The sequence below is a fragment of the Mesoplodon densirostris genome, chromosome 11 (assembly GCF_025265405.1).
Source record: "Mesoplodon densirostris isolate mMesDen1 chromosome 11, mMesDen1 primary haplotype, whole genome shotgun sequence".
Taxonomy (NCBI): Eukaryota; Metazoa; Chordata; class Mammalia; order Artiodactyla; family Ziphiidae; genus Mesoplodon; species Mesoplodon densirostris.
Window position 1 is genome coordinate 33,880,411 of NC_082671.1, and position 72,089 is coordinate 33,952,499.

Genomic DNA, 72,089 nt, shown 5'->3' on the forward strand with positions numbered 1-72,089 from the left:
TCACCATCATCCATCTCCCGAATTTTTCACCTTCCTACACTGAAACTCTGTCCGCTTTAAACACTAACTCCCCATTGCCCCTCCCCACGCCCCTACCCCTGGCATCTACCAATGTACTTTCTGACTCTATGAATTTGACTAGTCTAGGTACCTCGTATAAGTGGGATCAAACAATATTTGTCTGCATCTAAAGTATATTGGAATGCATTTTTAAGGTTAACTTAATATATGTCCTGCAAACAGATTGTACCTTTTTTTCCCCCGTGCTGTACAGTAGGCACTCACCAGCCATCTACTTCACACATAGTAGTGTACATACGTCAATCCCAATCTCCCAATCCATCCAACCACCCCTCCCCCCTTGGTGTCTGTACGTTTGTTTTCTGTGTCTGTGTCTTATTCCGCTTTGCAAATAGGTTTATCTATACCATTTCTCTAAATTCCACATATGTGCGTTAATACCTATTAGTCCAGGAAAAAACATTGTATACGTAGGGTTCAGTACTATCTGCAGTTTCAGGCATCCACTGGGGTGTTGGCACATATCCCCTCAGGTAAGTGGGGACTACCACACTTTATTCAAAGGTGTCTCTCCAGTTTGAAACCCTCTCCCATTCTTTATTTCTTTTTCACCCTTTTTAAAACCCACCAAGTTAGAGTGTATTTCATAAGATACATACTGCCCAGAAATTATTCATACAATGATAAGCCAAGTGATAACTATACTTGATATGGTAGAAAAGCTTGGTTGGAGTCTTAGAGACCAGTCTGGTCATCTGGATACAAATTTCTAGTCAGACACTTTACCAGGTAGATGACCTCCTTCAAGTTACCTATCCTCTCTCATGTTCAGTTTCAGAATCTTTAAAATTGGGGTAATAATATTTACCTCACCAAGGTTGAAGGTTGATAGTGGTTTAAATGACATAGTATGAAAAATGCCTATCTGCTTCTGCTTCTTGGAAACACTGATTTCCTTTTTTCTATGGGGCTTCATAGAAAAAAAGAGCCACTCATGATAAAGGGCAAGAGCATTTTTTAGATTGGTAATGTGGTAGGTACAATAATGGCCCATCATAGAGTTCTACATCCCAATCCCGGGAATCTGTGAATATGTTACCTTACATTCTAAAACAGACTTTGCAGATATGATTAAGTTAGGGATCTTGAGATAGGGAGATTATCCTGGATTTCCTGGTGGGTCCAAAGGAATCACAAGAGTCCTATAAGTGAAAGAGCAAGACGAGAGTCAGAGGAGAAGTGGGGTAAAAGCAGTTTTTGTTCTTTCAGTACGCTTAAAAATCACTCCAAGATTCTGACTTCTATTGCTACCTGTGAAAAGTCAGCTGTTAGCATGACTGTTTTTGTTTTTTTTTTTGCGGTACGTGGGCCTCTCACTGTTGTGGCCTCTCCCGTTGAGGAGCACAGGCTCCGGACGCGCAGGCCCAGCGGCCATGGCTCACGGGCCCAGCCGCTCCGTGGCATGTGGGATGCTCCCGGACCGGGGAACGAACCCGCGTCCCCTGCATCGGCAAGCGGACCCCCAACCACTGCACCACCAGGGAAGCCCTCTAGAAATATTTTTATTGCTACTGTGCCGACTCACCCAACTTCTGTGGTACGAAGACACAAGGCCAGATGTCATACTGTGATCTGAGAGTGTCCAACCGTGCTAGGCTCTGGAGGTATGTGGGTAGTGGAGGAGAAACAAAGTTTGAAAGGTATGGAATTATATACTATTCTTTAGAAAATTAATCTAAAGAGACATGCAAAATTATAAGTGGAAGATTTGGTTCTAATTAATGGCTAGTCAAAATGAAAGTCTCTACTGACAGGAATACACTAAATAATGAGGCATATAAAATTATCAACTCACCATACATTTTTTTCTCTTTTTGAGAAAATCACATGAACCTGAAATTCCTTTTTCTTTTCTTCTTCTAAATAACAATTTGCTTTCATAACTTATTTTGTATTCATAATCTTTTTGTTCTTTTTCTTTAAGAAAGCTCCCCAAATATAGACATATTGGGCCCCAGGAAACCTCGATTCATACCTTCTACATACCTTAGTGACATAAAACCATTTGACATATGAATTGGGTGAGGACACTAGTGTCAATTCACATATTACATATTAGTTCAGCTGAAGTTTTCAATTTTTTAAATAAAAATTATAACAGTACATGATCTAATATCTTTCTATATCCCAAGGAACAGATTTGTATACTCCATTTCAGAGACAATGGTTAAACCAACTATTTTGTGATGGCTAAATGAGAAAGACCTGTTAAAGTCCAGAAGAGTGGGGCATTCCCTCCTTGAATCAGTCAGTTTCATATTTCAAGCACTGTACTTCCTGTTAACCAAATCCTGTTAGACTGAACCACCTAAAATTGCAGTTTTTATAGGTCAACAGTGGTCTAACATTGATGAATTTGCCCTAATATATCATTTAGGATGTACTCAGCTGCGAGTAAAAGAAAGAGGACTCAAGTTGACACTAAAAGTAAGAAAATATATTGTGAGGTATCAGTCAACACACAAAATTGACTAAAAGCCTTGAGAACTGAGTTTGGAAAACAGGCAGAAAAACCAGAGGAGGCAAAGTAGAGTCAGGATCATGTTGCAGAGAGAAACTGCCTAGGAAGCTTTCACCAGCATTGTTGCCACTAGATATCACTGGGCTGAACTCCACCCTTAACGGTTGATCCTTGCTAGACTGACACACTTTTTACTGAGCTGAAGCCACCTCGTACCTACTCTGTGTTGTTTTTTTGTACATTCCCTCAAGATTCAAAGTCCAGGGCTGGAACATTAAGCAAAGGATCATGTACACAGTGCCAGGATGATCAGATACTGGCCAAAATAAAAAGTTCATCTCAAGTATGTATAGGCAAAATACTGGCTACAAACACATCCAAATGTTAATATCATTTTTGGGCAGTGGAGATCTGAGTATTTTTAGTTTCTTATTTATTTACACACTTCTGTTTTCATTGTTGCTATGATATATATTTATTAACTGTATAATCAAGAAAAATGTAAACTTTAGTTTTAAAAATAAAAAACCATAGAATTAAGACTTTATTGTGCAGTATAGCTATTCATTTGGACTCAGGATGGAGCTTGGAATTTAGAAAATTATAATCCTAATGAGACACACCTGATTAAAAAATAAAAACATCTGAAGGCTACACTGTAGTTTGCCATAGACTATTTTTCAACATTTGTGTGAAAATATATTTTAAAAAATAAACAGGGCTTCCCTGGTGGCGCATTGGTCGAGAATCTGCCTGCCAATGCAGGGGACACGGGTTTGAGCCCTGGGCTGGGAGGATCCTACATGCCGTGGAGCAGCTGGGCCCGTGAGTCACAATTACTGAGCCTGTGCGTCTGGAGCCTGTGCTCCACAACAAGAGAGGCCGCGATAGTGAGAGGCCCGCGCACCGCAATGAAGAGGGCCCCCGCTTGCCACAATTAGAGAAAGCCCACACACAGAAATGAAGACCCAACACAGCCATAAATAAATAAATTTTTTTAAAAAGGCAAAAGACAACATATTAAAAAAAAAAAAGAAAAGAAAAAAAGGCAAAAAAAAAAAAAACACCAAAAAAAAAAATAAACAGTTCTTGCCATGACTTTAAAGTGTGTTGTTTGTTACAAGTGGCCTTATTTTGTGCTTTGTAAAATGTATTTGTCTTTGCAAACAAATCTTTGCGATTTGTTTCTGGAAATTACTGGAGGTGAAATGGAAATATAAAGTCCATGTGAAGGACTGGACTTCAGCAAAACACAATAACATTAATATGAGTGGAAGTATTTTTTTTAGTATCAAAAATCAATTTTTATGGAGCTAATGGGGCTCAAAATTAATAATCATACTGTTTATTTTTTCCTACAACTTATACAGCAACTAAATAAATGTATAAGTGATGATATAATTTATTCATTCCATTAATCAACATGCATATATATAATTTTTTTAACTGCGCGGCTTGCGGGGTCTGACCAGGGATTGAACCTGGGCCCTCAGCAGTGAAAGCACAGAGTCCTAACCACTGGACTGCCAGGGAATTCCTTTAACACATTTTTTTTGTTTTTTTTTTTTTTGCGATACGCAGGCCTCTCACTGTTGTGGCCTCTCCCGTTGCAGAGCACAGGCTCCGGACGCGCACTCTCAGCGGCCATGGCTCACGGGCCCAGCTGCTCCACGGCATGTGGGATCTTCCCGGACCAGGGCACGAACCTGTGTCCCCTGCATTGGCAGGCAGACTCTCAACCACTGCACCAACAGGGAAGCCCTAACACATATTTTTAATGCAACTACTATGTGGGGGCCACTGTAGTAGGTAGTAATGAGTGTTACAAATGTAAATAAAACTCCATCATGATGTAGTAAGAAGTGGCATGGTAACATGCAATGTGACAGATCTAGGTTTGAGACTCAACACTGTCATTTGAGACCCAAGTGTGACATTTTGGGCAACAGTTACTTAAACTCAATAGGACCTGTTAAAAAAATAGGGATAATACTATCTACCTCAAATAGAGTGTTAGGATGAGGACAAGAGAAATGGGAAAGAACCAATAATTATTGAGCATATAGTAATATGTGCCAGCCCCTGAGACGAATGCTTTATAAGCATCAGCTCAAATTAGAAAGTATGGGCTTCCCTGGTGGCGCAGTGGTTAAGAATCTGCCTGCCAATGCAGGGGACATGCGTTCAAGCCCTGGTCCAGGAAGATCCCACATGCCGTGGAGCAACTAAGCCTGTGTGCCACAACTACTGGGTCTGCGCCCTAGAGCCTGCGAGCCACAACTACTGAACCCACGTGCCTAGAGCCCGTGCTCTGCAACAAGAGAAGCCACCACAATGAGAAGCCCGTGCACTGCAACGAAGAGTATCCCCTGCGCACTGCAACTAGAGAAAGCCCGCGTGGCAACAAAGACCCAATGCAGCCAAAAGTAAATAAAAGAAATAAATTTATAACAAAAAATATAGTATATGTACAGTATGGTGTGTGGGATGTGAGGGAGCTAGTAGTCCTTAGAAGCAGTGATACCCTTTTGGAATTCTCTGGGAAGATGTGCCAGTCAGAACGCAGCAAGAAAGAGATGCCACACTCAATGTGGAAAAGAGAGATTTTTTTTTCACACACACACACTGTATTTTATTTTTACAAGAGATAAATAAACTGACACCAAGCATTGTAAATGGATGACCACAACAAAAGCAACAATGATTGTAATTACCAAACACGAAACACACTCATACTGTGTCATAATATTGACATTCAGTCCAGTCATCCTCCACTGTAACAGTTCTTTACTTTGCAGTGATCATTGATTTGTATATGAAAAGAGAAAATTTAATAGAGCAATGATTTACGAGCGTGTGGGCAGGGTTAAGAGAAACTAATAAAGGGTGATGAAGCACTGTAGGGCAAGGTTGAAGGGACAAAGAGAGCAATCAGTTACTAAAACTCAGAGAAATCTGTAACTGTAAGAGAAGACCCCTTGCCTAGGCTGTAGCCTTCAGTAGAGGCACACAGTGGAGAGAACCTGGAAAGTAAATACCTGATATTTCTCCGCTCTTGACCTTAGATCTCCTGGTAGGGCCTCCTGTTGGATGAACCCAACTGGAAAGGTGGAAGAGGTACCACTGATATGGTCCATAAAGTTCACCCACTGAGGTAGAGAGCAGGGTAGAAAAGGGTAGAAAGTGGATCTGGAGGGGCAAAGAAGAATATGTAGAATAGAAAGTATAGAAATGAGTAAATGTTACCTACCATGTACATTCACTTGTGGGATCAAAAAGCTAGAAGGGATCTTTCTAGGCCAAGCTTACTTTACAACCTGCATTGTTCTAAATTCTAGCCCAAGAGTAATGAGATTAAAGTGTATTAGTCAAATCTGGTTAAGCCTTCCACATGGCCAGTTCAGTGATTTAATTCTTCAATAGTGAGCACTTGTACTAGTTTTTTTTTTTTTTTTTAATGCCTCTTCTTCACTCAAGTCAAGAAGAAATGTTTTATCTCAGGAGCTAGGGAAGCTATAATGGAGTTCTGACTAGCAAGCTAGTGTATCTCCAGCTCCACCTCATTTTCATGGATCCTTCCAAAAGGAAGCTAATCCTGCCATTCACTCTTTTTTTCTGTATTCTCTCTCCCTTCTTCAAGAAACAATCCCAGGACTTCCCTGGTGGCGCAGTGGTTAAGAATCCTCCTTCCAATGCAGGGGACATGGGTTCGAGCCCTGGTCTGGGAAGATCCCACATGCCGTGCGCCACAACTACAGAAGCCCATGCGCCTAGAGCCCGTGCTCCACAACAAGAGAAGCCACCACAATGAGAAGCCTGCGCACCACAACGAAGAGTAGCCCCCGCTCGCTGCAACCAGAGAAAAGCCCGTGTGCAGCAATGAAAACCCAACGCAGCCAAAAGTAAAATAAATAAAAGAAAAGAAACAATCCCAATTACATGGAGCCAGGAAAGGAAATACCTAGGGTAAAGTTACAAACTATCTCTGCACTAGGCTACAACAATGTTTGGAAGCAAGCAGGCCTGAAGAAAAGCAGGCCTGATGGTGATGATAATGATGATGATGATGATAAACCCTAATGTCACACTTATTATACTGTGAATTCCCTGGGGTCAAGGAACACATTTTACTCATCTCTATATTCCCACAGCATCTTGAAGAATGCCTTAGTTATAAAAGGCATTAAATGAATGATGGCTGAATTGACTTGTTAAAAAAGAATCAAGAAATTTCAGAGCTAAGAAGGACCTACGAATCCAAGTTCCCTTTTTTTTTAATAGAAGAGAAAACCTAATTCTAAACAGGTTGGTGGTAGAGCAGTGATGATCCCACATGAATCTTTGAATAACCAAGTAAAAGAAATTAGAACTGAGATATAGGTGTTTACTAAGTAATGTTGAAAGAAATGAAAAAAAAAAAGCAAACTGTTGAAAAGCCTCAGCTCATTCAGTCTCAAACCTGTTAAAATTTTCTTTAACTAGTTCTCAGATACTTTCCATTCTGCTATTATTATTTTGCCCCAGGCCTTCATCACCAACAAAGATGATCTAATATAATGTGCTAGTGTTACAACAGAGGAAAGTGACTTGTTCCAGATCATAATTAGAAGGGATGCATTTGGTTCCCTCTTATAAACCATTATCACGTTTTGTAAAGTGGGAATGGAATCCTGATCTACTAGCAAATACTGTGTTGCCTTCATTTTCCTAGCTTCCTTTGCAACTAGGGACTTGGTTCTGGCCAATGCAAGCTAGTTGGAATTCTGCTAGCAGCTTATGAGAAAAGTTTTGCTTTCTTAATAAATAGGATAGATATAAACTTTCTCTTCACCTCCCCCCCTCCTTTTTTCTTCCTTGAACGTAAACTTGGTACCAAATGGAGTTATGGCAACGGTATGGCAACCATGAGGCAGTAAATATGTATGTAAAAGCTAACGTGATAATGATGCTAGAATAGATAGAAATAGCTTGTGCTAAGGTTCTGTTCTGGACTATGATAGAACTATCGAATAACTTCAGACATAGGTTGAAAAAAATTATATGTTAAATTGTTATATTTTTATATATGTTAAATATGTTACTCCAAAAATTAAAGGTAACCTCCAAAATTAGAGTTCTGGAGGTCAGAAGACTGAAATGGGTCTTACTGGGCTAAAATCAAAGTGTTGGCAAGACCGTGTTCCTTTTTGGAGGCTTTAGGAGATAATGTTTCCATGCCTTTTTGATAAAAGATCAGTCTTCAGCCTTAAAAAATATCTAGCGGAAACATTTGCTGTGTGGTTACTTGCACAACATCTCCCAAGCCTGCAGCACAGAAATCCCTTTTGAAAACTAAGCAGCCAGCCCCAAGTAGAGCACACTCTACAAAGCCTATTTCAGATGTGGCCACCGAGAAGAATGGACAGGAAGAACCTTCCATAGGACAAAATTTGGGGTCATGGAGAGAAAAGGGCAATGATTCAGGAGAGAAGTTCCCACTTACCCCACCTGTCCACCCCCAAGCAGCAATAATAGCAACTGCCATATGGGATAACCTAGGGACTCACTCCAATACCAGTGAAGGGAGTCTTTGCAATTACTGATCTGCAGGATTTTATGATTGCAATGAACCAGAGGCTGCTGTGTCTTTCCCATTCACCTCTTTTCAAATAGATGGTTTAAAAGGGAGGGAAAAAAATATATATATATATATATGGAGCAATCTTATTCGTGCTCTACAATTTATAACAGGATGATTGGAGGCAGGTGACTTTCTTTTAGTTTATAGGCTACCAGACCATGAGGAATTATACATGGGTGCTCTAGATAGGACTGAGAATTAAACAGAGATTGTGAACTTTGAGCTGGATGCAGAAACTGGATGGGACTTTGGTGGTTTCTTTGGTGGTTTCCTCCCCAGGGAGGAAATAAATGTGTAGAAAGAAGGGTGCACATGGATATTTGGGTGACTAGAGGGGCAGAATGGGCTGGAGGCTGTTAGTTGTCCTTCCACATGTCTTCTCTTCTTTCTTAGTATCAGAAGTCTTGAGTTTGGCACATGGCTACCGCAGAAGACAGTATATTTCCTTGCCGTGCTTACAGCTAAATTATTCACATAATTAAGTCCAGGGAAATGGGATCTGAGTGGGAGTGATGTTTGTGACTTCTGGGTTGCACTCTTAAAAGGAGTGGCATATTCCCTTCATCTTTTCTTTCTTGTTGGTTGAAATGTGATACGATACCACATCTGGGACCATGTAGGCCAAGAGAACACCATAGGGATAGGGATGCAATAAGATAGAAGGAACTTGGGCCCCTGACGCTGTGGAGTGATTTACCAGACTTACATGAGAGAGAAATACCTTTTCTCCTGTAAAGCCACTATTATTTTAAGTCTTTATGTGTGTGGCTGAAACCATATCTTTTTTTTTAAACAATTTATTATTTATTATTTTTATTTATTTATTTTTTGGCTGCGTTGGGTCTTCGTTGCTGCTCACAGGCTCTCTCTAGCTGCGGGAGAGCGGGGGCCGCTGTTCGCTGCGGTGCGTGGGCTTCTCATTGCGGCGGCCTTTCCCGTTGCAGAGCACGGGCTCTAGGCGCGCGGGCTTCAGCAGTTGTGCCTCGTGGGCTCTAGAGCACAGGCTTAGTAGCTGTGGCGCACGAGCCCAACAGCTCCGCGGCGTGTGGGATCCTCCGGAGGGCCCGAACCCGTGTCCCCTGCATTGGCAGGCGGATTCTCAACCACTGCGCCACAAGGGAAGCCCTGAAACCATATCTTGACTTTCATATACATGTTGAGTTTGAGGTGCCTTTAAAATTTCTTATGACAAGTGTCAAACATACACAAAGTAGAAAGGATAGTATGATAATTTCATGCATACTCAACTTTAACTTCAACAGCTACCACTTCATCTATCTGATTTAAGCTAAACCCACACCTCCCCCTCTTTCCACTGACATATTTTGAAGCAAATTCCAAATATCATATCATTTCTTCTGTAGATATTTTAGCATGTATCTCTAAAAGACAAGGATTTTTTTTTTAAAGGAGAGTTTCAAATGCTTTTGAGTTAAAAAAAATTGTAGTTATCTAGTAGGCAATTGGGCATATCTCTTTAACATTCAGGAGAAAGGTCTGGCCTGAAGGTACTGCTTTGAGAGGTATCCTCATGGATGGTATTTAAAGCCTTGGCAGTAGATGAGATAACCCAGGGAAGGTGGCCCACTGATTTGAAAAGAGAAAAATTATATCAGTTTAGATGAGCAAAGGTTTCTTTACCTGCTGTCAGGTAGCATGGGGAGTTGTGAAAGATAAATGCACATGGGTAGGAAACTTGCACAGACATTATTTTCACTACCTCAAATCCATTCCATATCCTGATTTTCTTCAGGGTAGAAAGTTCCAATCTTATTTCCTAGGTACTAGTTAATTGTTCAGGGATGGTCATATATCTTAGTCACAGCTGATGAGACCCAAGGAATGTTTGCTGAGACTTCTAAGAAACCCTCTCAGTTCTTGAAGAACTACTTGCATCTGCCTTGATGGTGTGGTGTGATGGAATGTGCTGCAGCCATTTTGTTATCTCGAGAAGACTCTAGAACTACTGAGGGCCTTGTTGTAGAGACTGAGGATGAAGTCAACACTGAGTGCAGAGAGAGAGAGAAACCCAGTCCTTAATGATACAATTTGTGCTGCAGGTTTAAGCTTCTTAAAGCCAGCCCTCCTCTGGATCTTTTGAGTTACGATTTACCAATTTGCTTTGTTGTTTAAATCATTTTAAATTGGATTTTCTGTCACTTGTAATGCAAAGTGTTCTGACTGATAGAATAGGCCATGAGGTTAATGTTTTTCAAGACCTGGAGGGACATCAGTGCTGGTCATCTCAGTTTTAGCATGGGTCGGTAATATGTTTGCATAAGAAAAATAACTATTCGATGGCCTCCACTCAATATATTTCCTTGATGTTCAGTATCAATAAACATGGATTGCTTTCTGGCAGATAGGAGGATTTCCTGCAGGCTTTCTCTAGTGGCTTATACCTTCTGCAGGCACTGGCCAGTTGATGGGGGTAATGGTGGTACTTAAAGGTATGGGTAAATAGCAAATGTGGAACCAGCTGCTGTGAAAGAAAGTGTTCTGGGTAGTGAAATGCAGTGAGTTGTGTATAGAGTCTGCTTTGGTTATGGGATAGACCTAGTTCTTCTTGTAGAAGCACACATGGAGTATTGCTCTAAGACTTACCTAATACACCCAACCAAGTGGACAGGAGGATACAAAACTATATCTTTTTGAACCATATCCTTCAAAACAGCAGCCAACACAGCAGTTCTTAGAGGCGGATATTTCTTTGACAAAATGTTGGGGGGAAGGAGGATGGATGGCATTGATGGAGGGCTAGAACAGGAGATGAAATGTACCATATTGATGCAGGATGACCTCAACCTTCAAGGCTGCATTGAATTCATGGGGCCATCATTACCTGAATGTGGTTTCATTCTGCAGCACTGACACTTCAAGTAATCATTAAGCAAAGAGTTGTGCTCAGTGATGTGGACAATGACTGAAGTCACCCCCTCAATGATTTTCCTATATGCAGAAAGGGGAATTTCTATTCCTTTTTATGCACCATTGAGAAAAAAATGGTAGCCATGAGGACTATTTTCCAGGAAGAGTACTCACACTTTTTGACAGTGATTTGTCAGGGAAATGAGCTGAGGTCACATAGCTCTTATTATGTAAATGGAAGACAGCATATGAATAGTTCAAAAAAGCAATTCATATCTATTTAAATTTAGCTCAGAGTACTAAAGTTTCTTAAAACGCCATAGACAAGGGCCTACAGAGGACAGGCTTATTTTCATTTTTGTTTTAAGTACCTAGAACCCAGCATTTGGAGAAGCCAAAAGGGATTTAAAATTTAATTATAAAGTATTTATGAACATTTGCATTAGCCAATCAAGCATCTTCTTTGGAATGTAGATACTAGGATAACTGGATTAGTAATCACATTTGACAATACTAGAGTAGGGAGAGTCAGCTCTCTTAGAAGAGAGCAAAATATCTCAAGTGGTAGAAGGAACTCTTGGAGACAAGAGTACAGAGCCCCCTGCTGGCAAAGACAAAGACCAAAGAAAAACAGAGACCAGAAAACAGAGTAGAAATATTCATTGGAAATGCTGTCAGAAATAATGAAGTGGGAGACATAGAGAACAGACTTGTGGTTGCCAAGGGAGAGGTGGGTGGGGGAGGGAAGGATTGGGAGTTTGGGATTAGCAGATGCAAACTATTATACATAGAATGGATAAACAACAAGGTCTTACTGTATAGCACAGGGAACAATATTCAATATTCTGGGATAAACCATAATGGAAAAAAGGAAGAAAGAAAGAAAGAAAGAAAGAAAGAAAGAAAGAAAGGAAGGAAGGAAGGAAGAGAGAGAGAGAGAAAGAAAGAAAGGAAGGAGGGAGGGAGGAAGGAAAGAAAGGGGCTTCTACTCATAAGCAAAAGAAAAAAGAGAAAGAAAAAGATAATGAAGTGGATCAGAATGTGAGGTTTTAAGGTTGATAAGGAAGATTAAGATTGTTGTCACCCTTGGCAGGAGAAGCTGAGAGTTTACAAGTGTATCCTGAGAGACAGGTGTAAAAGTTGACCCAACCAGTACAAATGAACATGGCAGAGGACCAGAGTGGGAGTCAAAAAATCAGTAAAGAGGGCTTCCCTGGTGGCGCAGTGGTTGAGAGTCCGCCTGCCGATGCAGGGGACACGGGTTCGTGCCCCGGTCCAGGAAGATCCCACATGCCGCGGAGTGGCTAGGCCCGTGAGCCATGGCCGCTGAGCCTGCACGTCCGGAGCCTGTGCTCCGCAACGGGAGAGGCCACAACAGTGAGAGGCCTGCGTACCACAAAAAAAAAAAAAAAAAAAAAAATCAGTAAAGAAGTAGAAGTGGCAGTGGTGTGACAAACCAGAGTTATAAGTGTTAGTCTTGCAGGGGACAAAGGAATTGGTCAGCATAGACGTGGCAATCCAGGTCTGAGGGCAAGTTTAGCAGAAAACTTCTCCAGAACTAGAGAGTTTTTGAGATGGTAGCCTCTGGATGCTCCTGGCCAGAAACCTAAAGTGCATATTCATCTAAGATCAACCTTCACCCGCCACTCCCACCCCCACCCCTGGGCCTATTTGTGGAAAAGATTAGGAGATCTGCCTTTATGTTGACTACAGGACCTCAAAGAGGTCACTATTTGAATTTGCTGCCTACTGCTCTTAGGTCCCAAACTTCTGGGCCACCCTCGGGCATTCTATTCCCCTGAAGGCAAGGACTGTGTGTGTGTGTGTGTGTGGTGTGTGTTTTAATGTTTTCAGCCCCTACCCTCCCTAATACAATGCCTGGCTCATAGTAGATGTTTAATCCATATTTGTGAGGTAAATGAATAAATCATTAAACCAGACCTGTGGGAGGCCTATAATTTGGTGAGGTCTCAGAAGAATAATTTACTTATATATTCATTTTCCTCTCACTTTATTTCTGTTCTGTCCTCTTCCACAAGGGATTCCAAAAGCTTACAGGAATATATATGATCCATTAGAAAATATAAATAATAAATAAAGTCAGGATCATTAAAAACATATATTAAGCAAAAACAAGTCAGTGGAGTGGAATGAGTTATATAAGCAATAGGATTTCATATAATTATCTAAGCTGAGCCACAGATAAGGATTTGAGTTTTCTGCTGAAAAATGAAGGCCAGTTGTGATTTTTCTTGACTACAAAGGCAAAAATGTTCTAGTTGTTCAAGCTTTTATTGGAACTTAGCTCTAAAATAAATTTCTGGTATGGAGATTTATATCTGGGACATTGAGTAATGTGGTAAACAGTGTCCTTAATGATATTCTTACAAGAAATTCAACAAGTGTTTTTTTTGGCCGTGCCACGTGGCATGGGGGATCTAGTTCCACCAGGGATCAAACCCATGCCCCCTGCATTGGAAGCGCAGCATCCTAACCACTGCCAGGGAATTCCCTTGATAAGGTGTTTCTAAAGCTGTGTCTTAATAGGGTGCTTCTAAACCTGGTGCATGATCCGTAGTGTAACTCATTGAAAGCAGTTTTATGGAAGACCAGGGAAATATGGTTTGAGATCAAAACTTTCTAAAATTTTAGCTAAATCAAAGAATATATCTAGAAAATCCAGAGGAGTACAAGTCCTTCAAACAATTCTCCATTAAGATCACCTCTCTGAACTAGATCTCTTACAAGGGTTGGGAGCAGATCATTGGAGTTTATATCTTCTCTCAGAGCCTTAAGGGTGATTGTTCTATGTTGTTCATTTAGGATGGCAACACATACTATAGTTATCCAAAGAGATTTTTACCAGTTTTTATGAAAATTGAGACACCTAACCAAACCATTCTTCAGAATAGATGTCTAGTTCTCTTTTTTTGTTATCTATCACTGCCTAGCAAACTACCCCAAAACTTAGTGGCTTAAAACAACAATGGTGGGCCTCCCTGGTGGCGCAGTGGTTGGGAGTCCGCCTGCCGATGCAGGGGGTGCGGGTTCGTGCCCCGGTCTGGGAGGATCCCATGTGCCGCGGAGCGGCTGGGCCCGTGAGCCGTGGCCGCTGGGCCTGCGCGTCCGGAGCCTGTGCTCCGCAACGGGAGAGGCCACAACGGTGAGAGGCCCACATACCGCAAAAAGAAAAAAAAAAAACAAAAAAAAAAACAATGGTTATTATTAGTATCTATCATAGTTATAGGGGTTGAATGGGTTTAACTAGGCAGTTCTTGCTCTGCTTTTCTCATGCAGTTGCAGACAGTGACTGGGGCTGGAATCACCTGAAGGTCTGCTCACTCACACGTCCGGTACCAGGTTGAGAAGACTCAGTCAGCTGGGAGCTGGAACAGCTGGGCTCCTTGGGCAAGTCTGTCTCTATGTAGTCTCTGCATGTAGTCTGTCCAGCAGCAAGGTTTTAGGATAACTGGACTTCTTACATGGTGGCTCAGAATGAGAGGGAGAGAGAGAGAGAGAAAGTCAGGTAGAAGTCAAATTACCTTTTTTGACCTAGCCTTGGAAGTCATATACTGTCACTTCTACCACTTTCCATCCATTGAGACATGTACAAAGGTCTGCCCAGTTTCAGGAGGAAAGGATATAGACTCCAGGAGGTATTAATGGGGAAGTGGTAGAGTTTAGAAGAGCATGTGGGACCTAAAATATTGTTGTAGCCATTTTTGTAAAGTACAATCTGTCACACCCTCCTCATTTCAAAGGTCCACCAAAGGAGTATCTATGACAAGAACATTCTTAAGAACCTATTCTGATCCTTCAATAAATGAACAAATTCAAGTCCCTGAAGTTTCTTTTCTTTTCTTTTTTTCATCATGGAGTATGGACGAGGTGACTTAGCATGGAAGATTTTCAAAGAGGCATTTACTAATCACTCACCACAGACATAGGAAAAAAGGGCGTAATGCGCGCATGAAAAGTCCAGTTCTGAGCAATTTTGAAGCCGTTTCTAATTCATGTCTCCAGCAGAGGGAAATGTACCCAGGTCATCCAAGGGTTTTCTGTCATTCAAAGAGCAGTTGATAAGAAGGTGTGGGAGGTAGAAGAACACAGTCCTGCTTTAGACCCTTCAATGTAGTTATCTGGTTTGCCAGGAGACAGATCTGTCAGAAAACAGATACTGACTCTTGCTAAGATGTTAAAATGCAGCTTTTGTATAAGAACCAAGAGCTGGGAGTTAGTATTGTGCTCAGGAAGCTTAACGTAGTAGAATCATTCTAGTTCAGGATTAAAGGCAGAGGAAAGGTAAGTCAAAAGGCAAACAGGAAAAACCAACTCTATAATTCATTTACTGTATTTAAGATTTTAAGTTGTGCCCATTTAATTCCAAGAATGTGAGGCTACTAACAGTCTATTATATTATTCTTGGTAATTTTTTCTCTTAGGTAATAGTGGCGTATCTATGCTTGAAACTTGTATAAAATATTGATCCAGAAATCCTCAGTCTGATGTATCTTAAGGAAGAAATAAGCATCAGGTTTAAATGGACCATTTTATAGACAGATGGGTCTATATTTTAGAGGATGTCATTTGAACAGGCTTTGAATAACTTTGATAGCAGAAGGTCTTCACCTGCTGCTTTATTTAACGTAAGCCTTCTAACCAAATGAAATACATGAGGTGATATTCCTAGGTACCAGTGAAGACTTCAGGAACAGCAAATTTCAATGTAGTTTTAAAATGATACTAACAGGAAGAAAGGGTGACCTCCCAGTTGTCAACTGAGATTTGTGCTTATTTATGCTTACTGTAAATTATTACATCTCCAGATCTATCTTTATTATTGGTTCAGGCAGTAAAAACCCAGGCCTCCCTACAACATTCACTAAATCAAATTTTAGGCAAAAGGTTTAAATTGAAGGAGATCCTGTCTGATCCTTCATGTTCCTTTTATACACCATTGCACCAACCCAAGTAATGTTTAGAGGAGTATTAACTAGAATTCTTAACTCCCAGGACTCCAACTGCCACCAGCCTCTCAGGTGGATGTCCTGAGAAGGTGCTCCTCAGGTTCTCCTCCTTCAGAGACCCAGTGGGAAATGCACTCAGGTAGTGTAGGGAGAGCAGGAACCTCTGTTCTCAGACCCCCTAGAGTGGCTGTGACAGATACTGTTCATTGTACCCAACAGTCCTTAGGAATAGACCCTCCCAGTGTTTTTTTTTTTTTTTTTTACTTTTATAGAGGGATAATACCTAAACACCAAAGGCACCAATTCTAAGAGTATAGCTCAATGAATTGTTGTATCTGTATATACTTGTATCATTACCACACAGATCGAGATCTAGAAAATTTCCAGCACCTCAAAAGATTCCCTCTTGCTTCTTCCAAGTCTGCATCCCAATTCCATGGAGAGGAAGGGTGGGTAGTCACTATCTAACTTCTATCATCATTGATTAGTTTTGCCAATTCTTGAATTTTGTATAAGTGGACTCATATGTACCTTTTAAACTTGGCTTCTCTCACTCAGTATCTATGCGACTCATCATGTTCTTGCATGTACCAATGGTTTGTTCCTTTTTATTGCTAAGTAAAATATATTCTATTTTATGAATATACCTCAATTTATTTACCTATTCTTCTGTTGATGGGCATTGAGTTGTTTCTGCTTTGGCTAATACGAATAAAGCTGGGATGAACTTCCTTATGCATGTCCTTTGTGGACATATATACTCACTTCTCTTCAGTAAATTCCTAGAACTGGAATTGCTGTCAAGTGGTTAGATATATTTAGTTTTAGCAGAAACTGCCAGATTTCTGGTTTACAAAGTGGTTATACTGTTTTACATCAGCAATGTTTAAGAATCCCAGTTCTTCCACAACCCTGCCGTCATTTAGCACTATTGATCCTTTTAATTTTAGCCATTATGGTTGGCGTCTAGTGGTATTTCACTGTGGTTTTAAATTGCATTTCCCTAACGAGTAATGATGCTGAGCATCTTTTCATACACTTATTGGATGTTTGGATATCTTACTTTGCAAAAGCCTGTTCAAACCTCATGTCCACTTTTAGTTGGGTTGTTTATTTTTTCCTCATTGATTTGTAGGAGTTATTTACATATTCTGAACATGAATATTTTGACAGAAATATGTATTGTAAATATATTTTCCCAGTGTGATTTGTCTTTTTATTATGTTAATGGTACCTTTTTTGGGAATTCCTGAGAGAATTTTAATGAAGTCCAAATTATCAAGTTTTTTCTTTTATAGTAGTGCTTTTTGAGTCTTTGTTAAAAAATCTTTGTTTACCCCAATGCAATGGTATCAGTTAAGTTTCAACCAGAGAAGTAGAACCAGTAGATTTATATATTAAGAGATTTATTGCAAGAAATTTTCGTATGTGAAATGGGAGCCTACTAGGCAAATTCAAAGTCCATAGGGCAGGCTATCAGGAAGCATAGGATGGAACTCCTGGCATGGACTGGAGCTGACGTCCACAGGCAGAATTTCTTCTTCAACTGGGAAGCCTCAGCTCTGCTCTTAAGGCTTTCCACTGATTGAATCAGGTCCACCCAGATCATCTAGGACATCTCTCTTACTTAAAATCAACTGATTATGAACTGTAATCACATCTACAAAATGCCTTTACTGTAACACCTAGGTTAGTATCTGATTGAATGACTGGGGACTGTAGTCTAGTCGAGATGAGACATTAAAAGATCATCACATGCAAAACAGCATGGAGATTTCTCAGAAAACTAAAAATAGAACTACCATATGATCTAGCAATTCCTCTCCTGGGTTATATCCTAAAACAACAAAAACACTAATTCAAAAAGATGCATGCACCCCAATGTTCATAGCAGCACTATTTACAGCTGCCAAAATATGGAAGCATGTTTCCATCAGTAGAAGAATGGATAAAGAAGATGTGGTATGTATATATATATTTACAATGGAATAATACTCAGCCATAAAAAAGAATGACATTTTGCCATTTGCAACAACATGGATAAACTTGGAGGGTATTATGCTAAGCAAAATAAGTCAGACAGAGAAAGACAAATACAGTATGATATTACTTATATGTGTAATCTAAAATATAAAAGAAACTTGTAAATATAGCAAAAAAGACACAGACTCATGGACATGGAGAACAAACTAGTGGATAACAGTGGGCAGAGGAAAGAAGGGAGGGACAAGATAGTGGTAGAGGATTAAGAGATACAAGCTACTGGGGCTTCCCTGGTGGCGCAGTAGTTGAGAGTCTGCCTGCCGATGCAGGGGACACGGGTTCGTGCCCCAGTCCGGGAGGATCCCACATGCCGCGGAGCGGCTGGGCCCGTGAGCCACGGCCGCTGAGCCTATGCGTCCGGAGACTGTGCTCCACAACGGGAGAAGCCACAACAGTGAGAGGCCCGTGTACCGCAAAAAAAAAAAAAAAGAGAGATACAAGCTACTATGTATAAAATAAATAAGCTACAAGGATATATTATATAACACAGGGAACATAGTCAATATTTTATAATAACTGTAAATGGAGTATAAACTTTAAAAATTGTGAATCACTATGCTGTACACCTGAAACTTATATAATATTGTACATCAACTATACCTCAATTAAAAAACATAATCATAGCCATTAACATATTTTCCTTGTTTTCTTCTAAAAGTTTTATTGTTTTACCTTTTTCATTTAGTTTGATGACCCCCCTTGGAATAATTTTCATGCATGGTATGCATGGTCAAGGCTGAATGGGGTATGGTTATGGGGAAGCAATATGCTTAGGGAAGATGAGCTCTGGCCCCTGCCTCACGGGATGAGTCACAGATTGATCCAAGCCAATCATGGTAATTCTATGTCCTTTTCAATCATTCAGCAAATATCTATTAAGTGCTTACTATGTGCCAAACATATTCTCAGTTCTGAGAATACAACAATGAATAAGACAGATAAAGTGCCTGCTATAGTGCAATTTCCCTTTGCAAGTAATTGATTAAAGATTAGGTATGTGACCCTGTTCTGAGCAATGGAACCTGAAGGGAAGTATGCTGTGAACATCTGGGGAAGATGTTGATTCTTGATGAAAGGGACAGTTATGAAGAAAAACTCCCTGCCTTGCATATAGGAGCATGTGATAGTTGGTGTTGCAGCAGTCATGTTATGACCCTTAGGGTAAAATGACAGAGAAGCCAACCCAGAGTCTTGACATCTTTGAGCTCTTTTATTAACCAATTCTGGAACAGCCTGTCTCCAGGTTTCTTATGTGATGTAATTAGATATTCTTATTGTTTAAGCCAGACTTGGGCTTTCTATTAGTTGTAGCCACAGATACATAGATTTTGTAGCATGGCACCACTGCTCTCTAGCACATGGGCCATAACTCACCTCTGTTCCTTTCATCATCCAGCTCCAGCCTTAATTCTGCCTTAATCCTTAAGTCTTAGACACTTAGGCCTTCTCCAGCTACCATTCTAACTTGCTTTGTCCTTTAATAAACTAAAGTGATCTCTTCTGCTGAGGTCACTCTACCCCGAATTGTCCACATCAAAAAAATATCCACCTCAATTTTCCTGCCACATCCATCTTCCCTTTCTAGTTTGTCTTCCATCTCCCCAAACCCCACATACACTAAGCTCCAGTTGAAGAGGTAGGCACTAAATTATGGTTACATAGTGTATGAGCCACAGTTAGTGCATTTTTTGATGGAAAGCCACATGAAGTATAATTCTAAGGAGGAGCAGAAACAAAGAGCCTTGCCCAGAAGCCAGACTTCAAAGACCAAAGTGGACCTAGAGCAGAGTTGAGAGAACACGTTGTCCTAGATAGACAGAGAAAGACAAAGAATAGCTGTCCAATGATTCCCAGTTACCATATGGCCTGACTATGCTTATTGCACTTGAGTGCCTTGGAAATCCCCTGTATTCTCATGCTAAAACTCTTTCCTTAAGCCACCCTGAAAGGCTTTCTGTTCCTTGCAAACAAATCACCTTGACTATGTGGCTCATGTAGTCCCCAAGGGGCCCTATTCTTTCAAGTGTACAATCCCCTCTGTTAGAGAATGTTATCGACTGTTTGGGAGTTAAGCCAGGTATCTGTTTAGTACACTTCCAAGTTGCACCAGCAATAACTTCTGCAGATTCTAGCCTAGGATTCCAAAATAGGGAACAAATCCTTCCTCAGAGTGGGTTCCTAAATTCCTGCAGTTCGCTTTCTTGAGAAGCTGAGGGCAAGCATTTAACTGCTCTCCTGTCTTAATTTGGGTCATTCTTCCCCAGAGCAGAGCCTGGGACTCTGAGTTGACTTGAGTTCAGGTGGTTCATTTGGAAGGTGACCTGAGGAAGCAGGAGAGGACAAGCAGAGGGTGACACAGGGCAGGAGGAAAAAGTCAGTAAGTGGTACATTATTGGGTTGGTTACCACTGCAGGTGGCTAGGGCTCAGCTCCACTGGAAATGTTATGAAAACCCGAGTAGGAGGTGCCTTAGAATCCACCTGCTCTGTCCACCATTGGTAAGGTTTGTCCCCAGGGCATTAATTCCCCTATCCTTTTGGACTGTCCTGCACAGGCTGAGGGAACTCTTGTGGTTTCAGAAAAACCCCAGAGGCAGAACAGCTGAGAGTTACAGGGGCACTCTATGTGGGACGTAGGTAGTGAGCATGGGAACCATTCAGCTTGAGCTGAATTCAGAGGTGGGCTGACGGGATGTGCCACAAACCACCTTCTACATCCTGTCTTTGGGTTTTATCCTAGTATCCTTAGACCTGATTACGAGTCCACAAAACAGGGACCCTAGAAGTATGTATGGTAATCCTTTGTGACAGACTGCTATCAGCTAACCAGAACTCCACGTGGTCCTCTTCTTCCTGGGTATTCTGCTGGTCCATATTTCCCAGCCTCCCTTGCAGCTGGGGATGGCCAACTGACAGAGTTCCAACCAATGGAATGTGAGCAGAAGTAATGGCCACTAAAAATCTTCACATGCATACTTCTCCATGTCCTTTTCCCTTCTGCTGGCTCCATGTTGATTCTCAGGTGACCTTGGAAACCACATGCTGAAGACAGGGAGCCTCTGCCAACCTGGGTCCTCGAATGACTGCGTGTAACCCAGCCTCTCTTCCTCCCCCTCCTCCCATTCCTGCAGCCCCACCTCAGCTACGTGGAACTACCTTGCTCTGAAAGACAGAAGTAAACGTCTATGGTGTTTGGGTCATTATACACTTGGGGATTAATTTTTTTTTTTTTTTGTGGAACGCAGGCCTCCCACTGCTGTGGCCACCCCCGGTCGCGGAGCACAGGCCCCGGACTGCAGGGCCGTGGCTCACGGGCCCAGCCGCTCCGCGGCACGTGGGATCCCCCCGGACCGGGGCACGAACCCATGTCCCCTGCATCGGCAGGCGGACCCCCAACCACTGCGCCACCAGGGAAGCCCGGGGATTAATTTTTTATCGCAGGTATTCTACCCTAACTAATTTACCCACCACGACATTTTATCACTCCCTAGGCACAGAATGACTCTTCCAATGTCTCTGAACTATACTGTTTATGAAAGACTTGAAAGTTTAGAAAGATAATGATAAAATTAATACATACACAGGTAAAAAAAAATTAAACAATACAAGAGTCTAAAATCAAAGTAAAAATAAATAAAGAAATTAAATCACTAAAAAATGTAAATAAAAATAAAATTAAAGTAAAAGTCTCCTGTCTCCCTTCTCACCCCATTTCCAGCCCCACTCCCATTGGGTAGCCACTTTAAACTATTTCTGCCTGTATTTTACTGATTGTTACCTCTATATTATCTCCTCTATTTCTGTTTATATCATCATTAAAAAATATTTAGTGGCATTCCACTATGAAAGATGAATCGTTACCAAACATTCCTTTTAACCTCGGAAAGTGAGGAAGAGTAGTAGGCAGGTGAAATAATATGGTGGTAGAAAAACCTCACACCTGCTTTAATTATATGAAGGAGAAGCTGTGTGGTGATCTGTGGAGTTTAGCTTCTACTACTTATTTGCACGGTTAGGAGGTTTTTGTGAGATGAAAAAATGCATCTGCAGGTATTTTGCTGTGGGTTCATTCCTCGAAATATTTTCGGGGTCTTCACACATCTCCAGACTGTGTGGCTGGTGTCAATTAATCCTATTGTCCAATCTTAGACTGCTCTGGAAGGTAACCTGTATGAAGTGCCTTGCACATGAGCAATTCTGCCCAATTCCAGCACTTCTTGCTCCAGCCAATAGAGGGCAGGAACATACACAGTGCATTGGCTTTTAGAGCATGGAAAGTCTTGGCTTAGAAACCATACCAAAGTCAGATTTGAATTATTGTCAGCCTATCAAAGTGCTGGCCAGAAGCCCAGAAGTATATAAAATCGTACTTCTCAAATGATAGATCAATCAAAAAATGACTTGAAAAACCCTCCCAGCATATTTCTTATTTAGAAATAATCGAGCTACATAGTAAACACTTTGCTTAACCATCAGGTATCAGCCATAAGATTATGGTTTTGTGGATATTCAGCTCCCATATGAGGAAAACTGCTCATTTGCTTGTTATCTGAATTATGCCCAAAGCAATTCTTGTGCTGATTCATGTTACTAAACAAGTGATATCATCTACCACAGAGTGTTCTTCTTTAGTGAAATTCTTCTCCTTCGGTCTGATTAAGGGTTCCACTATGGAATTTTTTAGATTGAAACAAACAAACAAACTCCTAATTGACTACTCAGTAATGGGAATTCTCATGAATTCTTAAATTACATAAATAAATCATGGAGGGAGTCGGCCTTAGACCACAAGGCCTAACATGGATTAAAAAGTAGATGTCAGGCTTTCAGACATGGAAAGTAAATCACTTTTTCCACTGCTACTTGATCTTAGAATTTAGATACATTTTGATTAATTCCAAGTTGAGGCGGGAGGGTAATGTGGGGGAGTGGGTGTAAGGGGAGCAGGAAGGTGGGAATATGCCTCTTGAACATCTTTTTTTTTTTTTTTTTTTTTTTTTTTGCGGTACACGGGCCTCTCATTGTTGTGGCCTCTCCCGTTGCGGAGCACAGGCTCCGGACGCGCAGGCTCAGCGGCCATGGCTCACAGGCCCAGCCGCTCCGCGGCATGTGGGATCTTCCCGGACCGGGGCACGAACCCGTGTCCCCTGCATCGGCAGGCGGACTCTCAACCACTGCGCCACAGGGAAGCCCTTGAACATCATTCTTGAACTTCTTTACCAGAACTAAGCCTGCTTGGATAGAAGCTGGGAGCCTCATTCTGAAAAGGTATTAGTTTAGAGGAATAAAACATCTGACACACAACGAATTTAATATTTAAAATAAATAATAGATGATTAATATATATTTTAAATGTCTCTCTGTAATAATAAAAGGAATAGTGTCCATCAGAAATTTCTTAGTTCAATGTACCATTCATTCTCACTTTTTCTGCATGTATTGCTAGACTTTTGATTGAGAATTCTTGCTGACCTTATGGGTTTGCAAATTTAAATACAAAAGGATAACACCATCCATCAAATACTCAGAATTTATTTGGCATGAACGTTAGAAAAGAAAGTTGCCTTTTTAGATAAAACTCATTGGGAGGCAGTATTGTGAGATGGCTAACAGACAGGGTTTGATTCAGACAGACCTGATTTCTTTTGTCAGCTCTACTATTGACTAGTTATGTGACCATGGGCAAGTTACTTAGCCTCTCTGTGTCTTAGCTTCCTATCTGAATACGGATAATGATAAAATGCTCAACTCATAAGGTTGCTGTATTTGGAATATGGTAAACATTCAGTAAATACTATGTGTTTTAGTGCTGGAAATAATTTTTGAGTAAATGCCTGATAAATGTTAGCTGCAATTGTCATTATATTGAGCCATAACTTCAGTAAATATCAGTTATTTAATTTTTAAACCAGCCTTAGTTCCTCGACTATCTACATCTGCAAACTTAGGACAGTCTACACTCTGATGTGTGTTTCTACTGTAACAAGAATTTTACAGCACCTATCATGATTACTGGTCCTTGATAGGGACAATCAGTGCAGACTGAAGAATGTAAGCAGATCCCGGGACTGGAATGTCAGATTCACGGTTAAGCCTACAAGTCTGAGCATTGGAACAACAGCAGGGGAACATGTATTTAAGACTGAATTTGGGACATCAGCTTACATGGGAGATGGAGGTGGAAGGAGTGAGGGGAGAAAGAAGTATGGAGATATCATTAAACAATTATTTATACTGAATCTAGGATCCTGGGTACTCTGGACTTGACACAGGTAATCAATGGGACTTAAATCACCAGTACCTGGAAGATCTTTATATATCGGAGGCATTCAAGAGAGTCATCAGCTGATATTAGCACCTCAATCATGAGAACACTGGGATTTAGAGGCAAGAAATCCAGACTCTGTGGAGAATGAGGTACTGGAAGAGATTTGGTTTGGGGGAAATTGGGGAAAGGAGAAAGTATAGGGAAACTGGGCAGATGCAAGGATTTATTTCAAGGGAATGAGTTAAGATTCTTTTGGGCAGGACTAGCCCTGGGTATATGGTTCCTGTCTATATAAACAATTTGGGTCACCCCAAATCAGTGTGTCAGTGTCATCCAGTGGCTCAATTTCACGTGATTGCAAGGGAAGAAAGGTGCCTGATGGCCAGTGGAGCAAATCTGTTCACCAGTCCATCCTCCTGGGACTGGAGCTATCCACAGGCTCCTGGGATAACTCTTCTAAAGGCACAGAGCCCAGAGGTCTTTGGGGATCTGGTTGGCCCCTCCACTTGAGTAGGGAGTATTGGGGGCTACAGTGTTGGAAAGTGCCCCAAAGAAGAGAAATGGGGATCAGGACCCATGCAGGTACTGGTCCAGATGTGGATCCCAAACACCAGAAGGGGACTAGAAAATTTTGAGGAAGGTGCTTCAGAGAAAGAGGAAATGTTGGACCCAGCTTCAGAGCCCTGCTTGCCCAGGTCCACGGGTGGTACTTAGCTTAGGTCAGAGTGGAATCAACAGCACTTACATATTAACTTATTTAGCTAAACTAACTCTGTGGGAATGCGATTGGTCCAGAGAAGGGATGACCCTACTTATGGCAGTTAAATGCGCCTAGCCATGAAAACTAAGCACGTTGCAACTAACCTAGACCAGTGGTTCTCAGTGCTGGTTACCAAGTAAAATCCACTGAGAAACTTTATGTTTGTTTTTTTTTAATATCTTTATTGGAGTATAATTGCTTTACAATGTTGTGTTAGTTTCTGCTATACAGCAAAGTGAATCAGCTATATGTATACATATATCCCCGTAGCCCCTCCCTCTTGAGCCTCCCTCCCACCCTCCCTATCCCACCCTTCTAGGTGGTCACAGAGAACCGAGCTGATCTCCCTGTGCTATGCAGCAGCTTCCCACTAGCTATCTATTTTACATTTGGTAGTGTATATATGTCAGTGCTACTCGTTCACTTCATCCCAGCTTCCCCTTCCCCTCCTGTGTCCTCAAGTCTGTTCCCCTGAGAAACTTTAAGACAGAGTGAAACATACACACACACACACACACATGCATACAGTGCTCAGGCTCCACTGCAGACCAATTAAATCAGAATCTATGGGGGTGATGGACTGATATGATTTTTTTTCAACTCTCCCCACGTGGTTCGAAGTACAGCCAGAACTGAGAGTCACTGCTCTAGGTCCCTCACCACAGAGTCCCATCATCCACTTCTCCAGTGATGGCACTCTTTCTTGCACTCTTGGATTCCTGGGATTCCACTTGATAATTACTGACCACAGATAACTGTGCTCTCCAGCCAAATCTCTTCTCTACAACTGAGGAACCCTCACCTACTCTTTACTTCGGTCAGCCACAGATGTTGTAGCTCTTAGCTCACCCCTCTTAAAACTCTGACTTCAGCCTGGCGCTCTCTCTTGCTTGGGGCCCTCTCATAAAGTAAATGAGAATTAATTTGCTTTGGAGATTTTGGAGATGCTTTAGAATGCCATAAACTAGATTGAAAATAATTGCTATAGAAATATCTTATCCCTTTAAAACAGTAAGGGAACCCTCGCAGAAGATTTACTGCCAGCCCTTTCTAAAAGCTTATGTGTGCGGTTAAGCAAATGTCCCAAGCATTTGTATGCAAGAAGCTCTGAATTCTTTCTTGGAATTCCCTCCACTTCTTTCATTCATACGTACATCCATTCATTCATTTATTTTAGGCCTTGGATGGCTTTATGGTGCTTCTGCTGCAGGAAAAAAGAGGGAACAAAAAAGCTATTGGAATACTTTTAGCCTCACAAATCTAATTTTTATCAGGAACAGATAGAAACTGCAGTTGCAGTTGATTTTAAAAGTGACTCTACTTCTGTTTCATTGAAAGCTGTATTTTGGCTCCAACGAAAGCATGACTATTACAGGTACTTACTAATTAAGTAAAATCAACATGAAGATAAGAATGCTATATGAGGGGGCTTCCCTGGTGGTGCAGTGGTTAAGGATCCGCCTGACAATGCAGGGGACACAGATTCGAGCCCTGGTCCGGGAAGATCCCACAGGCGGTGGAGCAACTGAGCCCGTGAGCCGCAACTACTGAGCCTGCATGCCACAACTACTGAAGCCCGTGTGCCTAGAGCCCGTGCTCTGCAACAAGAGAAGCCACCACAAGGGGAAGGCCGCACACTGCAAAGAAGAGTAGCCCCCGATCTCCACAACTAGAGAAAGCCTGCGCACAGCAATGAAGACCCAACGCAGCCAAAAATAAATTAAAAAAAAAAAAAAAAAAAAAAGAATGCTATAATTGTGAGTCCATAAAGAGAAATATGAGAGTCTATTACATGGTCAAAATTTTACTGAGAACCATGGTAGACGCAGATATAGTTTGTGATACTCTCCTTGCATCAGGGAACTTACCATCTGTTGGTGAGGAGATTAGCACATAAGAAATTCTGTGGGCTTCCCTGGTGGCGCAGTGGTTGAGAGTCCGCCTGCTGATGCAGGGGACACGGGTTCGTGCCCTGGTCCGGGAAGATCCCACATGCCGCGGAGCGGCTGGGCCCGTGAGCCATGGCCGCTGAGCCTGCGCGTCCGGAGCCTGTGCTCTGCAACAGGAGAGGCCACAACAGTGAGAGGCCCGCATACCGCAAAAAAAAAAAAAAAAGAAAGAAATTCTGGTATGGCATGTGAGGTGCCAACTACCTGTAGGTGCCCTTACAATCAGAGAGGGAGATCAGTGAGTAAGTCTTCCTCTAAAGAAGGAAGTGGGCTTGGACTGGGTTTAAAAAACCCAACCAACCAACAAACCAACCTACCAAATGCAAACATGGGAAGAATTTGGCTGGACAGAGGTAAAAAAGGAGGACTTTCCAGGCCAGGGAGGAAACCCAAGCTAGGATAAGCAAGAATCATTTGCATGACAGTGACTGGACCAGGCAGATATGTTTGGACTACCAAAAGAAGACAAAGTAAAAATGGTATTTGAAGAAGGAACCATCTGACAGCAACAGGAGGATGGATTGGAGGGGGAGTCTCAGAAACTAGCTACCTTTTACCAAGTGCCTGCTAAGTGCCAGGCTCTAGGATAGGATTTTATACATATTATCTCAGATTATTGCAACAATCTACAAAGTAGGTTTAACTCTCTCTCCATTTTGCAGATAAGGAAATTCAAGCTCAAGAAGATTAAGAAAGAGTCCAAGACCATCCAGCTGATAGGAGGCTCAGTAAAAATTGCAACCCAGTTTGGTCTGATTCCATAGTAACTCTTTATTCCACCAGCACACAGTGTCCCTCCCAGAACCAGGAGGCTGCTGCCAATGCCATTCCCCCAAATCAACCCTAAACTGATCATTTGCTGGATTTTGCTACTGCGGCAGTTGGTTACTGAGAAGTTGATTACCTTGCCTGGCAGTGATTTAATTTAGTTGCTGTGAATGTCTAAGTAACTGTCAGCCACTTTGATGTCTATCTTGAGGACAGATTCCAATCCAGTGTGTGGCAGGCAATGTGACTGAGGACAGAGAAGGCGATCAGACTGGTAGCTGCTCTCCTTATTGACTAGAGGCAAACTGCAGGGGAGTCCTATGAATAGCTGCTGTAATCACAAACCAAAGGACAGTCCTGTATTCGTGCCTAATGTGGAAAAACCGTGGGTCACACACCAGTCATTTCAGTAACATCTGCACGTTCATGGCTTTTGAGCACCAAATAAAAGCCAAATTTTAATTCAGATGTTGAGCTGCTCTGCAATCATACCAAAGATCAGAAGGAGAGCCAGAAGTACAACAGAAGTTATGGTTTTTAATTCCCATGTATCTGTGTCAGTTTCCTAAAGAAATCAAAAGAGGGATGGTCAAGTGTGTATCTGAGGGGGGAGGAAGGGATCCTATTTCTGGAAAAGAATTTCTTTTAAATTCTGTTATAAAAACCAATTATTGGGCCTCCCTGGTGGCGCAGTGGTTGGGAGTCCGCCTGCCGATGCAGGGGACACGGGTTCGTGCCCCGATCCCGGAGGATCCCACGTGCCGCGGAGCGGCTGGGCCCGCGAGCCATGGCCGCGGGGCCTGTGTGTCCGGAGCCTGTGCTCCGCAACGGGAGAGGCCACAGCAGTGAGAGGCCCGCGTACAGCAAAAAAAAAAAAAAACAAAAAAAACAAACAAAAAAAAACCCAATTATTATAAACCTCAGTTCTGGAAGACCTAAGTCTTTTCTTTCTTTAAGAATAGAGACGGTACTGTATATATGTCCATGCCACTCAACCAATAGCTAGTGGGAAGCAGCTGCATAGCATAGGGAGATCAGCTCGGTGCTTTGTGTCCACCCAGAGGGATGGGATAGGGAGGGTGGGAGGGAGACACAAGAGGGAGGAGATATGGGGATATATGTATATCTGATTCACTTTGTTATAAAGCAGAAACTAACACACCATTGTAAAGCAATTATACTCCAATAAAGATGTTAAAAAAAAAAAAGAATAGAGGCGGTACCCCACGCCCCACATCACTGATGCAGTTCAACTCAGACATAAACAGGCTGATTACATCATGCTGCACATCCAGCCAACTTCTCTACTGAAACCTTCCAAGGTGTGTATTGCAGTTGTGAATTAATCATTATTCTAACTGAGCCAGACTCTTATTTTCCTCTTGAAGCTTCTCATTATTAAGTTTGCTTGAATTGGTTGATTTGAGGACACTGTCAATGCAAATTATCATTCAGCAATACACTACTAAACATGCACAGTTGTTTTCATTATGCACTCTACTGCATGGAATGGTATGTGTGGAAAAGTCATAATTAACCACTTATTCTAAAATTCTGTTTTCATTCCTTGATAGTTAATTTTTATGAGTTCAGGGTTTTTGTCAGGATCTCCTTTTCTTTTCACATTCTTTTTTTAAAAATATTTTTTCTATTTTGTTAAATTAATTAGTTTATTTTTGGCTGCGTTGGGTCTTTGTGGCATGCGGGTTTTCTCTAGTTGAGGTGGGGGGGCTACTCTTCATTGCGGTGCGTGGGCTTCTCATTGTGGTAGCTTCTCTTGTTGGGGAGCACGGGCTCTAGGAGCATGGGCTTTAGTAGTTTTGGCACTCGGGCTCAGTAGTTGTGGCTTGCGGGCTCTAGAGTGCAGGCTCAGTAGTTGTGGTGCACGGGCTCAGTTGTTCCTTGGCATGTGGGATCGTTTGGGCCAGGGCTGAAACCTGTGTCCCCTACTATGGCAGGTGGATTCTTAACCATTGTGCCACCAGGGAAGTCCTCTTTTCACATTCTGAAACCTAAAATGAAAGCCACAATGGTTTGTCTTTTCAGAAAGTGACCTATTTTAAAAAAGAATATCAAATATTTTGCATGAGTGCTTTTCAAAAGCAATATCTCTTCTCTGCCTTTGTGTACATTAACAAAGCTCTTATAACAGTTTCACCATGATAAAAATAATTCAGCAAAACTGGTCATTAATATATCAAGATGAGGATGTATAATTCCCCTAATTTCCAGAAGTTTCTAGTGCTGGAACTAAGGGCTTTCAATGAAAGTCTCTCTTCAATAATAGCTAGAGGAGAGTTGCTCCTGTATCTTGGGAACCAGTGGGACTCAGTAAGGGTCTAACCTGGAGAAAGTCTAGCATTTGGCACAGAAACCCTCACTGGGGTGGGTCAGGTGCTGGGGATGAACTCACTGATGGTTGATGTCCTGATTGACAAGCTTGGGTGTTCATAGGGCTCTAGTCTGGTCTTGGGGTTGGAAAAGAGAGAACTAAGATACAGAGATTGGGGCTTCCCTGGTGGCGCAGAGGTTGAGAGTCCGCCTGCCGATGCAGGGGACATGGATTCGTGCCCCGGTCCAGGAAGATCCCACATGCCACGGAGCGGCTGGGCCCGTGAGCCATGGCCACTGAGCCTGAGTGTCCGGAGCCTGTGCTCCACAATGGGAGAGGCCACAACAGTGAGAGGCCTGCGTACCACAAAAAAAAAAAAAAAAAAAAAAAAAAAGATACAGAGATTGGAACCTGATTGATGCTTAGCAGGTACCCACTTTTTCAAATAGATAAAATTTTAAAAGAGTTAGAAATCCAGGCAAGAAGTCACCATCTAGTTGACTTATACATGAGCCATCAACTTGGGGTTCAAGGAGCAGGGCTTACTCTTGGAAGGACTGTCTCAAGGCCAGGCTCCAGGCTCAGGAAGGGAGAGAGTAGCATCAGGGTATTCTAGAACCTCTGCTCCGTGCACTCATAGGACTCAGTGCTCAACTGTGAACACTAGTTTAACATCTTCTCCAGAAGCTCCATGAAGGCAGAGGCCCAGCCTGCCTTGTTCAGCCCTGTGCTGTGCACTGTCACACTCTAGGCCGGGCCATTAGCAGCTCTTACCTAGATCATGGCGAGAGCCTCAAGACTAGTCTCCCCACTTCTACCCTTTCATCTGTCCAATATATTATTCACATAGTATCCAGTGGAGTTTTTAAAATGCAAATCTCACCCTGCTTATAGCCCTTCAGTCATTTCCCATTGTTCTTAGGAAATAGCCCAATTTCCAAACATGGACTTCAAGCCAAGCCAGCTACTTGGGCCTCTTTCAGTTCCTCATGCCACACTCTTTGCCGCTTCCTCCCCAGCCTACCCTTCATCCAGCTAATTCCTTCTTATCCTTCAGTTCTCTGCTTATGGGTCATTTCCGTGGGAAATCCTTCCCTGAAACCCTGGTCTCCCTGATATTGACTCTGAGAACATCCTGTGCTGCTTTTTCACAACACTTTCCCCATCTTGTTGTTCCTTCATTAGTATCATTATTTGATTAATGTTTGTTTCTCTAATCTGACTTGTAAATTCTATATATGCAGGAAATGTACCCATTTTGCTCAGTGCCTGCAACATAATAGGAGCCTAAATATGTGTTGAGTTAGCTCAGGACTACTCCAGGTACTAGGTTCAGTTGTGAGAATTGGAGACTTGAGGCTTATGAACCGGTCAAGAGGCCAGTTATGGGCTTCCCTGGTGGCGCAGTGGTTGAGAGTCCGCCTGCCAATGCAGGGGACACGGGTTTGTGCCCGGTCTGGGAAGATCCCACATGCAGCGGAGCAGCTGGGCCCGTGAGCCATGGCCGCTGAGCCTGCGCGTCCGGAGCCTGTGCTCTGCAACGGGAGAGGCCACAACAGTGAGAGGCCCGCGTACCGCAAAAAAAAAAAAAAAAAAAAAAAGAAAAAAAGGCCAGTTATGAGAACTGGGCAAGGGTGGGATTAGAGCAGTTTGACCCATAGCTCCTGAAAGGTGGTCTGGGAGGGCGTAAGCACCTCTTGTCTCAGCTCTGGAGGGGCCTCATCAAACTCTCCCAGCAACCCTGAAATTAGGTACAAATGAAGAAATTATACCTTGTCCAAGATCACACAGTTGGTCAATGGAAGACCCAAGATTCAAACTAGCATTACGTCCAGGTGTCCCCTTTCACACCAAGGAGCTACTTTTCTTCTTTGTAAGAACAATCAGGTAACAGATGAATAATTACTGAGGTGTTTGCCTGGGACTTCTCCTGTCCTGTTTCTGCCTGGCTCACTCTAAGTAACAGCAGCATTTGTGTTACTCATGTATTCTTCAATTGTATCCAGCTTGGGGACTGGATTATGATGGATGTCACCTAGAGGTGCATGCCGAACATCTGCATTCCAAGCTTTGCTGTTGTGATTGTCTTCTGCCGGTCTCTGTGGGCTCTTGTCACGGCCAGCATGCTGATGGAGCTGCTCGGGAAGCCAGGCGGGAGCTCAGGCACATTGCAGAGAGGCTGGTGGCAGACACAGTGGCAGAGCAGGCAGCAAACAAGCAATCTGGAGGTTCCTGTCTTGGGAAAGGCTTTGGACAGAGCAAAGAAGCAGGCTCAGAAGGAAGCGCCAGTGGCGGGATGTGCAACTACAGGTCAAATGACATCCCGTGTGCCAGGTGCAAAATATCAGCCACGTTCTCACCCAGACTGTGGACTGTAGCAGAAGAAAGGCACTCCATTTTGTCACTTGATTCAGTCAGTATGAAAGCCTTTTGTGAGTGAGGACATCTGTGGTATTGGGGGAACGCTTTCCTGTGTGTACTGTATCCTACTAACAGTGTTTTAAGGAATTGGTAACTTAGTGCCTACCCACTCTTTGTTCTATTATTGTGTACTGTTGATTAAAGGAATTGCCCCGGTATCCTATTTGGTTTGCTTCATTGATCCACATCCTTGATTTTAAGTCAAGAAACCAGAATTTGCACCTAATGAGAAAACCTTTCATTTTGGAAGTAATTTCTCTTGAGCCAGTTAGAAATTATGAAATCCCGTTTCTGCTTCAATTCCACATTAAAAATACACTCTATGCAATTAGGGTCTCAGAAAATACTTTTTGCCTTTTAAAAATATACTTTAGGGCTTCCCTGGTGACGCAGTGGTTGAGAGTCCGCCTGCCGATGCAGGCGACACGGGTTTGTGCCCCGGTCCGGGAAAATCCCACATGCCACGGAGCGGCTGGGCCCGTGAGCCATGGCCACTGAGCCTGCGCGTCTGGAGCCTGTGCTCCACAACGGGAGAGGCCACAACGGTGAGAGGCCCGCGTACTGCAAAAAAAAAAAAAAAAAAATGTACTTTAGAATTCTCATGTCTACATGTGCATGCAAAAAATGAATTTTTATACTTTTGTCCCTTCTTGAACAATTCTAAAAGCTTTATTTCAAATGTCTTTGCTAATTTTTTTTTAATTTATAAGTACTAAATGATGCAACTCAGACAAATGCCTTAAATGAAAAAAGTAAGTGGCTATAGGAAGATAAAGACAAACTGTCCCTTAATTTACAGGCTGTGGAATGTGATTCAGGTGTCCTTGGCATTCTTTAGTGAGTTCTTTTTTTTTTTTACTTTAAAAAAAATTGTTTATTTGGCTGCGTTGGGTCTTCGTTGCTGCACACAGGCTTTCTCTAGTTGCAGTGAGCGGGGGGTACTCTTTGTTGCGGTGCGCAGGTTTCTCATTGTGGTGGCTTCTCTTGTTGCAGAGCACGGGCTCTGCACGTGCAGGCTCAATAGTTGTGGTGCACGGGCTTACTTGCTCCGTGTGATGTGGGATCTTCCCGGACCAGGGCTCGAACCTGTGTCCCCTGCTTTGGCAGGCAGATTCTTAACCACTGTGCCACCAGGGAAGCCCCTAAATTGTATTTTTGAACTGAGAAAAATTCTTGAATTCTGTGACCACGGCCCCACAACCCGCAATCCCCTATCCACCCCCAGGCAACTTAACACAGATTCCTATCCTCACCTCTCAGTCAAGCATTGCTCTCTGGCTTAAAGGAATAATACTTAGCTTGGCCAAGGTCACCTTCTAACTGCCAGGCTCACCAGACTCCTCAGCTCCTATTTAGCTGCTCTCTGTAGCTTTTGGCCCAGTGGACCACTCTTCCCTACTTGAAACCTTTGTTCCTCGACTTCTAGAACACCATTTCCTCCCCATAGTTTTCTTCTTATTTCTCTGAAAACTCTTCCTAGTTCCCTTTGCATTTCCTCTTTCTGGTCTTAGATGGTGGGGCTGCCCAGGGTTCCACCTCTGGCCCTTTCTTTGCTCACTCTACCTACTCTTCCTATGGGGTTTCATCCAAGCCCAAAGCTTGAATTACTATCTGTATGCTAATAACTCCCTGGGGGAAGCCCGATATACTGAAACCTCCAATAGGCCAATGGTATGGCAAGAAATAAAATGCAAAAGTCTGTTGCTAGAGTGCAGCGGGAGATTCCTTGTATGGGGACAAGTTGGACATTTGAATGTTGACCTGTTTTCCCCTCTCTTCACCATCCCCAACCCCAAGCCCTGCCTAAAATGGAATAAAAGACAGTAGACTGAGCCCCACTATTCTGCTTCTCCTGATCTACAGATTCCTTATTATCTAGGGACTGTTGAGACCAGAACTTGGACCTAGGGGCCTATGTCCATTCACACGTCCAGGTAACCTCAGTTGGTGTATATCTTTTGCAGGGTTTGTTGGGAAGTAAAACAGAAAAAGTAGCCTTTGCTGAGTCCCCAGTCGTCATTCTCACCAATCCTTGAACCTGGACCAGCCTCTGTGGTGGGCCTTGCTCACTGCCAAATCTCCAGTTGCAGTTCAAGCCTCTCATCTGACCTGCTCATACCATACTGACCTCTGCCCAACTGGCCACATGCCCCAAGGGAGATCTCCATCTTGTTGCACCATCCTTCCTGGGTCAGATCCCTAACTCAATGGTTGGCCGCTCCAAGCCACTACTCTGCCCACTCACTCATGTCGGAAATCTGAGAATCAACCTAATTTTTCTTTCCTCTCCACCCTTGTATTCAGTCATGAATGGATTCCATCTCATCAATACCTTTCAAGTCTGCACTTCTTCCCTGCTGATGTCCACTACCACTGGCTTGATCCAGGCTTCCAGGATCTGTTAAGCCTTAGAGTTAAGGCTTAAGTGTGGAGCCAGTAGCCCTCTTTGTTCTGAAAAATACAGATACAACCAGAAAATGAGATAAATTTATTCCATTATTAAGAAAATTAACCTAGTTATAAAGGTAATTATGTTTCTGAAAATAGAAAGGGTTATACAAAGAGAGTCACCATTTATTTTAATTACCTGAGCTACTACAGATTTATTATTTTTTAAGTGGTGATTATCTTACTTTTCTCAAATAATCAAGAAATCGGAGAATGTTTTGTTAGCTCATTTTCTTTTTAATGACTAGGCCTTTTTTCCCCACAACTTAAACTATATCAATCGTATATTCTCCAACACCTTTTTTCTTTGGTTGAATCTCCTGAGGGACTTGAGACCAAGGAAGTTATCTTACATTGGAACACGAACATGACTGAAAGGTAGAGGTATATTGTGGGGCAGGAGAGTGCATTTGGGGGGCTGAGAAAGTAAAGATAGTGTTCCCACAACATGCAAAGCCAGTACCAATACTTAAAACAGCATTAGGTGGATTGAAAAGCCCTTTTAAATACCTTACTTTTTCTATATTCTCTTAAAATCTAAATATAAATTATCATTAGCAAATAATTATGATGAATAATAATAATGTCACTTAACTTCCTGCTGGCTGAGGCCTGGCAGAGTTGAAGCATGCTGAACTCAAGAGCATGCAATTTTAGAATTGAACAAGTAAACTCAGAGAAGATGAGAGCAGAGGTTACCATGGCAACCTGATCCCAGGACCCTGTGTGCGACCATATTGTTTCAGTGTTTGAGTCACAGAGGCTGGTTATTGTGATTTAAAATCCAGGCAATGGGGCTTCCCTGGTGGCGCAGTGGTTGAAAGTCCGCCTGCCGATGCAGGGGGCGCGGGTTCGTGCCCCGGTCTGGGATGATCCCACATGCCGCGGAGCGGCTGGGCCCGTGAGCCATGGCCGCTGAGCCTGCGCGTCCGGAGCCTGTGCTCCGCAACGGGAGAGGCCGCAGCAGTGAGAGGCCCGCGTACCGCAAAAAATAAACCACAAACAAACAAACAAAATAAATAAATAAATAAAAATAAAATAAAATCCAGGCAATGTTTGGGTACAGATAGCGAGTTTCCTCTGTGCAAGTTTAGAAAGGACAGGTACTTTGGAGTCTGCTGAAGAGCATTATATAATCTTCAGTGAAGTGATGATCAGTTAATGGAAATAATTAGTTGTAGCTAATAACGATGATTAATTTTAAGCTATGTCATAAACATATTAGAATTATGGGCTCTGTAAAAATAATTGCATTAAAATTTAATAGTTAAGTATAATTGTATAATTAGTTTTCATTCATTCAACAATACTGATTAAACCCTAGTATGTGCCAGACCTTGCTGTAGGTACTGGGATTCAGTGAACAAAATAGGGTAGACAAACAATATAAATAACTTATGGTATCTGATGTGTTCATATATGATAAGAACTATAAAGACAAAATAAAGTAGGGCAGGGGGATTGGGGGTGTGTGGGACAGTGGGAGTGTGGTATGGCAGTTTTAAACTGGGCTGTCAGAGAAGGTCTCATAGAGAAGATGACATTTGAACAGACTCAGAAAAGTTGAGGGGTGAGCCATGCAGGCATTTGGGGAAGAACATTCCAGGCAGAGGAAATGCCAGTGCAAAGGCCCTGAGGTAGAGGCATGCTTGTCATGTTCAAGGAACAGCAAGAGAACTGGAGTAAAGGGGAGAATAGTAACAGAAGAGATCAGAGTAGAAACAGAAGGCAGGACCGTATAGGGCTTTGTAGGTCACTGAAAGTATTTTTGGCCTTTATTCTGGGAGAAATAGGCAGCTACTAAAAGATTTTGAGCAGAAGGGTGACATGACCAGTTAGGAGGCAATAGCCTCCTTAATTGTTACTAAGGGGGAAAATTATGGTCACTGCGGGTTAGTAATGGAAGTGGGGAGAAGTGTTCGGATTCTGGATATATTTTGAAAGTACATAGATACAATGGGATTTCCTGATGGATTGGATATGGGGTATGAAAGAAAGAGAGGGGTTAAAGATGACTACAAGGTTTGGAGCCTAAGCAACTGGAATAATGTAATTGCCATCATTTGGGAAGGGGAAAACTGGATGGAGGGGGTTTGGTGGTGGAGATGGGATGGAATGAGAGAGCAGAATAAAGTTTGAGCTATCTATAAGAAACACATGACGGGGGGGTGGGGGAACTTCCCTGGTGGTGCAGTGGTTAAGAATCCGCCTGCCAATGCAGGGGACACGGGTTCAAGCCCTGGTCTGGGAAGATCCCACATGCCGCAGAGCAACTAAGCCCGTGTGCCACAACTACTGAGCCTGCACTCTGGAGCCCCCGAGCCACAACTACTGAGCCCGCATGCCACAACTACTGAAGCCCAAGCACCTAGATTCCGTGCTCCACAAAAAGAAAAGCCACTGCTCACTGCAACTAGAGAAAGCCCGCGTGCAGCAACGAAAACCCAACGCAGCCAAAAATAATAAATAAATTCATTAATTTAAAAAAAAGCATCACACGGGGAGAATAGCTCCGTGCTTTGTGACCACCTAGAGGGGTGAGATAGGGAGGCTGGGAGGGAGATGCAAGAGGGAGGGGATATGGGGATATAGGTATACACATAGCTGATTCACTTTGTTATACAGCAGAAACTAACACAACATTGTAAAGCAATTATTCTCCAATAAGGATGTTAAAAAAAATCAGTGTAGAAGAAAAATATGTGTGTGTGTTTCATATATATGTGGTAAAATATTTGAAGATGAATTGTTTAAGAAGGGCATATGTTTGAAATTAAACTTTTTTAGTTAATGAAAAAAAAAAGGAAGAAATACATAGGGGAATTCCCTGGTGGTTCAGTGGTTAAAACTCCGAGCTTCCACTGCAGGGGGCACGGTTTCGATCCCTGGTCGGGGAACTAAGATCCCGCATACCGTGTGGTGTGGCCAAAAAGAGAAAAAAGAAGAAAAAAGAAATACATAGGGAAAGAGAAGACAGTTGGACATACAAGTCCAGAGCTTGCGGGGAGTTTAGGCTGGAGGTATAAAGTCGGGGGTCAAATGGATGGTATTTAGAGCCACAAGAATAGGTGAGACAACCAGGGGACTGAGAAGAGGCCAGACTGAGCTCTAGGACACTGTAATAGTAAGATGTTGAGAAGAAAAATGGGACCAGCAAAAGACTAAGGAGGAGCCAGAGAGATAAAAGCAAAACCAAGTAAGTATGGAGTCTTCGAAACCAAATGAGGAAAGCATTTCCAGGAGGAGGGAATGATCAAAGATGTTAAAGGCTGCTGATAGGGTAACTGCCATTGATTTAAGCCATGTGAAGGTCATTGGTGCCCTTGACACTCATCAGAGTGATGAGAGTGGAGGCTGATTGGAGTGGTTGCCAGAAAATATCAGGTGAGGAGTTGGAGACAGCCTGTAGACAGATCTTTTGAAGACTGTTCTTTTGGGGTGTCAGCTAGAGGGAAAATGGGGTAGAGAAGGTTTTTCTTTAGAGAGGAGATTTAATAGCATGTTTTTATGCTATATATATGAAATTATTATTATTTTATATTTTATTATTTTATATTGAAATTTATCTTCCAGATACTATATCCCCTATTCCCTAGGACCTCCAATTAGTCAAACCTTCATCTTTCACCTGGGATGTTGACATTTTCCTGGCTACATTAATGTCTTTATTCAGTTGGATAACATGGTCAGTCTTTCAATTTGGAATTTCTCACTCATGTGAATTCTGAATGTCCCTTGCCCTTTTGACATGCCCAATGAGCCACACCAACACTAGTCCATCCATAACATTCTTGGTCTCTGTTCCTAGTCTCAGGTTCCACAGTGATGCTGGAGAAACATGAAGAACATGCAGATCTAATCTGCCACTCACCCATAATATCCTGCCCGATCCAGGCCCTTGGCACTGTGCTGTATTTCCTGTATCTCTTGTTCCCTACCTATTGAATTGATCCCACTGAGTCTAGGTTAAACAGGAGCATTTGCAGGTCATGTGCCGCCGGTAAGGTCTACCCTGATGGCCAAAGGTCCAGATGGATGTAAAGCCCTGCAGCATCTCTGCAGCCCAGCACAGGCAGAGCTCACAGGCAAGCAAGAGGGGTTGTGCCTTTTGTATAACAGCAGCAGCAGCTGGCTTTTGCAGGAAGACCCAGGAGAGTAATGCAAATCTCTTTAGAAATATAGTGGGACAATGCCCTTGAGGGGTGAGCTCTGAGAAATCACAGGCAGACACTGAGAATCCCCTTCTGTGTGTATAAAATCCCTGTTGCTGGAGATGGCTGTCCAGAAGCCAACAAGGAGAGAGTGAGGCCCGGGGCGTGAATATATGGCACCCAGCTGAGCTGAACAGAAAAGAGGATCCACACTACATAGGGACTGAGAAATTTTCCTTTTGCTGCTTATAGGCCTCAGGTGTAGAGCTGAGTTAATCATGCTCCTTGGTTTGCTTGCTATCTCCCTTCCCAGCCCCACGGAACCATCTCCCCAATGCCTCCTGAGTCAGGTTATTTACAGTTGCAACAAAACATACACAAACATTTTAAAGCTAGCTCATATTTATAAAACTCCCAGAATATAGCTCTTATTCCATTGTGAGGGTTCAGTCTTTAATCTTGTCTACCTACATAAAGGGACAAGTTCAACTTACCAGAAATTACATTTATTCTGCAATAGCAGAGGAATTGCAATTCAGGAAACGCTCACTGTAATAAGCTGCAGGTGAGTCTGATGATAGTTTGGAGTGGGCTGTATTTAAGGGCAAGGACTGCAGAGTGGAGGTCCAGCTAGAGTCCAAGTAATAAGTTGACTGGCTTGAAGAAGGGGAGAAACTCTTGGAAGGTGTTCATTGGTCAAGAGGTAAGTCTTGGTCTTCTGTGAATCAGGCATTTATGGGGAAATCAGTCACTAAGTTCTTTAAGTTTTGTTCTTCTAAGGGCGTGTGTGTGAGATTCTCCATTTTGTAGCCTCTGGTTCCATTTTAGATTGGAATGCTTTCACATCATTTTTTTTTTTTCCTGCGATACACGGGCCTCCCACTGCCGTGACCTCTCGCGTCACGGAGCACAGGCTCCGGACACGCAGGCCCAGTGGCTTTCACATCATTTTGATATTTTCATCAGGTCGTGAGTTAATCCCACTCAGGTACAGTTAAAGGTATATCAAAAGTGGGTAGAATTGGACTTCCCTGGCACTCCACTAGTTAAGACTCTGTGCTTCCACTGCAGGCGGTGAGGTGTTCAATCCCTGGTCCCAGAACTAAGATCCTGCATGCTGCGTGGTGTGGCAAAAACAAAAACAAACAAAAAAAACCCAACTGGGTAGAGGCAACTAACAAGTGTAGTCAAAATTTTTGTGCCCAGAGTGAGCATTTATTATATCATTCAGTAAATACTTACCAAATGTCCACTACGTGTTAGTATTGTTATTTTTCTTGCAATTTATAGAACTACTACATATATCAAGTACCCACCTGGGGTGATTTTGACACAGTGAATTCTCCTACCCCAATGGGGTGTCCTACAATTCAATTCAATACTGATACTAGCTACTCAGAGTTAGTGCAGACCCCACAGGTTAAGGGCTCAGTCGCACAAGACTACACCCACTTCAAACACCAGGTGTAAGTCCTGAGCCATCTGTACATCTGACCAACTGGCTATAAATCAGAGGTTCTCAGAACCTTCTTCCTAGATTCCATAATTTGCTGGATGGCTTGCAGAACTCAGGAACATGCTTTGTTTACGTTTACCACTTATTATGAAGGATACAGCTCAGGAACAGCCAAGTGGAAGAGATGCATATGGGGGTGGGGGTGGCCGGGCTTCTATGCCCTCTCCAGGCACGCCAGCCTCCCGGTACGTCAATGTTGTTCCAAACCCAGAAGCTCTCTGAATCTCATGCAAGAGTTTTTACAGAGCTCAATCTCCCTCACCTTCCCCCAGCCCCTCACCTTGCTCTTCCTTCCCAGAGTTGGTGGGTGGGGCTCAAAGTTCCAGCTCTGTTTGGTCTTCCTGGAACCAGTTCCATCTAAGTCATCTAGGGGCCCCGCCCTTAGTCACCAGATTAGCATAAACTCAGGTGTGATCAAAGGGGCTTGTTAGGAATAATAAAAGATACTCCTATCACTCAGGAAATTCCAAGGCTTAAAAGCTCCTAAAGAAGCTCTGTGCCCCAAACCAGGGACAAAGAACGAAATATATTTTTGTATCCTACCACACCATTTGTCAGTGTCTCTGATGTACTGCCGAGACGCCCGCCGCGGATCTGAGCCTCGCAACTGCTGGGAAGTGTCGGCAGCTGGCAGCTCTCAGCTGAGTTGCTCTCTGGGAGTTGCCCTCAGTCGAGGACCCTCAGCTCATCCAAGGTTACAGAAGGTTCTCTCCCTGGGGAAAGTCAGCATTCAATGCCTTGGCTTACAGGGGGGATGGGGGCAGGGCAGAGCTAGTCTGAAAGACCTTCCTAGCCTTAGGTCCTACTGTGACTGCTTTACAGTCCTTTCCTCTCTGCCCATTCCCATTTCTTCCCTCCCCATGATGTTGACCATAAGGGCATTCCCTAATAAAACCTCTGCACGCAAATCTCCCTCTCAGAGTCAGTTGCTAGGAACCTACCTAAGACAGCAGACATGATGCTTGGAAGTTTACATGTAACGTAATCTAATTTTCTTAACAACCCCGTAAGGTAGACATTATTAACCACTTTAGAGAAGAGGATACCGAAAACTAGTAAAGTTGAATAACTTTCCCAAAGTCACAGGGGTAAGGTGTGATTGACTCTAGTTTGTTTAATTTCAGAGCTACACTCTTTTCACTGTGACACCTCAACCTACTGGCCGTTTCTGGTGGAAACGGGAAAGGGAGGTGCCAGGGTTCAGGTCCTGAGGGTGTTAAAAATTGCTGAGCTGTGAGGAAGAAATGAAAGGAAGTCAAGGTGGGAGGCTGGAGAAATCAACTCTTCCGCCCAACTAGGGAGCCCTAGATTGAGACTCTGCAGGTGGGAAGAGTCAGAAATAAAGGAGAGGAGGAATGAGTTCAGGAATTGAACAAGTAGAGCAATTCCAAGTCTTACTCTGTAACCCAGAATTACTTCTGTGTGGGTCCTGGAGTGTGTCAGTGGGTGGACACATCTTTCAAGGAGCTAAATTAAGTGTAACATTGGCCACATCCCATAATTTTTATGTACATTTGTCATTTATGTATATTTGTCACCTGAGAAATTATTGTGCATCTAGGAGGTGTAGGTTAACAAGTACATTTATATGTTGATTTCTTCTTGCCTTCCTGCTCGTTTACCCTTCCATTAAGCCTTTAAGGATCATATTACATTAGACTGCGGGCAGTCAAAAATCAATAAAACACAATTCCTGTCGAGGCATTAACAGTCTAGTGGGAGAAACAGACATTCGAACAACAACGACAAAGGCAAAAAGGCCCATAAGGAAGCTCTGAGCACCGACTGGAGGGAGCCACTAACTCCGACTGGGATAATAGTCCTGGGGGGGTTTAAGGGAAATGTCCTCTGGATTGGAAATCCGGTTATACTGAGAGCAAAACCGGAAGAATCAATTCATAATGGATAAGATTAGCCATCAGGAAAAATTATCCAATATATTGTCTTTAAATGTGTACCTCCTTTGCTTAAACCCTTCAATGGCTCTCTATTTTCCTTAGGAATAAATTCAAACCACTTACCATGACGTTTCTTTGTTCTTTGCTTTTCCAATTTCATCTCAGATCCCCAGTGGTTAGTAAGCACAAGAAATTTGAGAATCACACAGGATAATACATGAGAGATTTAGTACAGAGCTTGGCGCCTGTGCCAGCTCTTTCAGCTCCAAACCACCTTCTCTATCAGAAGGTGATAGACCTTCTGTGACCCTGGGGCTGGGACTCTACAAACCACATTTCTGCTTTGCCGGCTGGCTCGCTGCTAGGCTCTGCCTTTAGGGGGCACTAGAGGGAGGCTGAAAGGCTGGAGGAGGAAAAGTGACTCACTCCTCCCAGGGTCCCTCCTGTTCCAGAGAACCTCATTCCCACAAAGCTTCACCGCCGCAGCTGCAGGTCCTTTTCTGGAAGCAGTGGAATCCAGTTTGCAGTTTTTCTAACAAGCACCTGCAGCCCCAGGTTCATAGTGCTCCCTCAGAGAGCAGCGCCAGCAGAGGTCTGGGGAGATTTTTGATTGTCACAGTTCAGAGGATGTATGTCGGGGGGTGCTATTGGCATCTAGTGAAGAGAGGCCAGGGATGCTGCTAAACATCCTGCAATTCACCGACAGCTCCCTCTGCAAAAACTTATTCGGTCCAAAATGTCAATGGTGTCGTGCTTCAGAAACTCTGTTAGAGTTTTCTTTTTGCCTTTTTCAGTTAATTTTATACATAAACAATCCTTTATATTGAATTCCTTCTGATCAAATAATTGTCATGGTTTTTGGCTGAATCCTGACTGATTCAGCTCTCAATAGTGTTAAAAGAAATTGCATGACTAGGGGAAAGCTCAAGATACCCATGGTTGAATCTAAAAAATATAATTAATTGTAAATGAGTTCATTCTTCATGTATCATGATATGAATTAAAAATATAATGTCTAAAAGGGATTATAAATCAAGAGGCAGTGATATTATTTAGGAAAATATAACTTTCCTCTTGGAGTGGGGCCTGAGAGAACAGGGGCAGATGATTGCTGATTTTAATTTTAAGCGCTTCTATACTATTTTGTAAAACCCATGCTCAGGTATTATTTTGATTAAAGTATTTTAAGGGACTTCCCTGGTGGCGCAGTGGTTAAGAATCTGCCTGCCAATGCAGGGGACACAGGTTTGATCCCTGGTGTGGGAAGATCCCACATGCCGTGGAGCAACTAAGCCCGTGCACCACAACTACTGAGCCTGCACTCGCGCCCGTGAACCACAACTACTGAGCCCACGTGCTACAGTTACTGAAGCCCACATGCCTAGAGTCCATGCTCCGCAGCAAGAGAAGCCACCGCAATGAAAAGTGCACACACTGCAACGAAGAGTAGCCCCTGCTCGCTTCAACTAGAGAAAGCCCGCATGCAGCAAGGAAGACCCAACACAGCCAAAGATAATAAAATTTTTTTAAAAAGAAAAGAAATCCACTACATATGTACCACTCAATAAATATTATACAACAGAAGCCTCAAGCCAGTGGCTGACAGATATGTTTTGTTTGGCCTTCACTGTATTGTTTAAATGGCCAATATTGCAAAAATATAAGAACTTACATAAAAGTGCAGTTTTAAAAAATTTCCCCCCAAAATTAAAAATTTGGCAGTGACAAGACTTCATTTGCATATGGTAAACATCAGCTGTGCTTGAGCCGCTGCCCACTTTCGACAAAGTATATGCTTTCCATTTTGCCACGGTCCTCACCACTCCCTGCTTCCTTCATTTGGGCTACTGGTTTGCTCCCATATGTATTGGAGTTTGCAAGCCAGATTGAATAATCTTTAGTGTCTTATACCCTGGTGCCATCAACATACAAAGCAACAAAAGGAATTTACATAAGAGTCACGGATCAAGATTGGCACAAGCCTGGTAACATTGTTTTTTTTTTTTGGCTGTGCTGCAGCATGCAGGATCTTAGTTCCCCAACCAGGGTTCGAACCTGGGCCCCCTGCATTGGAAGTGCTGGAGTCTTAACCACTGGACCACTGGGGAAGTACCCCATTGATTTTTAAATGAAGGAAGAGAATGGCTCCTCTTGCACCAACTTACGATAAGTTATATGCCCGGTACAGTACTGTTCTAACTGAATTAATTCAGTTAATCCTCACAACAGTACAATGAAATAAGTCATGGTATCCATTTTACAGATGCAAAAAATCAAGGCATAGAGAGGTTAATAAATGACACAATATCACACAAGTACCCTCCACACATCATCTATATTTAACAAATATTTAAAAAAAACCAAACATTCCATGCAGTTGGTTCAGGTGGTTTCTGTATTCACTAGGACACAAATATCAGAAAGCCAGCTCAAACCAGCTCTAAAACAAAACATCTCAAATGTGGATTAATTGGCTCATATAATCAAACCACAGGATGCCAAGACTGGAGCGGGCTCCTGGGTGATTGCACACAGCCGGTTCTCTTGTTCTCTGTCTCTCCCTCTCTAATTCATATTCTCTTTGTGTGTTGACTTAATTCTTTCAAGTTCCTCTTTTTGGTCGGTGTTGCAGGCTGGAAAGAAGACCCTGACATAGAATTTAACGCTCAGGATGTTTTTATTTATTTAATTAATAAAAAAAATTTTTTTTTTGGCTGTGTTGGGTCTTCATTGCTGCACACGGGCTCTCTCTAGTTGCGGCGAGCAGGGACTACTCTTCGCTGCGGTGCGCAGACTTCTCACTACGGTGGCTTCTCTTGTTGTGGAGCACAGGCTCTAGGCGTGCTGGCTTCAGTAGGTGTGGCACACGGGCTCAGTAGTTGTGGCTCGCGGGCTCTAGAGTGCAGGCTCAGTAGTTGTGGTGCACGTGGGCTTAGTTGATCTGTGGCATGTGGGATCTTCCCGGACCAGGGCTCAAACCCATGTCCCCTGCATTGGCAGGCGGATTCTTTTTTTAAATTTATTTATTTATTTATTTATTTACTTACTTACTTACTTACTTACTTACTTATGCCTGTGTTGGGTCTTCGTTTCTGTGTGAGGGCTTTCTCTAGTTGTGGCAAGTGGGGACCACTCTTCATCGCAGTGCGCAGGCCTCTCACTATTGCGGCCTCTCTTGTTGCGGAGCAAAGGCTCCAGATGGGCAGGTTCAGTAGTTGTGGCTCACTGGCCTAGTTGCTCCGTGGCGTGTGGGATCTTCCCAGACCAGGACTCAAACCCCTGTCCCCTGCATTAGCAGGCAGATTCTCAACCACTCTGCCCCGAGGGAAGCCCCTCAGGATGTTTATTAAGGAGTACCCTCAGGATTAACTCCTGTGGAAGGGAAAAGCTGGTTGCAGGACTGGGCAGAGGGAAAAGCTGAGCTGTGATGCAGGCCCAACGCTGGCCTAGGCTGACCCCATCAGGAACTGTGGAGTTAGAATAGCTCTTCAGAGCTGTCCCAAGTTGGATGGAGATGGCCTGGCTGCTGCATCAATCAGTCTTTGCATGTGTGTGGCTCAGGGCTGGAGTGACTTTGGGTGAGGAAGCTCTCTGTAGCTGAGGCAGTCCTTGAAGGCTGACAGCCAAAAGCTGTGGGCCAACAATACTCCCAGCAGCTGGCCCAAGTCCTTGACTGAAGCGGGATCTTGGCCCTTCATCCCGTAGGGGATGTGACTGCCAGCCATTCTAGGGTCACATTCTTATAATTTTCCATCTAAGGAAAAAGATCTTCCTTGAACTCCAACAAATTCCAGGGAAGGACTCTGGTCTGTCTTGAATCACATGCTCATTCCTTGGGCCAGTGACTTAGCCAGGGGGTGAGAACTATGATAGGTGCATTCTTGGTCATGCCCACCCTTGTAAGCAGCTGGGTGTTCCGCAGAGGACTGGGGTTGGCAGCCCCACAAAACCCCACAGTGTCTGGGAAGAGCATTTCCCCAATGAAACGGGGGGTGGTGCTGTAATCCCAGGAAGAGGGAGGGAGTGTATCATTCCGACTAAAACAATAACTCTCACAACAGTTTTCCTTTCATTGTTTCTCAGTCAGCCTTTCAAATTTGACCTCCTCCATGATACTGGCAGCTGTACCCTTTGCATGGCTGGAAACCTGAGAAGGGCACATGGCTATATACTTGGGGAGAATAAAAGTCAGCCGGCCTTTCCAAGCCTGCAAGAATAAAGGAGCAGTGACATCCATCAATTTCTGACCTCAATTTAGCCTCATGATAGAGGCTCTACATTAGTTCCCAGCTTTTGCATAATGTCCCCCCCTCCCCAATCAACCAAGAGAACTTGATGAGTCAGGAATTTAACAGTCTGTCTTGATCCTAGAGCTTCAACCCCTCTTGATACATACTCCAAACACCTGCCAACTCACCCAGGTAAGGTGCAAAATCCCACTGCATTAGTGGAATATTATCCTCTGCTTCCTCTCCATGCTTGTCTCTGTTCCACTCCCCAGTTTTGCCTTCATCTTTCATTTGAGATCCTCCAGTTCCTTGACCTTGCTGCTTGCTTTGAATCTTTCTGATCCTGACTTTTGGCTCCTAGCCAACAGCCCAGCCCTCTCTTGGATTCATTGCCCACACCTGTCCTAGTCAACCCTGGGGTCCTCACTAACTTGACAGCCACTCTCCTGCTTGACCCCCCGTGAGTGAGGCACAAAGGACCTCAAAATGCTGTACTCTGTACATCCATGTGGTTTCGATTCTTTGGAAGAAATTCAAATGGAAAAGCATACAGTGAATAAAAATGAGAGTCATGCAAATAGGAGAAACCAGAAATCTGCCAAGAGACTCACAAAGTAGTAGCTGCCTGATGGGCTTCCCACGGTCCAGAGTCTGACCTTGCAGGCAACCACATGTGATCTTGTCAGTTGGTTGTAGCTAGGGATGTTGACTGATCCTCCTGAAACTCTGCAAGAGATTGAAAATTATACAGAAGAATGACAATCTATTATTTTACAGAGGAAATGGAACTGTGAGAGGGACTAGATACTTGATCCTTCTTGTCAGCATATTCTCTCCTTTATGGCGACTTCCAACTTTTTCTCATTTTATAAGGTATTAAGGACAAAAGCTATAAAACACATAAATGATTTTCTGTAATGGGTAGAGCAAGGGTGACATTGATGAACTGAACTATTGGCTGGCAGGCAGTGCCACCTTGTGGCAGTTCCAAGTGTCCACTGGTCAGCAGAGGTGGGGAAGGGCACAGGCGGTGGGTGAAATGGTGGCTTGAGTGTCTTTGTGAAATATAAAAGTGTCGTTTGTTTAACAGACACAGGAAAGTCAAGGACCGCCTCTCCTTTTTGCATTGTGTTCACAGTTGTTTAGATCTCTTAATGTTCTCCCTTGGGTCAAGTCTTGCTGGCCTCAGAAGCATTTTGTCTCTCTGAGCTGACTGCATACCTCTGAGCAGTTAATGTAATGTGTTTACCTCTCCAGGTGAACATTTATTCCCAAATGCTCGGGGGACAATTTACCATGTCTCTTGCGTACAGGCCATGTGGCTTCCTGCTGTTACAAGAGTCCAGGAAGTAGGGCTAGGCCAGCACTCTTGTGAGGCTATTGGAGACTGTACCATGCCAGGCCTGCTTCTTCCTGAATCTCTTGAATCATCCATGTGGTTCTGCTCTGTCATCTTCCAGCCCCACACCCAACTACCCCAGGGGTTGCCAGAGAACTGCTTCTCTCTAGAGGATGTCTCCAGTTCTTGTTTTCCTTGCTTCATATGGAATAGTTGAATTACCTGGCTCATCCTCATCATGATTTCTCAACAGCTATCTGCTGCATGTCCACATGCCCTGCCCTTGGGGATCCAGTTTCTGTTCACACCTTGGGTGGCAGGTTGAAAACTGGACAGAACCTCTTTGGCCCCTGTCTGGCCTTTGATCATCTGTCCTGGGAAGAGTGCCCGGCTCTGACCTGCTCGCCCTGTCCCTTCTTACTCCTCTCCAATTCCCTTTCCCCACTTCTCCAGACATGCTATTGGGCTGATATTCCAAGTGGAGCCCTCCAAACGCTTGCTGGGGCAAACTCTGTACAGTCCCAGAAAAAACAAATTGTCCTTTAAGCCAATCTGACCTAGGACCCCTGTACAGATGCAGCCTCATCTCACAGCATGGATGGTTCTCCAGTGTCACGGAGAAGGTCACATGCATTTTCCTGTCACAATAAAATGGGACACGAGAGTGCCATTCTTGCATGAGTCATTAGATGTAATATAATGCACTCAATTTATTCTTTAGTTTAATAATTTTGCTCCATTACTGAATAAATGATGAACAAGATAAGTGAACAGGGTAAATGAAGAATATGATGCATTTTTGGCATTGTAGAGGAAAATTATGCTGAGAGTTTTAATACATTTAAATTCTACATTAATTTATTACTTCTATCCACTGAGCACTTTTGCATGCTCCATTTAATTTATTTTCCATAAATGCATTCTGTAGTGTAGGACATTCTGATAGAGGTTCTTCTGTGTTTCTTGGCTTCTCTAGCATATATATTGTCACTTCCCACCTCAAATTCTATGTCCCAGCAACAGTAAATGCCATTTATTGTCTCAAATATGCCATGTTCTTTTTCACTCTGATTCTCCTCTCATTATGCCTGAAACAGTGTCTTTACCAGACCAACAGAAGTGAGGAGGAGTAATTTCTACCAATCCATTACATTTTTATCCAACAGTATGGGAAAATATCCCTAAACCTACGTCCAGGTAGGGTGCCCTCCTTATGTGCTCTGCTTGTCAAGCTTCCGAGGGTGCCCACCCCTGAGTGTACTCAAATGCCACTGCAAACCCAACGTCTTACATACCTGAGGAGATTGGTCCCATGCTTACTGTAGCAACCAGTACTCTTGAGTGGAACATTTTAAAAAAGTTAAGTAACTGTCTTCTTTAGTGCAGACCTATCGTTGTTGAGTATTTTTACGGTATGCATGTGCTGTCAAGGCAGCAGAAATTCTGAAACTGAATAATTAGGGTACAGTGATATTTACAGTGAATGGGTGACTTTTTTTTTCTATTTTCTAAATTTGTAAAAATGTTAATATTGCTCCCAAGAATGTGTGGGGTTCAGAAACCCAAAGGCAAACTTGGGGAATAATTATAAAAAAATGAAAAATTAAAGTCTTTGCAAAAATTTTCAGAACTTTGATTTGCTTTGATGTTCAGCTAGTAGAAGTGAATTAAATGTCCTTAAACAATGTTTTTTTAGTAGAATATTTATTTCTCTAAAAAATTCTATAAATTACATGACATACATACACACCTATGTGGTAAAAGTGTAAAGGTATGTATGGGAGAGGAAGGAAAACATAGGAGGTTTCAACCGTATTTGTAGTGGGTTTTTTCCTAGTTTTATTGAGATATGGTTGATGCATTACATTGTATAGTTTAAGGTGTACAGCATAACGATTTGCTATATGTATATATTGTGCAATGATCACCACAGTAAGTTTAGTTAACATCTATCACCTCACAGAGTTACATTTTCTTTTCTTATAATGAGAGAACTTTTAAGTTCTACTCTCAGCAATTTTCAAGATAGTATTGTTAACTATTGTCACCATGCTGTACATTACATCCCTAGGACTTACTCATCTTGTAACTGGAAGTTTGTACCTTTTGACCACCTTCACCCATTTCTCTATTTCTCTGTAGTGTTTTATTTCTTAGGTGGTGTAATGGACAAACCAGTGTTTATTGTATTATTCTTTAAAAAAATGGATTTAAAATCCATTTTTCCCTACTCCTCACTGAATAACTTGAAAGTAGTCTCCAGTTAATAGCCTCCCCAGGAAGCATGTGTCTTGCTGTTGCCATGCCCACGGCATTTTGTACTTCCCCCTCTTGATGCTGATCACATTAGACTGTGTTTTGATTGAGAAGTGTGCTTCTCTTTCTCTATCTCTCCCAGTGGACTGTAAACTCTTTGCTTGTTTGTTTTATTTTTGGCCATGGCACACGTCTTGTGGATCTTGGTTCCCCAACCAGGGATTGAACCCGAGCCCTGGGGAGTGAAAGTGTGGAGTCCTAACCACTGGACCACTGGGGAATTCCCTGGACTGTGAACTCTTAAGGACAGGGGTAATTGATTCCTCACTGTTGTCTCCCTAACCCTAAGTGCAGGGCTCACACAGAAATGGTGCTCAGTAAATTTGTGGAATCAGCAGGTGGCTGGATGGATGTAGGGTAGGATGATGTCCTCTGAGCAGCCAGTTAAGCAGTGCCAAAATTCCAACCTATAGGTTTCTGCCATTGACTCCTTCTCTCGTCCCCCTTCCTCCTAAAACAAAATTCTCAAGGGGCTGTTTAAGTACTAGGTCTCATAGAGAACATACATACATGGCAAAACCTCATCCACAGCTACAATTCCCTAAGAAAGAGCTCTCCTGGAGGGATTCAGAGAGACTCAGGTCGCTCTCTGGGTGATTTGGAAAAGAAAGGTAGAGGTACTCCCATTTATTCATTATCTACCATGTAACACTTTCACATATAATACTCTCATTTAGTTCTCACAACCACACTGTAAGGTAGGTTTCACTATCCCTCTGTGCACAGATGAAAGAGAGATGATGGACCTTGACCAGGTTACGTACAATAGGAGGTGGAGCCCAGGCTTACCCTCAGGTCTACGTGGCACCAAAGCCCAAGCACGTTCCTTTTACCACGTACTCTAGACTGTTAGAGACATGGAAGGCTTTGACCTGAAACACACCTTGGAAGTTATCCATGTAATCCACTTTTTGCTATTAAAATGATTTTCTTTAAAAATAAAGAGTTTTGGAACATTTCTCTTACCAAATAGGATTTTGCAAATCATGATTTTACCAAGAGAAACGAAGGATGCTCAACTATCCCTTAAGTCTGTAATTGATTGAGCAACTCAAAATTAGTCACGAACCTTTTTGGCCGTATTGGATGAGTGAGGCATGTCCTGCTTTTTTACATGTCTGGGGCATGAATTCTGGCTTAGGTTCCCCTAGCAGAAGGATTACTTTCATTCATCTCCAAAAGTAGCCCACTGGCCTGCTTCACCACTACTTCTGCTGCCAGGTCAACTCATTTACTTATTAACCAATGTTTATTGCACACCGGCTGTTTGTCAGGGTCAGGGCTAGTCATTTTACCTGAATCATCTCAGTTAATCCTAACTGTGACCCTATGAAGAAGGAAATATAATTAACCCTATTTTATCGTTAGAAAAAAAATTTCTTGCTCACAAGACTATATTTGGTGCACCTAGATTGAGATCCAGATCTGTGTGAATCCAGAACCAGTGTTTTCACCAGTTTATGAGCTTGCCCCATAGGCAACAATGCAGTCATGATGTTATGATGTTGATGCATTGCTTTCTGAACAGCTTGCATTATTGGCTCCCATTGGTCAGCATTTCCCAGCGGCTTGAGTTGCATGTGACAGGTTGACTTTCTTTTTTCTTTCTCAGTAACTGAGCTATGGTTTGTGGAACTATCAGGCACATCTCCAGAATCACAAATCCCTTTCATGAGTAGAAAGGATTTCTTTTGTCTGGATTTTTAAAGAAGCTTTCCTTAGAAAGACCCCTTTTGTTGAGCCAATGCAGAGAATTCTGTTTTCAACATGGACGCTTGAAAAAAGGGAATGCAAATCCTTTAATGTTAGTGGCTGTTTCCAGATGGCTCTATAATATAAGCAGAATGGTCGAGGTTGAAGCCATTTTTTGAAGATCTTTGTGAACAGGATTAATTTGGTGAGATTTTTTGTCATGCCTAGGACTTTGCCATCACACATTGTTTGTTTTTCAATTAAGAGGATTTATTTCTTGGGTAACACAAATATAAACAGATGGTAGGAAACACCTGAAGGACTGAAACTGGAGAAGTAGTGGTGTAATGGAAACAGCTGTAGAAGGAATTTCTTGAAGCTCTGTTTATGATCACCTCCTTTTGGGAGGTGAGGAAAGGAAAGCAGATGTCAGCCTGTGGGGTATTTTACAGAGAATTGTTTATGATTATGTTATCCTGAGTAGAAGAAGAAGGAAAAGAGATACTTAATGTTTAGTTTGGAATGGGGGATCAATCGGGGATAATTTGGCATTTGTGAGCAAGACCTGGCCACATGGACTGTTGAGCCAATACCAGTTAGGGGAGGGGGATTCATGAGAAACTGGCCCACACAGGAGAGAGTGTGTGTGTGTGTGTGTGTTTGTTGGTGTGTTAAGCCTTAAACAAGTTGGAAGGAGGTTTTTTTGTAGTGACATCTATCAAGTTCAAGTTACAACTTCCCACGTAGAAAAAGCAACCATGAATAAGGACTCAGTATCAGTCCAGGCTGGTCTGAGAGGGTCACTAATAGCACATCTATCCTGAGGAAGCATACCCAGCCTGTAAGGGTACCCTTGAAGCCAAGGGTCATGGAATGTGTGTGTTGGCGGGGTGAGGGGTGATGCAGGGAAAATAGGGCATGGTGCCAAAGACTTCTATTACATCTCTTTTAACCTGTCACTTTTCTCTTTTTAAACAGCCTGTTGTTCTTGATTAGATCTTATTCTATGGGTGGGCTGAGAAGGATTTTTTGATATCTATTTCCTCCTACAGAAATATCTCCAGCTAATTCAGAGATGCAGCTGCAAAATAGCACTAGAGAAATCAGGAGACAGCAGACTTTCTGCCTCTGCCACTAACTAGGCTGTGTGACCCTGAGTAAGTCATTTAAACTCTCTGGGCTTCAGATGTGTTGTCGGTAAAAGGAGCGGCTTGATCAAAGGATGATTTCTAAGGTCCTTGTCAATGCTGAAATTTACAGGGCTGACTTTCCTATAAAATTCATTTGGGGTTTTCTGTGCCTGTTCATGTGTCGTATTTCAATGGCCATTCATGAAACTTGGTAAAGGATGGAAATTCAGTTATGGTGGCAAACATGTGTCTACAATGGATGATTTCTGTTTGGAAGATTTCCCCACGTCATTTCGCCTTGTCTAGCAATGAAGATGTTTCTACATTTGCTAAACTGAGCCGTGACAAATATATACCTAGTTCCTTAAAAGAAACATTTGTGGAGAACTCCTGAGGATTTGAAACATTTTTGGAGGATCCTTAAAGTTATTCATTATAACTTTAAATAAAACATTTATTAAATAGTCTCATAACCTTAGAAATCATTTAGATCTTACTGCATTTTAAGGAAATATGATACTCAGTGGAACCTAAGTCGTTATATAATCACCTAGTTCACTTCATTATAACTTCTCTGTTTTTAAATCTGCCCTGCCTACTAAATTGTGAGCCCCTTGTAGGTAGAAACCATATTTTATTTATCTTTCTATTCCCTACTGCTGAGTATAGTATTCTGACTCAATAGTTGTATTTTGAATAAAAGATAATTAACTCGTCACCGTCCATCCATAGTTACACTTCAGACTTGATTCATACCTTCTTCGTGCATTGTGTTAAGAAGAGCACAGTCGTCTGGGATTCATGAGGTTCACCTGGAAGTCTTCTCCATGTCCTCCTCCCTCCCGGTTCACACGCCTAGTGGTGATGGAAGGGATGTAGTTCGAAAAGGCTTCCCAGATGATTATAATATACATGTTTCCTATCTTCCGGAGGAAAGAAAAACACACTCAAAAGTTGCACATTTCCGGGCTTCCTTGGTGGCGCAGTGGTTGAGAGTCCGCCTGCCGATGCGGGGGACACGGGTTCGTGTCCCGGTCTGGGATGATCCCACATGCTGTGGAGCGACTGGACCCGTGAGCCATGGCCGCTGAGCATGTGCGTCCGGAGCCTGTGCTCTGCAACGGGAGAGGCCACAACACTGAGAGGCCCACGTACCGAAAAAAAAAAAAAAAGTTGCACATTTCCCAGCCTCCTACGGCGGGCTCTGGGCTGTGTATTTCCTAGGCTGCTGGAGGGGACACTCAAGGCAGCACAAATGAGTTGGGTTGGAGTGGAGACAGATTATTTTATTTTATATTTATTTTTGGCTGTGTTGGGTCTTTGTTGCTGTGTGTGGGCTTTCTCTAGTTGTGGCAATGGTGGCTTCTCTTGTTGTGGAACACAGGCTCTAGGTGCGTGGGCTTCAGTAGTTGTGGCTTGCGGGCTCCAGAGTGCAAGCTCAGTAGTTGTGGCGCACGGGCTTAGTTGCTCTGCGGCATGTGGGATCTTCCCAGACCAGGGCTTGAACCCGTGTCCCCTGAATTGGCAGGCGGATTCTTAACCACTGTGCCACCAGGGAAGTCCAGAGACAGATTTTTTTTTCCCACTGTGCAAGCCTGCAAAGGGGCAGAGAGAGGAAGAATAACATGCCCTTCTCTGAATGCCTGCTCTCCTTCTCACCAGGCAAGAAAACCATACACACCCAAAGTCTCATGCACTAAGAATAAGCATGTTTTTAAGGCCAACTTGTTGATGCACATCAAAATAAATCTTAGCAACCTGTCTTTCAGGCATCAGATTAGTATGGAACTGTTCATAAAGCAACTTTGCCAAAGGGAGGAAATATCAAATCTTTGGAAATATTCAACCAAAGCAATGAAACTGCATGAAGTAGAAACATTTGGATTGAGTGTTAATTGGAAACAAGCCGGGGCATCCATGAGCTTTATGGAAGTTTAAGATCTTCAGCTCAAAGACCACTCCTCCGAGGGTTTTCTCTGATCACCTGAAATAAAGCAGCCTCCTGGTTCTCAGTCACTCTATCTCATCATATTGCCCTGTTTAATTTTTTTCACAGCACATATCATCTGAAATTATCTTGTTTATTTATTTGTTTTCTGTAGCATGTCCTTAAGTATGGGCATCCTCTTTGTCTTATTTCCCACTGTGCCCCAGCTCCTTGGCAGCAGGAGATGTTCAGTAAATATTTATTGACTAATGGGATGAATATTTTGCATGGCTCATTGGAGATTAAAACCATTTTTCAAGATGGAAAAACTGTCAGAAAAAAAATTCACTCTGTTCAGGATTTGCCTCAAAAGAATGACTGGAGAGTCTCCATAGCAGAGTGGTTAACGGCACAGAACAGTCAGCATACCTGGATCTGTCTCTTGTAGAAGCCGGAAAAGCACCCACTAAAGATCTATGGAGTGAATGTTTCAGGATTTAGTTCAAGTCTGTGCTCACAGCATTAAGAACACACTATTTATTTTGAAACACTCAGGCAGTGGGGCCCAGAATGCAGCAGAAGAATGAGAGGTGAGATTTAAAAAAAATAAATTCCATGCTTAATGAATGCCTATACTTACTAACCTCAAAAAATATTTTCTTCTGTCTCCCATGAAAACATAAAGCTATTAAAAAGTCTTTAAAATCAAACATTGCACATAATTTGTCCTCTTGGCTGCTTTATGCAACAGCACAGAAGGTGCAATCAAAGATGTTAGTTCTGATTCAAACTCTGCCACTCACTAGCTTGAGTAAGTCACTTTATATCTGTTCAAAAATTCAAAAGGCAATAACGCCCACCAATATTCTTGCCCTTCCCAGGGTGGCTGTTACATTCCAGGGATATAAGCTATGTGAAAGGGCTGAGTTTTAGTGCTAAATATTAAGGGTTGTAAGGATAGTAACTATTTTTTTTACATTGATGATGAAAGGATGTGTCAACCTAAATAAAGAGGTAAACTGAGGCACGCTCAAATGACCAGAAATTGTGTTTATTCGGGAATAGCAGAAAAAATGGCAATGGGAAATGCATGTTGTAGGAAGCTCAGGTGAATCTGTTGAGAGTTTGGGGTGGGTTGCACTTAAGGGAAAGGCATACAAAGAGGGGAGGTCCAGCTACAGCTGTAAGTTGACTGGCTTGAGGATGGGGATAGATTCTTGGCAGGTGTTCATTGGTCAGGAGGTGAGTCTCAGCCTTCTGTAGATCAGGCTTTCGATTCTTAAGTTCAGTTCTTCTGAGGGCGAATGCATGAGATTCTCCATTTCATATCCTCCAGTTCCATTTTAGATTGAGATCCTTTCACAGATGTGATATTATGACTTTGTGACTGGTGGAGAATATAATTCTTTTTCAGTGGTTATAGCGAAACATTCAACTGCCAGAACTAGCAATACTGTTTGCCTTCAAGAGCAAATGAAGTGGTAAATGCAAGAAATAATGACAGAGTAGAAGCTGAAGTTATGGAGTCATTGCTGTGCTCACTGGGCCAGATCTCAGCAGTGTGTTTATCAGAAATGGAGCAACTGGGATAGATACCTAGAACTTAATTATAAGGTCTCTTAGCTACAGTAAGAGAGCTAAATTGGAAAATTATCTCCTGATCCTTCCTACTTATTCCATTACCATTCAAATAGTTAAATCTTTTCCTACTCCACTCTTTCTCTTCCAGCCCGTTAAGACTTCCTTCTCACATTCAAAAATCCTATTTTCCTCATGAAAACTTATTTCTTGAGCCATCAGCTTCATGGTTTAGAAGGAAATAGGCTAAAATGTTAACAGTGGTTATCTCTAGAGCATAAGACTGTAACATTTTCTCATTATATTTTTCTGTACCTACCAAATTATCCATAATGAGCATTTATTTTTTTCATACTAAGAAGAAAAACAAGGAAGCAGATTGATTTAGGCAGCATTACTCAAAGAGTATTTTATTTCATTTAATTTTTTTTTGGCTGCGTTGGGTCTTCGTTGCTGTGTGCGGGCTTTCTCTAGTTGCGGCGAGCAGGGGCTTCTCACTGCAGTGGCTTCTCGTTGCGGAGCACAGGCTCTAGGCTTGCGGGCTTCAGTAGTTGCAGCACACGGGCTCAGTAGTTGTGGTGTGCTGGCTTTAGTAGTTGCGGCATGTGGGCTCTGTAGTTGTGGCTTGTGGGCTCTAGAGCATTGGCTCAGTAGTTGTGGCACACAGGCTTAGTTGCTCCGCGGCATGTGGGATCTTCCTGGACCAGGGCTTGAACCCGTGTCCCCTGCATTGGCAGGCGAATTCTTAACCACTGTGCCATGAGGGAAGTCCCAAGAGTATTTTATTTTAGATAATACTAATCCTAGGAGATATCCTGCAAGAAATAAGGTACCTGACCAAATACATTTGGGAAATACTAGACACTATCTCTTTTGCGGAGAGTCCCAAACATATAGTATATTGAACGCTTGCAAGATCCTGCAACAGAGAAACCTGCTTAACTTTGTTTAATCCAGTATTTTTCCATATTTTCCCATAAATCATGTTTTTCATGCAAAATCTATAAATATTTTGTGAAGCTAGTGACCCACAGAATATCTTTCTGGGAAACATAGGTGATAGGGAAAGATTTTCTTTTGCTGAGCAAGAGGAAGACATGGCTTTCTCACCCAGGGTCCATGGATCACTTGAGGGTCCGAGGATGGGCTTCAGGCAGGGGCCACAAACCCTGGAAACTATATGCACAATATTGAGTATGTGTACATATTTGTACTTTCTTCCTGGAGAGAGGGTCCATACTCATTATATTCTCAGGCATCCACATCCTGAAAAGATAAAGGACCACAGACATAAAGTAAAATCAGCTTCTCAACATCCATCACTTTTGCCTAAGCCACACTTTGCCATCAAAACAAAGCAGAAAGAGCAAGAAATCTGTTGCCATATTTAGCAAAAACAAAGCAAATAGGATGTCCAGTTAAATTTTAGTAATTTCAGATCAACAGTGGACAGTTTTTTAGTATAAGGATGCAGTATCTGGGACATCCTAATGCTAAAGTTATTTGTTGCTTATCTGAAATTAAAATAAACTGGGCATCCTGTATTTTATCTCGCAGCCTTAGTTAACTAAAATTTATTAACACTGGGGCTGTGGAACACACTATGAGAAATGCCTTTCTACTCAAAGTGTGACCCATGAACCATTACCATTACCTGGAAGTTTACTAGAAGTGCAGAATCTCAGGTTCTACCTGCAGACCTGCTGAGTCAGTCTGCCTTGTATCAAGATCTCCAGGTGAAGTGTTCACATGTTAACATTTGAGAAGTCCTGATATAAAGAATTCCTGACTTGATGGTTTTCAACTGTGGTTGCACATTGGAATCACTTGGAAGCTTTAAAAAATATGTCTGCCAGGGCTCACTCCCAGAGCATCGATTTAGTTGATCTGAGGCACAATCCAGACATTAATATTTTATTGAAGTATACTTGATTTACAATGTTGTGTTAGTTTCTGGTGTACCACAAAGTGATTCAGTTATAAATGTATTCTTTTTTATATTCTTTTGCATTATGGTTTATCACAGGGTGTTGAATACAGTTCTCTGTGCTATACAGTAGGACCTTGTTGTTTATCTATTTTATATATGGTAGTTTGTCTCTGCTAATCCCAAACTCCTAATTTATCCCTCCCCCACCCCCTTTCCCCTTTGGTTACCATAAGTTTGTTTTCTACAGACATTAATATTTTTTAACATCCCCTTACCTCCACCTCAAATGATTCTAATGTGTAGCTGCAATACTGTGATTTATAAGAAATATATATTTGGTCCTTGTCCGTGGTTCTTGGCTCACAGCTCCCAAAACTCCTAGAATTTCCTGAGCAATGGGAGCATCTTTTGTTTTACTATTTGGCCTCCTGGCCTCAGTTCCTGAAATTGCTTCAGAGCCATAAAGGTGGCTTGGGTGTTATTTGTCACAAGCTGCGTTCCACCACAATTGGGCTTATGTTAATGTGGTGACTTTTGGAACCCATCTGAGGATGGGGGCTCTTTGCCAGGAGAACCAACCATTTGATTAGAGGGTTGGAAGTTTCAGTCCCTCCTCTGACCTCCCTGACTTCCAAAGGAAGGGGGGAGGCGCTGGAGGTTGAATCAATCTCCAGCGGTCAAAGACTTAATCAATTATGCCTATGTAATGAAGCCTCCATGAAAACCCAAAAAGAGAAGGTTTGGAGAGCTGCTGGGTTGGTGAATGTGTGGAGATGTAGGGAGAGTGGCATTGCTTGGAGTGTGAGCTTTGAGCCCCTTCCCACATACTTTGCCCTGTGCTTCTCTTCCATCTGGCTGTTCCTGAGTTATATTCTTTTATAATAAACTAGTAACACGGTAAGTAAAATGTTTCTCTGAGTTCTGTGAGCTGCTCTAGCAAATTAATTGAACATGGGAAGGGGGTTGTAGGACTGTAATTTATAGCCAGTGAGTCCGTAATGCAGGTAACAATCAGGACTTTTGACTGGCATCTGGCCTTGGGGGTGGAGTGCAGTCTTGTAGGGCGGAGCCCCTGTGGGACCTGACGCTCTCTCCAGGTAGATAGTGTCAGAATTGAGTTGAATTGTAGGACACCCCCAACTGGCATTGAAGAATTACTCATTGAGTGAGGAGTCTTCCCGCCCCCTCCATGGGCATTAGGTGTGGAAACTTTAGTAGTCAAGACAGCACCTTTATATAAAGTTGGGGACCCAGCCAAGGTGGGGGCTTTATCAGAACCACCTGTGGAGAGTTTCCCACCATTTCTGTGCCCAGCCCAGGTCAACTGAACCAAAATCTCCAGGTGTGGCTGCAATTTCAAAAAGCATCTGGGGGCTTCCCTGGTGGCGCAGTGGTTGAGAGTCCGCCTGCCGATGCAGGGGACACGGGTTCGTGCCCCGGTCCAGGAAGATCCCACATGCTGCGGAGCGGCTGGGCCTGTGAGCCGTGGCTGCTGAGCCTGTGCATCCGGAACCTGTGCTCCGCAGCGGGAGAGGCCACAACAGTGAGAGGCCCGCGTACCGCAAAAAAAAAAAAAGCGTCCGGTGCAATGTTGCTGTATACTCTCTCTGCAGTTCAGCACCATTAATGTTTAGGGCACCCTAAAATGGAGTTATAGGGCTGCTATCTGGCCACTAGGATACTGAGGGAAGATGGTCCAACCACGGGAACTCAGCATTCAACTTGTTAGGTTTGGTTTTTCTCCTATTCTCCTGGAACCCACAGAACCGCAAGTGGAAGGACACAAAAGACAAGGCAGGATGGCCTTTGCCCACCAGAGGGAATATCGTGGGTGTGCTAATTTCTACGAAGAATTGCTGTGATGCCTGAAGATGAAGGTGTTCACCGTCTCCTGACAGATTGTCATTCATTTTGACTCTTGGGATGTGACATGGCATCCCGTAAGTCTGTTTAGAATACTAAACGAAGTATGAAAATGGTTCTAGCAGAAGTGGGGGATGATTTAAATAATTCTGAGTTATACTATCCAGGGCAGGCAGTGATTTGTTTGCCTGCAGATAATGTAAAACACAGCTGCACAGAATGACAAAGTGATTGTCGGGTGTGTTGGATCCCTGGGTTGACAAATAGGCTAGGTAAGAACAGTTAACGAAATCAGTCTTCTCTCTCTTCAGCAGCACATGGTAAATGAGTGCAAAGCTTGATAAGAGGCAGGCAGAAATTTAGTCAAAGAAAAGAAATCTCCAAATCTTATTGAATCTTATGCATTTCCTTTGCAGTTGGGCCTGCAAGAGATCTTTGTCTTTTAGATGGTTATTTTGCAGCTTCTTTTAGAAGAAATTGAATATCAATTAACATTTTTCTCAGCCTTGGATTTATTTTCCTACTGGTTAAAAATAAAGAAATGCTTGATTTTTCCTGAAGAAGGTTGAGAAATGGGGTGTAAATGCAGTAAGAGCTGAGAAGGTATCTGATAGAAATAAATGGGCCTACTTCTGGGCTTATGACCACTTTGATGGCCTGGAGGCTTAAAGGCAAGTTCATTGGGTTGATGACATCGACACAAGGCATCAAGTGGGCATCTGGTTCAAAGGAGGCAAGCTGATGTTTTTATTCTTTTTCAGAAGTTCCAGAGTGGATCTCCCTCAAGGCTGAAATGTTGGAGAATTTTATTCAGGTAAAGTGCACTGTGGTTCACTATCTTTGCATTCTACTAAACCCTCCGGTTTTAAGGTGCTTAGGGATCATCTGGGGATGTTACTAAAATGCAGTTTCTGACTGAGTAGATCTGGTGTGTGGCCTGAGAGTGTGTATTTCTAACAAGCTCCCAGCTGAGGTTGATGCTGGGGCCTGCGGACCACCCTGTGAGTAGCAAGGCTAGAGAACTTCTGTTTAAGCCATGTGTGTTAGGGTTTAACAGACAGAACTGGTGCTGAAAGCTTGGCCTCTCTGTACACTGGTGCCGAATCAAATCTCGGAGATGGAGTTTTGAGTGAAGTAGAAAAGGAGAGCTTTATTACTTTGCCAGGCAAAGGGGGACATGGCAGGCTCCTGCCTCCAAAAAACTATGTGTCCCAACCCGGGAGGATCTGATGAGGGTTTTTATAACAATGGTTCAAAGTGAGGTCTCTGACGAGTTTAGGGCCTTGTGAGCAGGGCTCGCACTACCTTAATCACATCTCAGGTGGTCGGTCTCCTAATCTTGATGAGTTTCTCTGGTCCCTTTAATCTTGCCTCAGGTGGTTTCTTGACCGCTCCTCCCTTGTTTAGCAACTGTTCTAATCTGCCCTTTGGAACTCAGGGAAGGTCATGGAGGCTGGAGTCTTGCCTTACAAGAACCGGGGCCGGGGGAACGATGACAGAAGGGCCTCTGTGCCCGGTAGCCCCACAGGGCCTTACTCGGTTTCAGAACCAACAAGATTGAGATATACACACATATCCAGTCATACCTTGTTTTATTACAGTTTGTTTTATTGCGCTTCACAGATACTGCCTTTTTTACAAATTGAAGGTTTGTGGCACCCCTGCGTTGAGCAAGTCTGTTGGCACCATTTTTCCTACAGAATTTGCCCACTTCGTGTCTCTGTTGCATTCTGGTATTTCTCACAATATTTTAAGCCCTCCACCCGCAAAAGGATTAAAACTCATTGAAGGCTCAGATGATGGTTAGCATTTTTCAGCAATAAAGTATTTTTAGATTAGGTATGTACATATTCTTAGACATAATGCTATTGCACACTTAGTAGACTACAGTATAATGTAAACATAACTTTTATACGCACTGGGAAACCAAAAAAATTGCGTGACTTGCTTTCTGGTGTTATTCACTTGACTGCAGCAGTCTGGAACGGAAACCGCGGTACCCCTGAGGTGTGCTTGTATACACGTGTATTGAGAGAGTGATATTTATTTTAAGGAATTGGCCCATGCGATTGCGGGGGCCGGCAACTGCAAAGTCTGTAGGACAGACAGGCTGGGAACTCAGTCAGGAATTAATGCTGCAGCCTTGAGGAAGAATTTCTTCTCCAGGAAATCTCAGTTTTTGCTCTTAAGGCCTTTCAGCTGGTTTCATGAGGCCCACCCACATTACTGAAGGTAATCCACTTAAGGCCACCCAATTATAGACGTTAATCACATCTACAAAATACCTTCACAGCCACACCTAGATTAGTATTTGATTAACTACAGCCTAGCCAAGTTGGCCCATAAAACTGACATACCTTGGGCTTCCCTGGTGGCACAATGGTTGAGAGTCCGCCTGCTGAAGCAGGGGACATGGGCTCGTGCCCCGGTCCGGGAAGATCCCACATGCCACGGAGCAGCTGGGCCCGTGAGCCATGGCCGCTGAGCCTGTGCGTCCAGAGCCTGTGCTCCGCAACGGGAGAGGTCACAACAGTGAGAGGCCCGCGTACTGCAAAAAAACAAACAAACAAAAAACCTGTCATACCTTGAAACTCTTTAAAGGAGAGTTTCCATTTATGCCTAATAGGCAAAATAGATAAAGCAGAACTGCTTGGTTCAGTTAGGAATGGGAATCTGGAGGCTGGCCTCTCACTCATCAGGCTCCTATCCCTTCCCAGTTCCTGCCTCCTCCCCTGAGGGAGCTTTAAGGGACATAGTTTCAAAATCATTGCCTTATATTTCTTCACCTGTAAAATGAAGATAGTAGTACTTGACTCGGGATTAAATTAGGTCACCTGAGAAAAACCATGTAGTGCAACATCTGGCACATCTGTGGGAATTTTATACCTGTTAGCAACTTCTAGAATTATTATCAATAAGAACAACTGAAAAATAACCTTTCTTGCAAAGAAAGGAGAACTTGAAATATTTTGGTATAAGGCCTGGTGTTTGACAGTGAACTCAGGGCATATTTCTGCCTCTTTCCTTTTGCTGCTCACCTGGTGGCCAAGTGAAACAGCTCCCTTATCCTCAGCCCCAGCTGAGCTCCCAAATGGAAGATGTCTTTGTGGGCCCAGTACTGGGACAAGCTATCAGACCTGAGGGAGAGAAGGTCGAAGGTTACTGCTTTGTTCTCTTTACTGCCTCTTGACCAAGAACATAACTGGTTTGTCTCCCCTGGTGGCTGGAGAAAGAAACACTAGGTCTTCCTTCACTTCAAGGGCAAAGAAATGACATAGCTGCAACCTTGCAATTTCCTGTTATGTGGAAGCAAACACAGTTCTCTCAGTAGTTTCCTTAGAAATTAGAATTTGAAAAGCAAAAGAAGTTACTTTCTAGAAGGCTCATTTTGCCTAGAAATAATTTAATAGAGAACACAAATGTGTTTAAGGAAAGGAAAAAAAGCCTAGGTTTATATGGGGCCTGAGCACCATGACTTTAAAAAGTGGTGTGGAACAACGAAGAATTTTCCTTCTCAAAACACAGGGCTAATAAAGTTACAAGATTGTATTTCAACTGTATATTTTATAAAATCATCCTGGAACTTGGAAACAAAGTTATATACTTTCTGCTTCTTTCAGTAACAAATGAAAACAATATATCTTCTTTGATTTCTTTGACGATTGGTGTTTATGATGCACAGGGTAGAAGAGCCTCCAGCTCATTGCACCAGAGCTATATTGACTCTTACAGTAAGATAATGAAACAAAACCTCAGCTCTGTTAGTAAAGTGGCAAATATAACTTGTAGACATGCTAGGAACAGTTTCTTTGAGTATAATGTTACTGGTTTCCTGATGACAGCCATAGCTTATGTGAAGTGGCTTAAGAAAGTTTCTATCAGTGTAACAGACATTTCTTATCTGTATTTCATATTAATTATTGCTCTAGTTAAGGCCAAAAAAAAAAAAAAAGGAAGAAAACCACATGGAGAGGCAGGGTGGAGTGAGTAGTTAGTGATTATGCCAACACTTTGGTTTTAGACAGACTTGGGTTCAAGCAGTTCTGATTAGTTGCTGTGTAACCTTGGGCAAGTTCCTGAACCTCCCTAAGCTTTATTTTCCTTGTCTATAAAATGTAGTAATACTTCATAGGGTTGTTTTGAGGATTAAAGAAAATAAAGCGTGTAAGCATTCGATAAATGTACGATACAACTACTGGGTTAAGGGGAAGAGAAAAGGGACACAGCCAGGCCAGGCCCTCTCAGGGATCATCAGACTATGGTGCCCCTAGGATACCACAAAAAATTTCTAAGAGATTAAGTGAATCACATGGAATCCTGTTTAAATCATTTTAGGGGCCTATTGGGATGTGAATCCTCCCACAGCTGTGTTACTATGGGCAAGGTATCTTCTCTAAGTTGAAGTTCTCTATAAAATAGAGTTACAGAATCTACCCCATAGGGATTTTTCCTTAATAAACTTTTTATTTTAGAGGAATTTTAGATTTACAGAAAAGTTGCAAAAACAGTATGGAGTTTTCCCTTAGACTTCTCACCCAGTTTTCTCCGTCGTTTACTTCTTACATTACCATGGAACATCTGTCAAAACTAACAAATGAATGTTGGTAAATTACTATTAATTAAACTCCAGGCTTTATTTTGATTTGCCCAGTTTTTCCATTGATGGCCTCATCATGTTCCAGGATCCAATCCAGGAAGCCATGTTGCATTTTGTTGTCTTGCCCCCAGTCTCCTCTGGTCTGTGACAGTTTCTCGATCTTCCCTTATTTTCCATGACCTTGACAGTCTTGAGGAGTAGGGTATACTGTAGAATGTTCCCCAGTCTAGGTTTCTTTCAGGGTTGGACTGGGATTACCTCATAGGATTTTTGTGGGGATTTAACAAGAGAATCTGTAAATATGCTATTTGGCAGGTATTTTTCATTATCAATGTGCATTTTTTAATGCAGAGTTGAGTTGTGGTCAAGAAAGGAGACTCTGCAGCCTGCAGCCTGCATCCTGGGTCCAGATCCTGCTGCTGCTGCTCTCTGGTTCCGTGACCCTGGACACTTTTTTTTTTTTTTTCCGTTAGATTTTATTACTTTGGATAGAAAAGTTCCCCTTTAGTTTCACCATGAACCCAAATTTAGAACACTGAAAACCTGCTATCAAAAAGTTGCAGTATCAAAACTGTATGAGTTCTTTAATATGCAAAGCAACAGTGCCACAGCAGTGATGATAAAAGACTAGTTTTAATCTCAAGACTTAGAGGTGCATTTTGATGCATTTTGCCGTGCAACTTCTTAAGAGACTGGTATTTGATTAACTAACTCAAGGAAACTGGCCAAGAGGGAACCTTGACCTTTATCAATCAGACATTATGTGCACAGCTGAACATAGCTCTTTAAATTCCCTGCTTGAATGACTCATTCACATTACTTTCTTTGATACAAAGTCATTACTGTCTTTTTATCAGTTTTCCTCGCCTATAAGTAAGGATAATAGCACTTTCCTCGTAGGCTTGTTGTGAGGATTTTTTTTTTTTTTTTTTTATTTTACAAATTTAATCAGTTATACATATACATATGTTCCCATATCCCCTCCCTTTTGCGTCTCCCTCCCACCCTCCCTATCCCACCCCTCCAGGCGGTCACAAAGAACCGAGCTGATCTCCCTGTGCTATGCGGCTGTTTCCCACTAGCTATCTACCTTACGTTTGGTAGTGTATATATGTCCATGCTGCTCTTTCACTTTGTCACAGCTTACCCTTCCCCCTCCCCATATCCTCAAGTCCATGCTCTAGTAGGTCTGTGTCTTTATTCCTGTCTTACCCCTATGTTCTTCATGACATTTTTTTCTTAAATTCCATATATATGTGTCAGCATACAGTATTTGTCTTTCTCTTTCTGACTTACTTCACTCTGTATGACAGACTCTAGGTCCATCCACCTCATTACAAATAGCTCAATTTCGTTTCTTTTTATGGCTGAGTAATATTCCATTGTATATATGTGCCACATCTTCTTTATCCATTCATCCGATGATGGACACTTAGGTTGTTTCCATCTCCGGGCTATTGTAAATAGGGCTGCTATGAACATTTTGGTACATGTCTCTTTTTCAATTATGGTTTTCTCAGGGTATATGCCCAGTAGTGGGATTGCTGGGTCATATGGTAGTTCTATTTGTAGTTTTTTAAGGAACCTCCATACCGTTCTCCATAGTGGCTGTACCAATTCACATTCCCACCAGCAGTGCAAGAGTGTTCCCTTTTTTCCACACCCTCTCCAGCATTTATTGTTTCTAGATTTTTTGATGATGGCCATTCTGACTGGTGTGAGATGATATCTCATTGTAGTTTTGATTTGCATTTCTCTAATGAGTAAAGATGTTGAGCATCCTTTCATGTGTTTGTTGGCTGTCTGTATATCTTCTGTGGAGAAATGTCTATTTAGGTCTTCTGCCCATTTTTGGATTGGGTTGTTTGTTTTTTTGCTATTGAGCTGCATGAGCTGCTTATAAATTTTGGAGATTAATCCTTTGTCAGTTGCTTCATTTGCAAATATTTTCTCCCATTCTGAGGGTTGTCTTTTCGTCTTGTTTATGGTTTCCTTTGCTGTGCAAAAGCTTTTAAGTTTCATTAGGTCCCATGTGTTTATTTTTGTCTTTATTTCCATTTCTCTAGGAGGTGGGTCAAAAAAGATCTTGCTGTGATTTATGTCATAGAGTGTTCTGCCTATGTTTTCCTCTAAGAGTTTGATAGTGTCTGGCCTTACATTTAGGTCTTTAATCCATTTTGAGCTAATTTTTGTGTATGGTGTTAGGGAGTGATCTAATCTCATACTTTTACATGTCCCTGTCCAGTTTTCCCAGCACCACTTATTGAAGAGACTGTCCTTTCTCCACTGTACATTCCTGCCTCCTTTATCAAAGATAAGGTGACCATATGTGCGTGGGTTTATCTCTGGGCTTTCTATCCTGTTCCATTGATCTATCTTTCTGTTTTTGTGCCAGTACCATACTGTCTTGATTACTGTAGCTTTGTAGTATAATCTGAAGTCAGGGAGCCTGATTCCTCCAGCTCCGTTTTTCGTTCTCAAGATTGCTTTGGCTATTCGGGGTCTTTTGTGTTTCCATACAAATTGTGAAATTTTTTGTTCTAGTTCTGTGAAAAATGCCATTGGTAGTTTGATAGGGATTGCATTGAATCTGTAGATTGCTTTGGGTAGTAGAGTCATTTTCACAATGTTGATTCTTCCAATCCAAGAACATGGTACATCTCTCCATCTATTTGTATCATCTTTAATTTCTTTCATCAGTGTCTTATAATTTTCTGCATACAGGTCTTTTGTCTCCTTAGGTAGGTTTATTCCTAGATATTTTATTCTTTTTGTTGCAATGGTAAATGGGAGTGTTTCCTTGATTTCACTTTCAGATTTTTCATCATTAGTATATAGGAATGCCAGAGATTTCTGTGCATTAATTTTGTATCCTTCAACTTTACCAAATTCATTGATTAGCTCTAGTAGTTTTCTGGTAGCATCTTTAGGATTCTCTATGTATAGGATCATGTCATCTGCAAACAGTGACAGCTTTACTTCTTCTTTTCCCATTTGGATTCCTTTTATTTCCTTTTCTTCTCTGATTGCTGTGGCTAAAACTTCCAAAACTATGTTGAATAAGAGTGGTGAGAGTGGGCAACCTTGTCTTGTTCCTGATCTTAGTGGAAATGGTTTCAGTTTTTCACCATTGAGGACGATGCTGGCTGTGGGTTTGTCATATATGGCCTTTATTATGTTGAGGAAAGTTCCCTCTATGCCTACTTTCTGCAGGGTTTTTATCATAAATGGGTGTTGAATTTTGTCAAAAGCTTTCTCTGCATCTATTGAGATGATCATATGGTTTTTCTCCTTCAGTTTGTTAATATGGTGTATCACGTTGATTGATTTGCGTATATTGAAGAATCCTTGCATTCCTGGAATAAACCCCACTTGATCATGGTGTATGATCCTTTTAATGTGCTGTTGGATTCTGTTTGCTAGTATTTTGTTGAGGATTTTTGCATCTATGTTCATCAGTGATATTGGCCTGTAGTTTTCTTTCTTTGTGACATCCTTGTCTGGTTTTGGTATCAAGGTGATGGTGGCCTCGTAGAATGAGTTTGGGAGTGTTCCTCCCTCTGCTATATTTTGGAAGAGTTTGAGAAGGATAGGTGTTAGCTCTTCTCTAAATGCTTGATAGAATTCGCCTGTGAAGCCATCTGGTCCTGGGCTTTTGTTTGTTGGAAGATTTTTAATCACAGTTTCAATTTCAGTGCTTGTGATTGGTCTGTTCATATTTTCTATTTCTTCCTGATTCAGTCTTGGCAGGTTGTGCATTTCTAAGAATTTGTCCATTTCTTCCAGGTTGTCCATTTTATTGGCATAGAGTTGCTTATAGTAATCTCTCATGATCTTTTGTATTTCTGCAGTGTCAGTTGTTACTTCTCCTTTTTCATTTCTAATTCTATTGATTTGAGTCTTCTCCCTTTTTTTCTTGATGAGTCTGGCTAATGGTTTATCAATTTTGTTTATCTTCTCAAAGAACCAGCTTTTAGTTTTATTGATCTTTGCTATCGTTTCCTTCATTTCTTTTTCATTTATTTCTGATCTGATTTTTATGATTTCTTTCCTTCTGCTAACTTTGGGATGTTTTTGTTCTTCTTTCTCTAATTGCTTTAGGTGCAAGGTTAGGTTGTTTATTCGAGATATTTCCTGTTTCTTAAGGTGGGATTGTATTGCCATAAACTTCCCTCTTAGAACTGCTTTTGCTGCATCCCATAGGTTTTGGGTCGTCGTGTCTCCATTGTCATTTGTTTCTAGGTATTTTTTAATTTCCTCTTTGATTTCTTCAGTGATCACTTCGTTATTAAGTAGTGTATTGTTTAGCCTCCATGTGTTTGTATGTTTTACAGCTCTTTTCCTGTAATTGATATCTAGTCTCATAGCATTGTGGTCGGAAAAGATACTTGATACAATTTCAATTTTCTTAAATTTACCAAGGCTTGATTTGTGACCCAAGATATGATCTATCCTGGAGAATGTTCCATGAGCACTTGAGAAAAATGTGTATTCTGTTGCTTTTGGATGGAATGTCCTATAAATATCAATTAAGTCCATCTTGTTTAATGTCTCATTTAAAGCTTGTGTTTCCTTATTTATTTTCATTTTGGATGACCTGTCCATTGGTGAAAGTGGGGTGTTAAAGTCCCCTACTATGATTGTGTTACTGTCGATTTCTCCTTTTATGGCTGTTAATATTTCCCTTATGTATTGAGGTGCTCCTATGTTTGGTGCATAAATATTTACAATTGTTATATCTTCTTCTTGGATTGATCCCTTGATCATTATGTAGTGTCCTTCTTTGTCTCTTCTAGTAGTCTTTATTTTAAAGTCTATTTTGTCTGATATGAGAATTGCTACTCCAGCTTTCTTTTGGTTTCCATTTGCATGGAATATCTTTTTCCATCCCCTTACTTTCAGTCTGTATGTGTCTCTAGGTCTGAAGTGGGTCTCTTGTAGACAGCATATATATGGGTCTTGTTTTTGTATCCATTCAGCCAGTCTGTGTCTTTTGGTGGGAGCATTTAGTCCATTTACATTTAAGGTAATTATTGATATGTATGTTCCTATTCCCATTTTCTCAATTGTTTTGGTTTCGTTATTGTAGTTCTTTTCCTTCTGTTGTGTTTCTTGCCTAGAGAAGTTCCTTTAGCATTTGTTGTAAAGCTGGTTTGGTGGTGCTGAACTCTCTCAGCTTTTGCTTGTCTGTAAACGTTTTAATTTCTCCATCAAATCTGAATGAGATCCTTGCTGGGTAGAGTAATCTTGGTTGCAGGTTTTTCTCCTTCATCACTTTAAGTATGTCCTGCCACTCCCTTCTGGCTTGTAGAGTTTCTGCTGAGAGATCAGCTGTTATCCTGATGGGGATTCCCTTGTGTGTTATTTGTTGTTTTTGCCTTGCTGCTTTTAATATGATTTCTTTGTGTTTAATTTTTGACAGTTTGATTAATATGTGTCTTGGTGTATTTCTCCTTGGATTTATTCTGTATGGGACTCTCTGTGCCTCCTGGACTTGATTAACTATTTCCTTTCCCATATTAGGGAAGTTTTCAACTATAATCTCTTCAAATATTTTCTCAGTCCCTTTCTTTTTCTCTTCTTCTTCTGGAACCCCTATAATTCGAATGTTGGTGCGTTTAATGTTGTCCCAGAGGTCTCTGAGACTGTCCTCTGTTCTTTTCATTCTTTTTTCTTTATTTTGCTCTGCAGCAGTTATTTCCACTATTTTATCTTCCACCTCACTTATCCGTTCTTCTGCCTCAGTTATTCTGCTATTGATCCCATCTAGAGTATTTTTTATTTCATTTATTGTGTTTTTAATCGATGCTTCATTCGTCTTTAGTTCTTCTAGGTCCTTGTTAACTGCTTCTTGCATTTTGTCTATTCTATTTCCAAGATTTTGGATCATCTTTACCATCATTATTCTGAATTCTTTTTCAGATAGACTGCCTATTACCTCTTCATTTGTTAGGTCTGGTGGGTTTTTATCTTGCTCCTTCTCCTGCTGTGTGTTTTTCTGTCTTCTCATTTTGCTTATGTTACTGTGTTTGGGGTCTCCTTTTTGCAGGCTGCAGGTTCGTAGTTCCCGTTGTTTTTGGTGTCTGTCCCCAGTGGCTAAGGTTGGTTTAGTGGGTTGTGTAGGCTTCTTGGTGGAGGGGACTACTGCCTGTGTTCTGGTGAATGAGGCTGGATCTTGTCTTTCTGGTGGGCAGGTCCACGTCTGGTGGTGTGTTTTGGAGTGTTTGCGGACTTTTTATGATTTGAGGCAGCCTCTCTGCTAATGGGTGGCGTTGTGTTCCTGTCTTGCTAGTTGTTTGGCAAAGGGTGTCCAGCACTGTAGCTTGCTGGTCGTTGAGTGAAGCTGGGTGCTGGTGTTGAGATGGAGATCTCTGGAAGATTTTCGCCGTTTGATATTATGTGGAGCTGGGAGGTCTCTTGTGGACCAGTGTCCTGAAGTTCGCTCTCCCACCTCAGAGACACAGCACTGACTCCTGGCTACTCAATTTGGGATGATTTGTTGTCTATTCATGTATTCCACAGATGCAGGGTACATGAAGTTGATTGTGGAGCTTTAATCCGCTGCTTCTGAGGCTGCTGGGAGAGGTTTCCCTTTCTCTTCTTTGTTCTCACAGCTCCTGGGTCTCAGCTTTGGATTTGGCCCCGCCTCTGCTTGTAGGTCGCCGGAGGGCGTCTGTTCTTCGCTCAGACAGGACAGGGTTAAAGGAGCAGCCTCTTCGGGGACTCTGGCTCACTCAGGCCGGGCGGGAGGGAGGGGCACGGAGTGCGGGGCGAGCCTGCAGCGGCAGAGGTCGGCGTGACGTTGCACCAGCCCGAGGCGAGCCGTGCGTTCTCTCAGGGAAGCCGCCCCTGGATCCCGGGACCCCGGCAGTGGCAGGCTGCACAGGCTCCCGGAAGGGCGGTGTGGACAGTGACCTGCGCTCGCACACAGGCTTCTTG